Source organism: Ambystoma mexicanum, chromosome 1q (genome assembly GCF_040938575.1).
Source record: "Ambystoma mexicanum isolate Mex_15411 chromosome 1q, UKY_AmexF1_1, whole genome shotgun sequence".
In the NCBI taxonomy this organism is placed as follows: Eukaryota; Metazoa; Chordata; class Amphibia; order Caudata; family Ambystomatidae; genus Ambystoma; species Ambystoma mexicanum.
In genome coordinates, this window is record NC_090922.1 from 815,093,787 (window position 1) to 815,165,875 (window position 72,089).

Here is a 72,089-nt window from a genome sequence, read left to right on the forward strand (position 1 = left end):
ATACTCTCTCTCAGAGCCATTTGGCTTTCTTTCTATACTGAAGGCACAGGGCTCTTTCTCATAATTAGTGGTTTGCTTATTCTGCTGTACTGAAACAACGGCAGCTCTTTTGATTCATTCCCTGAACTGACCTGTGGAGAAAGGGAATTTTTGGGACATTGATTTTTGCTCTCTTTCTTTGCATTGGAATTGCTCTCATCTAGCATTAGGGAATGTACTTGATTCAAGCCGCCACACGGCGAAGGCCAAAGGAAAAGTCCCATCACCCGGTCTGCAGCTCCGCTGCGAGAGGGAAAGTCTCCGGCACCCAGGATGCATGTGTGCCCCCCACCAGACCATCACAGGCCGCCATTGCAGGCCACGCAGCCTCTGACGAACTCAACACGCTGAAGGAGCCGTGCCAGGGCTCCATGGAAATCTGCTCTGTATCACCAGCTGATTCGCTCAACGCAGCCCGCAGCCCCTCCTCTCCCGCTTTAAAGGGAGAGGAGGACAGCCGCCAGGCGAAGCCGCCACACGGCGAAGGCCAGAGGAAAAGGCCCATCACCCTCTCTGCAGCTCTGCTGCGAGAGGGAAAGTCTCCGGCATCCAGGATGCATGTGTGCCCCCCCACCAGACCATCACAGGCCACCATTGCAGGCCACACGGCCTCCGACGAAATCAACACGCTGAAGGAGCCGTGCCTGGGCTCCATGGAAACCTGCTCTGTATCACCAGCTGATTCGCTCGACACAGCCCGCAGCCCCTCCTCTCCCGCTTTAAAGGGAGAGGACGACAGCCGCCAGGCGAAGCCGCCACACGGTGAAGGACAGAGGAAAAGGCCCATCACCCTCTCTGCAGCTCTCCGCTGCTCGACGGCACAGATGGCGTCCCAAAGTCCTGCCGTGCTCGCACAAGGTAAGGCCCGCAGCCTCACTACCTGCCTGCCTCACCCCCCTCATCAGCTAACCCATTTCAGGCCCCTCCGCGCCTTGCAAGTACCGTAATCGCGCACCCACCCCCTTCTCCTCAATACCTACACACCCGGTCTGGGTCATCGTAACGGGAGGATAGGCTTGAGATGCCAGCCTCTCCTCTACTCGCGCACCGCCACCAAGGCTAACTTGAACAACAGGGCTACCAACTACACTGCAGCCATGCCACGTCAGTCTCGTCATGTGTACAACCCTGACACCAATTCCAGGGTCACCACGAACATCATGCCCAACCACAGCATCTATCTGGCACCACCCAGCCCTAACCCTTGTGCCAGCACCTTGCTCCCCACTCACACTGTTGCCCTACCCACAACTGTTGACACTCCCAAGCCTATTGCTAAGCACAATGCCGCTCCCTTGTCCATTGCTCATAATGCTGTGCCTAAAGTTGGTTGCCCCCTTGCCTACTGCACATGTGGCTGCTCCCGTGCCTACTGTTGTCAATGCTATGCACTATGATGTTCCTATGCCTACCGCACATGTGGCTGCTCCTGCGCCTACTGTTGTCAATGCTATGCATTATGATGTTCCTATGCCTACCGCACATGTGGCTGCTCCCGCGCCTACTGTTGTCAATGCTATGCACTATGATGTTCCTATGCCTATCGCATATGTGGCTGCTCCCTTGTTTACTGCTGATAAAGATCTGTCTATTGGTGGTAATGACTTGCCCAATGTTGTTACCATGCTCAATGCCCATGCCCCCTTGATCATCTCAGCTGAGGCCCCGTCCACGTCCACCAGCCCACTTCCTCCTAAGCACCCTACTCCCTACACACTCAGCTGAGCCATGCTTAATGCACGTTCAGTGCCTGCCCACGCCCTTGACATTAATGACCTGCTCACCAAGGACAACCTTGAGCTCCTCATCCTCACTGAAACATGGCTCAACGAGAGCTCAGGCCCGCACTTTCGCTGGCTATTCCATCTGGATACTCCATCCTTAGGAAAGACCGCACCTCCCACAGAGGTGGAGGCGATGCCCTCATTGCTAGGGAATCTCTTGCCATCAGAGTAATCGATGGACTACTTGACAACAACAGTGATTACCTCTCACTAAAAATCAACGTCTACCCTAACTGCACCATAACTATGCACATCGTGTATAGACCCCCAGGCCCAAGCCTTGACTTCCACGACACCCTCATCCCTGCTCTCTCCAACAACATCAAAAAGACATCACAGGTTATACTTCTAGGAGATCTCAACCTAGGACTCAATGACCCTAAGGACTCCCATGCCAAATCCCTCAAGAAGGCACTATCCAACCTCGGCTTCACGCAATCTATATCTAACCCCACACACATCAAAGGTCGAACCCTTGACTGGATCAGCCACCACAACTGCTCCCTTCTCATCACCGCAAACACTCCCATCCCCTGGTCCGACCACCACTACATCCAATTCAAACTTGGAACCAAAAAAGTTGCCCACTCACCCCCCCACCGTGCCCGGCCACCTACACAAGGAGCTCACTTCTACTCACAGCAGAAAATCTAGCACCCTACCTTCTTCACTCTGCCCTACAGGCCCAATCCTCCAACAACCCCGAAACATTAGCCAACACTTTCAGGGAAGTCATCACGTCAGGTCAGCCGTGGACGCCATCGTCCCACTGCCCTCAAAAAAGCCAAAAAGGCCAAACATACCAATGCTTGGTTCACTAAAGAACTCCTTGACCAACGTGCCCTAAAGAGGACTGCCCTCTCCGCATGGAAAGCCAACCCCTCTGAAGCCACCAAACAAAAGATCAAAGTCATCTCCAAATCCTATAAAACAAACATTACCGTAGCCAAAGCTGCCTCCTTTAATGCCAGGATCACCAATGCCAAGTCGGGATCCAAGGAACTATTCACCATCTTTAGGGAATTGGAAAAACCACCTGCTCCCCCCTCCTCAGTCCTCAAGGACGCCAATTGGTGTAATAGTATCCAATCTGCCATGTTAGAGAAGCTCAACACTCTCCAAACCAAAATTCATGGACACCAAAAAGCCCTCTCCAACCTAATAGCCAATCTGCTCGCCAAACCACCCAACATGACCACCCCCTCCTGACTATTTGACTTCAAAGATGTCTCAGAGGTAGAGGTCATTGCCCTGCTCAACTCCATTAAACCTTCCAATTGTAAGTGCGATGCCTGCCCAGCTACTCTCATCAAGGACTCGGCACGCATCCTGGCCCCATTCCTTACTGCCTTTATCAACTCCTCCTTCCAGTCAGGCCAAGTCCCGTATGGACTTAAGGAAGCTTGGGTACCCCTACTCCTTAAAAAACCCTTGCTCGACCCAACGGTCCCTGGGAACTACAGACCCATCACTACTGTTCCGGTCCTGCTCAAAATACTGGACAAAGCAGCCTACCTGCAAGTCCAAAAATTCCTGGAAGACAACCGTCTCCTCGGCCTGCGGCAATCCGGGTTCCGCCCACGACACGGTAACCAAGACGGCCCTCCTTGATCTAAAGAACCAAATGGATGATCTCAGAGACAAAGTCAAACTGCCCTCCTATTGCTCCTGGATCTTTCCGCCGCCTTTGATTTGGTGGATCACAACACCCTGTGCCATCATCTAGCCACCCAACCCAATTTCTACACCAAAGCAGGTCAATGGATCACCTCCTTTCTCCAAGAAAGAGCCTAGCTGACACCAAAACCCTCACCTCCATCTACTCCACCATCCAATCCTGGATATTCATGGGAATTAATAAATGTAGATATCATCTTTCCACAAGCACCAGTGTGATTGTCAACAATGTCACGTTCACCTTTAAGAAGGGATTCACCTTTAAGAAGGGATTCAACCTGAGTGATTAAACTGCATATAAGGGAACTTACTTCATTTGTGGTGTCAATGCTTAGTCTTGGCTGCACATGGATTGGAGTGGGAGTTGCTACATGGGGTACACCCTGCCTGCTATACATCGTTCTTCACAGTTTTCCTCAGCCCCCGGACGTTAGAGAAATTCTGTGGGAGGAGGGAACTTCATTGACGGCATGGGATGTATAATACCTGGATTGGGTGTGAAGCTGACCAAAGATATGCTTTCGAAATTGTCTCAGTTGCTGGAGAAGATAGTGAATGATACCACTACATCTTTTTCTCTGATCACTCATGCATATGTATCCATTTGCACTATGATATTGCAAAATCGAATGGCATTGGAGACTACTTTGGCATCCAAAGGAGGCGTTTGTGTGCTTGTGGGATCAGAATGTTGTACTTTCATACATAGCTATGACAGTAACATCACTGAAGGTAGGTTTTGCTCAATATCTTTGTAGTACTTTCTCTACCTGCAATCCAGGGAACCTCCACTGTGGATCCTGGCTAGGGATGGACTGAGAACCAAAAGTGGTCCTGGACAAGTTTTTCGAAGAGGCTACATGTCTAAACCATGTGATGTAGCAAGGAAGTGGAACCCTTCTAAAATAGGGTTTGTAAGGGAAGGGGTTCCCCCACCCAAGAACATTTGGAAAAAAGGGTCCAAATAGTGCATTTTTAAGTACATTTGTCCCTTTATAAGAATTAGTATAAGAAAGTAGTTAAACATAAGAACAGACTGACCTAAAAAGAATTTAAGAGTGAGGGTGATGATACTAGAAGCTTTATGACCATTTATTTTCTAAAGGGATGTAGGTGATGGGGAAAGTTGGAAGGAAGCATTTGGGGGGTTAAAGGAGCAGAAAGCCCGGGTACCCACACTATAGAGGCACATGGTGTAGAGACCCACTGGGAAATCAACAAAGTTCTCTGCAGGCCAATGCATCACTGATCCTGGCTGATCCACAGATGGCGAATGGGCTGTTTTTTTTCTGTTTTTAAAACTGCAGCCGTTGTCACAAGTCTGATTGTAATGTTATTTATCTTTTGGCTTATTCGTATCGAATGGGGTCTCTGCAATATTTGTGCATATGCACTTTTCTACACCTGCGCTGTTAAATTGGTAAGCGTGGGATGGTGCTGAAGCTGATTTTTGCACACAGTAATGGTAATAACCACATGAAGAAATGATTAACACAATACCGCAAAACACATAATAAGAGCCACTGTGCGGTTTAACTTACATCTTGTAAACATTAAAACACAATGCATAGCACCGTGGACTACAAAATCCAAGTTAATTGCCAATAGCGAAGCGCCACTGACAAAACTTGATATTTAAGTATGGAAGCCCAGCCCTACTGAAGGATTTACAGTAGGTGCATTTCTGTAGCATTAGCGAAAGGTCTCACAAAACAACTGATAAACTGGGCAAGTTTGCAACTAGCAATTCCAGGCATTATAAAGGACATATTCATGGATTTTCCATCTCAGAGGTATGTTATTTTCCGTAGGGAAATTAATCAGATTATAAACAAGTGTATAGGTTCAAAAAAGAATCACAGAACTAATAGGACTAAGTGAAACCTCTTCCTTCAGCTTGGTGGTTGTGTAATTCCAAATGATCCCCATTACAGGCGCTCGTCTCTTGCAAGCTGTCTCTAGACCAGACCTACTTTTAATAATAAACACGGGGTAAACAACTATACAAAGCAGTTGTGTATAAATGCAATGATTGCAAAATATTTAAAAGATTAGGTAACCCATACTCAGAGACGTGTTCTTCCCTAGATAAGTGACTGTACACTTTTCAGCATACATCCCTTTCACAAGACGCCATCTTAGATGCGCCTTTTGGGACATGTTTTACATACTCAATACGTATGTTAGTACTTAGGTTATTGGAGAGTGAGCTGACAGCAAACCACTATACCCACTTTTCATGTCTGCAATGAAACAGGAAAGCTACATCCAAGTTATTTTATAGAAACTTTGTATAGATTCTGTAACTATTTACCTGTGCGCTGCACGTAGTTTTCGCTTAGCCAACTGAGTGCTGCTGGTTTCAGCTAAAAGTTCCTGGCTGCCGGGTTCACTTCCACAGCTGGGCAGGAACAGAAAGGGACAGAGAAAGGAAGGCATCACAAAAAAGCACACTCACAGATCACACTTCAGTAAAGATGCTAAAGTTTGCAAGGAAATATAGTGCACTTGAGTGTGACATATCGATATTTTACATATCACTCTTTTTTTCCTCACTTGAGCGGCTTCCTCTCGGCGAGCGATTCCATTGATAAAAAAAAAACCCAATTAAAATGCTGATCATCATTATTGTACTGTATGCAAGTATTCAGGGAGCCTGTTTAAGATGAGAGTTGTCCAAATGCTGAACAGGAAGCAATCAGAAAACATCCATTGCTAAGTCACATTCCGCCATTAGTGTGCTCATTCCCTAAAGTAAAGCAACATTTTGTGAATGCATGCAGAGTGCAGAGCCACAATAAAAGAAATGTTACAAATGCACACAAGGAATTATCAAGGGCTATAGCAAATACTTTGGCACATTGTATATACAAAACAATGGATGGAATCGTCATTCTAAGCTGATCGTCATTGTTCCACGTGTTTTTGTTCCTTCTGTTTTTGGCCGAGCAGCATGGGAGACTACAAACAAAGTCTATCTGTAGCTGGATATATGCAGCCAATCATATCACAGCAAAGGGCATGTTGTGTGGCAACCAAGATTACAAATGTCAGCGATAAGTCCTGCGAAAGCAATCTGGTGGTTAAGGCTATTACTGGTGTGGCTACTGGTCATGAAAGACTCTGCCTCAGACCATGTGTTAACGTTTCAACTGCTTAATTATAAGATTGTAACATGTGTTAGTGTTGGATAAACAGCTATTGGAACGAAGTCTAAAACTGAAAAGGGACTTCTGTATAGAACTGTGTCAGGATTGGCTGGCGGAATAAGTGCTTCTGAGGTTCTGAGTCTTGCAATAGCTCAACTCAAAGTAATGCCTTATGTTGATAAGTATTGTTCTTCCCGCTCTTCAGTCTTCCGGATTCTTGAGGGTTGCATTTGGAACAAACAAATACCCTGTGAAGGGAGGGAGATACCCCATAAGCCAAGAAGTGCAGAGTGGAACATATTGGGAAGGAAATCCTATGAGTGTGACGTAAAGACCAGCAGGGTCTAAGAAAGAAACGCTCTGTAAGCTATCTCAGAAGAGAGACAACAGTAAATGCCAAGAACCTCTGTCCCAACTAAGAAAGTATATATCAAAAGAATCAAAAGGGCATAGTCGCCTTGGTGAAAGGATAGGACAAAGTACAAGAGGAGACCCATTGAACACTGACCAGGAAAGAAATAGTAAACCCAAAAAATCAACTGAAGGAGCTGCAAGGTCTAATGCAGAAAGTGAGGAGAGACTATTTACAGTTGCAATAGTAAAAGACTTTAGATTGAAGAAGGAACTCATTAAGAAGAGACAGTCAAGAGAAGGGGTTATGTCTACTGACTTCATTTGTTTTGGTTAGAATAGTGATAGGGTCAGGTAAAATCAATTTTTGGACAGCAGAATATTTTTATTTGGAGACTTGTTGATGACTGACGAGCACCTAATTGTTTATATACTCAGGGAAAACCCTGACCGCAAAGGGAAAGCTAAGCATAATTCTTATCATTTAATAAATAATCTGAAAAATGTCCAAACCGTGTCCGCATCCATCTTCTGACCCGCCACAGTCCTTTGAAGGGGCAGCTATTCTCTTTCCCTCCTGCCACAGGCCTCAGTTACCCAACTATGAATCATTGGTGGAAGATCGTTGCCTCTGACTTTCAAATTCCCCCAAGGACTTGTGAGAGGCTGTTGTGCTGTTCATGTTAACTCTTCTCAATGGCTTCCAGGTCTTTAACAGCTCTTCACCTCTAACCCTCCAGCTTCTCCAAGCTTGCTCTACCTTCTTTTAGGCAGCAGTCTTTCTACTAATCCTCTCTTCAGCAGTCCCCTCTTGTATCAAGGGAGCACGCACAAGTACATCAGCTTCCTCTGCATCCAAGACAGACCTTGGGAGGTCCTGCAGTCTTGTTATGGATGGGCAGATGCTAGTTGTTAGCCAATTGGAGAAAGGATTATATAAAGTTAACTAGTTTGCTGTGCTGACCAGTTATGTAATCAGCAACCAAGTGGTGCACTTTTTAAACTTCTGTTGTCCTCTTTATTAAAAATATTTATACAGAACATACACTACAATTTCCTAAACAGCCAGTAACATGACAATAAAGTTATGCAATTTGTAAATGTTAACAAAGGTTTTATTCTCCTTTAACAGCTAACAGGTGTTTCGACCTGTGGTCCTTCTAAAGGCTGATAAACAAGCTGTTATCCTTATACAATATTGAATATCTAGTTTGATTTCAACTTCAAAAACAATATTTTTTGACAAAGCAAAAGAGAATACAAAGAAAGGACAGGATTGGGATACATAGGGAACACAAAAAGAAAAAACGAAAATTAAAGAAAGGAATTATTATTGAATCCATGATTATAAATCAATCCATAACGTCAATTGTGCAATACCACAATCCATAACATCTGACAGTATTACATGTAATTGTCACCTCATTATCTCCTTATAGTGTAGACTCAGTGAAGCAACCAAAATCCACAAATCACAACCCCAGACAATCTTCTGGATCAGTCCAATCCAAATCTGTTTTATCTCACCCGTGCAGTGTCAATATCAAACCTTTCTACTGATGTTATTGGTTAGAAAATGCACACTAATCTATGCCTATCTAACTAGTGTGTATCAAAGTGCATAGTTATAATGCATTTTCCCAAGTGGTTACCCATATTGTGCGAATCAGTGAGGTTTTAGAACAGGATCCACTCACCACCCTGTTCTAGTCAGTTTAGTTCAATCGATAAAACCCAATACTTTGCATTAGGCCAAATTGTTTATTGTGCTTCTGAAGATACAAATCTGTGCCATTAATCCTATTGTCAAAATAAGCTCTGGCCTCCTTTATGCGTTGTATTAGTGGGTTACAAGTTTTACACTAACCCCATATGCACATACAAGTCATTCAATGTCACTGGATTTTCTCTATCGTTCTAGTGCCCTTTGTGTCATCATTAAGAGCTTCAATGGCATAATCAAACATAATAATGACCATAATGTCTTTTAAAAAATAGGCCTGACACCCAGTACTAGTATGTTACGTCCATTGACTTACCCCTATGCGGTAAATGTTCTTTTGTTGCAAGTTTGCTAATGACTCGCATCATCTCATTAATTTAAAGCTACAAAAAGGTGTATGCATTTATTGTGTTGGTCTAGAATACCAATGGCAACACAACTACCAATAATTGGTTAGCATGCTTATTACACTAAAACAACCCACTTTATAATCCCTACTGTATTCTCAATATTTTCTCATTACAAAGTAGTCTGACTAATATTTAATGTAAACAAAGGTAGCAGGCGCCCCTCTCTCGAACCCAGACATGAACTCCCTGCTCACTGTGCTCAACGAGGCACAGCTCCACCTCACTAATGAGGCCCAACAAGACAAACACGTGTATGTGGTTGCTGTTGGCACTCTTGTTCAGAAGGGAATTGCCATAGCATTTTGGTGCTGGACTGCCCATGTGGGCGGAACAAAGACTGATATGCAAATGGATATTTTCCATTTGTGAAAGTTACAGTGAGCAAAAAGCGATGGCTGCAAACTCTCAAAGTGGGAAAAAACCACAGAACAGGTTATCATGCCATGTTCTTTCTGGAGATGGGTGCCTGCCACCTTTTTTGCAAAATGACTAATATTTAAAATTAGGGACAATCTCTACATAGTAGCGTCTATTCTTATACTCCTTTGCCATGTTTACATAAAATGCCTCTAATATGCTTGCATTTCCAAATAAGCTTGCCTTCCTAATGAGTAAATGTTATGTGAGAATCATATTCTTGTGATAGCAACTGTACTTCTATCCAGTTTTTGCTGCAACAGCATATGATTAAATTATTATGCACCTGAATTTGCCCCGCATATTAACGTCTACTTACCATGTTATTGCTAAGGATTTCCTGTGAGGTTTCATCCCATTGTTGGCATCCAGCATGTTTTACTCGCACAGGCGCCATTTTAGTTTTCTGTATCTCTATACGGAAAACACGTGATGTCACACGCACATAGCGTTCGAAATCACGCCCAATAACGGGGAACAACAAAACAGACGTTGCAGCAAGCGCTTGTGAATAAATGCGCTCATTGTGTATCATGGGGAAATCATGTACAGTCCTTGTGATAATCTATAAAAGTCATTGTTGGGCCATAAATTGTCTCCATATCAACCCTAATTCCTACATGGGAATGGCTACACTATTAGTGTTCAGTTATCTCTGATTGAATACATATCCTCTAAGTCTGCGCCCCAGATTAATGATCGAGTGTTAACATTTTTACACAAACACATGTCAAATTGGTAACAGCTTGTTGTGCTTCATGAATTCAAGCTGTTCACTATCCTTCATTCGTGTGGTGTGGCATTAAGGATGCTTCATCTGCCTACAATATTATTCTGATGTTTCATGATTTACACACAAAAGAAATATGTATACACATGATGGTTATCAAAGATTGCCCTAATTATTGATTAACTGTACAAAGTGCACATCAAAGTCAGTACAGAAACACCATGTCCTCTTGATTGACAAAGCTAAGACATGTCTCAAGATCACGCCTTAAAGTTTATGATGGCTAATAAACATATTCAAAACATTGTCACTTAGAAACTATTCGAAATGGGAGAAAGGAACTGACCTGTATCCTGATAGGTTACTTGTACAGGCAGGGAGGAAAGTGGAACGTTTCAAAAGATGGGCCAGCTATCTTGTTTCCCAGCCAGTGTTTGGTATGGATATTTTCAGACAGGTTATTTTTATCCCCCACCTCCACGTTCTTGGAGCTTTTCTGGTGAGCCAAATGATTTCAAGGATGCTTGTAGGGGTTTGTTGAGGTTTGTGGCCTGCCTCTTTAAACATTTCAACCTCTAGAAGTCAGAACATCTCTCTACCTCCTGAAAACCTTTGTTTAATGTTTGTTGGTGTACATAATATATTTTTTTAATGTGGACGGGTAGTAGGGTGTTGCACTTAGATTTTTTTGCTTAAGTCCCCAGGAGGAATTAGTTTGTAAAGGTTCTTATGACTTGCCAATAGTCCTCGTAATTTTTCGCTGTTCTGCTCCTTTTTTCCAATACCCATTCTGGAGATCCAATTTGGGGTTTGTTATTGGTAAAAAGGTGTATTTTGGGACTGATACTGACAAAGGTCTTGGTAGTGAGGGGGATTAGGATGTACATCTGGGATTTTGAAAAAACCTATAACCTATGGGATTCCTGGTAAAGATTTTGGAATAGTGAGAATGTGGCATTTGGAAAGCTATAGTGTAATGTGGCCTCGTTTTTTAGACTCCAAGGATTCTAAGTGGTGAAAGGTTGTTCTTCTGGCCTCTATCAAATCCTGACAAGTCAAAGGCGTGTACTGACTGTCAGCATAGATATTGACATTTAAGTTTTCAGAAATTTCACATGCCCTTGTTAGCGCTATTATCTCTGTGGCTTGTACGGAGTTGCAGGGGATTCTTTTACTCTCTACAATGCTTTTTTGTGTCGTGATAGCATAAGCAGCAGTTGATGTGCCATCAGGTAGTTTGAAACAAGAGCCATCACAATACAATTCTCCATCTGGCTCTTTCTGTGGGGTGTCTGTTAAATCAACTCTTCCTTTTGTTTCCTCTTCAGTAACCATTAAACAATCATGGGGAGGTGATTCATTCTCTCCTATTTCTCCCCTGGTAGTGGCATTAATTCTGCAGGATTCAAAGCGCTACACCTCAAAATTTGGATGTTTGGTGCAAATAAGATAATTTCATATCTAGTCAATCTAGCGGACGTGAGGTGTTGCGTCTGCGTTCTATTCAATAGAACGTCAATGGCATGTGGCACCATCAAAATTAAGGTGTGCCCAACACCATTCCTTCAGTTTGTTTCACTGACGCAGCAGCCGCTGCAACAGCTCGCAAACACTGCGGTAAAGCACATGCTACAGGGTCCAGCGCGGAAGAAAAGTAACTGCATGGTCTATTTCTTCCATCTTGTTCCTGCGTTAAAACAGCCAACGCGCAACCTTCATTCTCATGCACAAATAATCTAAAAACTTTTTCATAATTTGGTGTGCCCAGAACTGGAGCTCAGCATAACACAGTTCTAAGCAGATAAAATGCATTCTGACATTCTTCACTCCATTGCAAAGGCAAAACAACATCCTTCTTTGTCAACGCCACCAATGGCTTCACGATCATTTCAAGTACAAGTTTGCTAACCACTGCCGGCAATAGGAAGCCAACCCTATTATGGCTCTGACTCCTTTCTGCGTTTTTGGAATAGGAATATCAGAGATACTTTCTATTCTTTCAGGTGTCAGTCTTCTCCCCTCTTTCGAAAGTAGGTAACCCAAATAAACCACCTCCTTTTGACAATACTGGAATGTTTTCAAACTCGCTTTATGGCTATGCTCTTGCAAATGTGTCAACAACAAGACTGTACTCTTTTTACAAATCTCCTCTGTATCAGCAGCAATTAAAAGATCAGCAATGTATTGCAATAATACTCAACCTGCTGGTAACTCTAGCATATCTAACTGTTCTTTTAATGCTCTGCTATAAATACTTGGGCTCTGAGTGTATTCTTGTGGGATTCGTGTGAATGTAAGTGACCATTCCCCTAATGTGAACGCAAATAAGTTTCTGCTATCTTTCTGTACTGGAATGCTAAAGAATGCATTTTTAAGATCAATCACGCTGAAATATTCAGCTGAAGCAGGTATCATTGTTAAAATTGTAGTGACATCTGGGACTAATGGGAACTGTGGATCAACCACTTTGTTCAATGTGCGCAAATCAATTATGAAACAAAATGGTATTTCATTACCTCCATTCTTATACACTGGGAGAATGGGGCTGTTACAGGTGCTACCTGTAATCTCTTCAATTACATTCCTTTTTACCAAATCTGATACAATGCTTTTCAATGCTCTCTCACCTTCCACCAAAATCTTATACTGCGGAATACGCAGCAATGTTACTCCTTCTTTCAAAACAATTTCTACTGGCTCTATCTTCAAACATCCCACATCATTATCATTCATTGCCCATATACAAGTTGGTACTTCACTCAACTCACCTGGCAGAGGTTTGGTCAGGAACTCGGATACTGGTATATTCTGTGGTGATATTGTCAAACACACTCCATCAGGAGTACAATGGATAATTGCATTCAGTTTCTTCAATAATTATAATCCTAATAGATTTTCTCCACAATTCTGTCAACAAAAGTGGACAATATTTGGTAAATGGCCCTAATGTAACTGGTACTAATTGGGACACGGGATTAATTACTGGGGTGCGTGCAAACCCTACTGAAACATTCTTTTGCCCTGACAAAGGTATTTCTGGAACCTAGTGGTGGTCTATTAAGCACTTCTGCGCACCTGTGTCTACGAGAAAATGGTACTCTCTATTCCCGACCTTCATTTCTACATAGGGTCCTCTTTGATTGACAGGAATAGCCACTGGTTCCGACCCCTGTCTTGGGCTGTCCTATCGGGAAATAATACGTCATCTGATGTGTATTCATTAGAATAGTATGTATTTGGTTGTGTATCAAAAATATTTCCGCTTGGTTTTCCATTATGCTGATTCTGATTTTGATAGTAAGGAGTCTGACTCTGGTCTTGGTTCTGATTGCTATTCCCTTGATTATTCTGATTTGGTTGCATGCTATTATTCCTATCCTATCCATGTGCCCCCGGGCGACCTCTATTCTGCCTTCTGTGTCCATACCCATTTCTATTTTGCAAATGTGGACATTGTGCTTTGTCAATGACCCTCCTCTCTGCAATATGCACACTGATTTAATCCCAGAGGCCCTCCATGCATGTTGGAATTACTTCCTCTCCCTTGTGCATTTCCTCTCCCTCTGTTGTGACCCGCTACCTGCTGGAGTAGCACCCTCGTTTTTAGATTCACTCTTTCTTTTACTTCTTTCTCTTTCTCGGTATTCACTCTATTCTCATAATACTGGGCCATGTGCAATACCTCACTCAATGATTTAGCTTGCCATGCACTTTCAGATGTCATTATCAAATTTTGAATTGGAAGTATTAATCCCCTCACATATTTATCAACAAATAGTCTTTTTCCCGCCTCAGTACTTACATCTTGCCCAGTAAAATCTGTAAACACTTCCTCAAATTTATTGAAGTAATCTGTGGCCAACTCATCTTTGCCCTGTACACATGCAGCCAGTTTGTCCCACACAATTGTTTGTTCCTGGAACTATTTTCTTCAATTTCTGTATTATTTGCTCTGGTAATGCTGTCAAATTTGATGATGGTTTCTCGCCTGCTTTCCTGTCAGCATCCTCTTTGATTAGATTGGCCCATGTGTCACCAAAACTATCCTGATCTACTTTTCTTATCTGTTTCCATATATCCGCTGGTAAAATTACTGGGAATATTAGGTCAATATCGTTCATTGTAAAAATGGACGATTTCAAATAGGACTCTATCTCTTTATAGAATCCCGTCTGTTTTTTTCTCAAATCAGGGATCGTCTGTTTTATATTATTCACCTCTTGTCTGGAGAAAGGAACATGTACGTATTGTGCTGTATTATGTGCTTCTGTTACCTGTGCTGGTTGATTACCCACTGCAGGAATTTCTACTTTCGGCACAAAAGTAGGTGGAACTTCCCTCATAGGAAATATCGCACTTACTTTTCCTCCTCCCTCCCTCATATGCAACACTATTGCTAAATCAAGGGATAAGGCTGTCTCTCCTGTCTCGTGTTCATTGCTCTCTTATATACTGCCATTAATTCGGGGGGCTAAGTTGCTTATTTTCTATATCTCTATCCTGCAAAAATTCAACAATCACCTGCAGTGCTTTTCTCTTCATTGGTAATGTATATTGATCAAATATTTCGTGCACTTGCATCGTGGGAATACTAGCGTCTGTAATCCATTTTAGCGCCTCTCGTATACATAGTTTCATTTTCTCACTAGCCAGTCTTGATGGCGGAAGAAATCGTTGCTGCACATATGGTACCGCCTCCTGCCTTTCCCTTCTTATGTCTTTGTTCCTATACCCTGGCATAGAAAAAATTTCCACATATGCTTCATCAAGTTAATTTTTAAATTCAAAAAGCCTGTCCACATGTTGCTTTATTTCTACATCTCTTTCTCTTAATGGTGCAAAAGCATTCAAATCCCGCAACTTCTGCGGCGGTACCATTCCAATTGACTGCTTCCATCTCTCCATTAAATATTCTCCCATGCACTCCAACAATGCCTGCTTTTCACCAATCTTCCTGAAATCACACATCAAATCCAGCGTCGATGTCTCATCGTTTCCATCTATATACATTTCTGTCTGTTCCTTCAACTCCTTCTTTCTCTCTTTGCTGACCGCACTATGCGTTATCCTAGTACTCTCGCTTTGTGCCGTCCCCTCTCTTCCCATTCCGTCTTCTCTTAGGTGAAATCAAGTTCGATAGGTGGAGGGGGAAGGGGAATGTTTTGGAGAGGAGGCGCAGGTGCAGATGGAACAACTAGAACGAGGGGTGGTTGCTGCAGCTGTAATGGTGGCTGGGCAACAGGGATGGGTTGGACAATGGGCGCTGATGCAGTTCTATCAGGCTTACTTTTTGGGCGTTCTTGTCTCTTCTCGTTCAATATCTTATTGATCAATTCATCTGATGAATGCAATTCTTGTTGAGGATATATTTTATCTACTCCGATCTTGATACATCTATCTGTGTTTCTTATTTGCTCACCCCATTCTTTTTCATCCTGTTCTTTCGCTCTATCTTCTCTTGATTTGTGCCTGTGCGCATTTTTCTCTCTACTTTTCAGGCAAAGCATAGGTTCCTTCCTTCAATCTCTAATGACATCTAGTGTCGCATGGCACGCCTTCTTCCACAACAATACTGATTCCAAATAATCTATATGCGCCATCTCATAATTCCCATTTTTCAGCCATTGTAAATCTTCTTCGTGTCTGGTTTGCCTATGCCAAATCTCACAAAACATTGTGTGAGTGTCCGGTGTGGCTGCAGATGCTGTACTTTTCTCTGAGCACTTTTGGATTTTGCCATATCGGATTACAGGAAGCAGTAGCAGCATTGAAGTAGCATTGAGGAATCTTTCTTCCTGATCCTCGAACGGAATCTTTCTTCCTGATCCCCGGAACTGAGTCTTTCTTCTGTGACACTGCTGGCAACTCCTGGCAACCAAACACTCCACCTCCCTAACGTCTGCTGACATACAAAAACCGTATTCCAAGCGGAGCATAGCGGAGTGTGTCTGAGTATCCGGTGTAGCCGGGGACGCTGTACTTTTCTCGGAGCACTTTTGGATTTTGCCGTATCGGATTACAGGAAGCAGTAGCAGCATTGAAGTAGCATTGAGGAATCTTTCTTCCTGATCCTTGGAACTGAATCTTTTTCCTGATCCTCAGAACAGAGTCTTTCTTCCGTGACACTGCTGGCAACTCCTGGCAACCAAACACTCCACCTCCCTACGTCCACTGACATACAAAAACCGGAAGTCAAGCGGAGCGTAGCGGAGTGTATCTGAGTGTCCGGTGTGGCCGCAGAGGCTGTACATTTCTCGGAGCACTTTTGGATTTTGCCGTATTGGATTACAGGAAGCAGTAGCAGCATTGAAATAGCATTGAGGAATCTTTCTTCCTGATCCTCGGAACGGAATCTTTCTTCCTCATCCTCGTAACTGAGTCTTTCTTCCGTGACACTGCTGGCAACCCCTGCCAACCAAACGCTCCACCTCCCTACATCCGCTGACATACAAAAACCAGAAGTCAAGTGGAGCGTAGCGGAGTGTGTCTGAGTGTCCGGTGTCAGGTGGCAGTGACAGTAAGCAGTGAGCCTAAGGATCAAACAAGTAAGAACATAAGGTAAGATGACACGTGAAACACATTGTTCATCAGAGGATATGCCAACACGGACGATACTGCCACAGTGTGACGAGGTATACCTTGGTCGAGTCACCTTCTATAGCTAGTATGGTGAAATTGACTAAAGACCCGGTCCAAAACTGTGGGATGGAGGGGGGCCAAGAACCTACCTGTTCGACACCATTATGGGCGGCGGAGGCAGAAACAGCGGAGGTTATTCGAGATATCTCCAAACCCCCAAGTAGCTGCCCCTTTAACATCCAAGTTACTATTGGTGCAAGTACGGCCCGATACATTGATAACCTGCCCACAGAACAGAACACAGAGGTGGTAACGGCATCTAGGGAGCCTCTGGAGTGTGACACAGGGGCAGAAGTAGAGACTATTCCGTGGCCACAACAACCGGAGGGTTGCCTAGAACAGGTTTTAGCCCCATTGATAAAAGAATCGGGGCAGACAGAGACTGTAGCGAATCCTGAGGAATCAATAAGATTGGTAACATATCCGCAGAAACGGCAGGAAAAAACTGCAGAAAGACAGATCGAAGCAATTAAGGACAATCACGTAAAGGTCCTAGAATATGGACGAAAAATAAATCTCCTACAGGAGGATGATTTATCAAAGCCTTTCCTGAAAAGGAAAAACTCACGGGACGTTGAACATGATGAGTTACTACCAACAATCTCATCTAGGGTGCAATATAAAAAACTGGCAAGCCCCCCTTTAAGATACACAGTAAAAAGGTCTAAACATTCGGCACGAAGAGAAGGCCCGGACGTCGATATCAACACATGGAGACCCTATAAAACGGGGCTGACAACGAATTACGCTGGACATCCGAGTACAGCAAATACCAAAACAGTTCGTTTCTGGAAACCCGTAATACCAATTAATGAGCTATTGGTAACCAGATTCCCTTATGGTAAACAGCAGGAACAGGGAAGGCTGGTGCCATCCCCGCATACAAGAGCGGGAGGTAATTTTGAAGAAATATCAGACAAAATTCTACTGGAGACCTCATTAAACATGGTGAAATCAGCCATAGAAGATAATCCTTTGGGGAAGAATATAACACAGGCCACTCAGACAATGGAGTTAAGGAGGGGCGACCAGGACTGCACGGAGAATCAAAAGGCTGCGAGATTGAGGACATTCAAAAAGAAACCGGTACGTGAGCAGGCAGGTCAGAGGAAGAAAACTTTCTGCTTGTGGCAACAATTACATCAATTCTGGCCCCCTTCATGAAATTCTACGAGGAGATTGCAGAAACACTGAAAGACCAATCAACCCTGATTGCTATGGCCCATTCCAAAACGATATTCATGGAAGGGTTTATAACAGCAATTCAAAGTTATTTGGACAATAGCACTGCAAACGTCTCGCAGCTCCTGCATGATATAATTGAACCGATATTAAAAGAGAAGGAAGCCAGAAGAAAAAGTGGCCTAGGAAAAGAGGTAATGAGTGGAGAAAACTCATTGATGAGTGAACCCCCATTTGAGATCCAGAGAACAGAGCGGGAGGGCTCCAAAGCAATTAGACCAGAAAGTAACAAGGAGGTGGGGTTGAAAACTCAAGAGTCAATTCAAGAAATCACCCCCAGACCCAGATGGGTCCACGTGAGAGTAAATTCTGCTAACATGGAGAATCCCTGCATGGCAAAGGAGGGGGGGAAAAACAGAGAAACCAAGAGGTCAGGACTGTCCGGGGACATCCAGTAGACGAGTCACAGGATCAAATTCATGTAATCGAACAGGAAACCCTCGGAGTCGAAACAGACGAAGCCCGCTCACAAAACATAACTGTCTGTACCTGTCAATACAGTTTAACCCAAAAGGTAGTTAACAAAGACAAGGAGCAGATTACTAATATACCAGAAGATGCGGTAAAAATAATAACCCTAAATGACAACACCATCAATGGGAAAGCAAACCTCAATAGAGATGTAAGTGAGTTCTTTAAGAAAAGAACTCCAAATGCCGGAAATAAAAAACAAGTAGGTTTCACAATACAGAAGGAAGCAGGCGGGACAGAGAGTAAAAAAGCTGACGAGAGGAACATTCCTGTCCCAGAGAAAAAACAGAAAAAACAAACTTTATCAAAAAAAGCAAACGCCAACAAAAGCCAGGCATTTATTAAAAACCTGACGTTACCCAAAGATCAGCCGACCATAACAAAGAAAAAGGTCAGGCTAGAACAAAACATTAAGCAAAGGGCAACACCAGAGTTTGGTGACGATGAGTGTTCAGAGCCAGATCTAATGGACCTCTCGACGTATTCAATATCCGAAGATGAGGACAGGCTTTGGGTGAAAGAGCCTAAGGACAAGTATACAACCAATGAAGAGTGCGTTATGGAGGAGAGCTCAGGGATCACCGAGAGTGAGGGACCCTCCTCGGGTGAAGAAACAACTAACCGTACTCAAGAAAGGAGAAAGTGTAGAAGAGCTGACACCGATTCACAATTTATGGAATGGATGGTTTGCATAGGTACCCAAATAAAAACAGGGGAGCCCTCAATAAAGACCTACTCTGGGAAAGAGACCCAGGGCTGGGAGCTGGACAACTTGCCCCCGAGGGACAAGACATCTAGAATGTGTTCGGAGCCCGGACCACAGGTATCGGGTAATAAACCAGTGATAAAAGAAAAGGGGAATGCACTGGATGCAAATCATGCGGAAACCTTAAACCAACACTAGAAATGCACAAGTTCTGATAACAACCGGACCGCGAGACAACCCGGTCTTACCTTGGAGCGCATATTACATTTTGATGATGGGTTGATACTAAACAGGGCGAACGTAATCCGCCTATTACATTATGTTCCGGCCCTAAGGTTAATAACAACTAATGACCTAGCCATTGTGGAATTTGTTAACGAAGCATGTACTGACAAAGTGATTTTACATACATTATCGAACCTGGTCAGACAACTGCTTTTGGTGGAAGTTCACCAGTGAAGACCTATGGGATTTGATCTTCAAGAAAGTGCTGAGACACTGATAGAGCAAAAAAAACACTCGCCCAGGCTAATCAACAAGCAAGAACCCAAATACCGGAAAAACCAGAGGACATCACCGAGAGCAAGTCACAATAATGATATTCGGAGTCAAACACTGGGAAAATCAAGAGCCAGCGACGAAAACGAAGCAGCAAGATGGAAATGGTTAAAGAATTTACCATGGACAAAATGGATATCAAATAACATACAGAGATTGAAAGTGATGGCTATTGGTCCCTGGAAAGCTGGAATACAAGAGGCTTTAGCCATCTCTTCACCACAGGAGAACTACAAAAAGAGAAACTGAAACTCTTATGCTTACAAGAAACTTGGTTGCAACAACCACCAATGCTCAAAGGATACTTAGTGATACTCAATCCAGCGACAAAAGGAATAAGAGGTCGCCCGATGTCAGGCCTCTTAGTCGCAATAAAAAACAACTTAAATTGGAGGGTGGTGGAGATCAGGCACCCATCCCTTTTCGTTCAGATGGTGGTTATACTTCTGGACAAGATAAAAGCGGCCAAACCAAGAGTTTTGATCCTGCTAAACCTGTATTGGAATCCTACAAGCCAACTCAACGAAAATTTCCCAAAACAAATAGCAGGCCTATTGGATGAACAGCGAGAAAAGTGGATGGATCCACTTTGCATATTGGTGGGAGATCTAAATTGTACATGTATGGACAAAGGTAATTTGCCATACTACACGATTTGGCATTACTAACAGCAAAAGAAAAAAGAGGAGTAAGATGGAGAGAAATGATACAATCAAGGGACTGCATGATACTAAAAGGAATGGTCCAAGCAGATGTCCCGGCTCAAGCGACATGGAAGGGGGCCCAAACAAATGAAATATTGGATTACATCTGTACATCGAGCAATTTTACGACGGAAATTACAAAGCTGGAGGTGATTACAACCACTGCCAGTGACCACAACCTTATGAAACTAACTTGCAGAAACATCAGCAATAATAAGATCGTCACCTATAAGCATGACATACTGACATCAGGAAGAGGAATAAAATTCAACATAAGACCGGAGAATATCAAAGGGCTAAACCACAAATTAAAATATTTAATCGCGGATCTAGAATCGACCCGAAAAAAGCAAAGGATTGATTATATCCCGCTCTTTAAAGGTTACAGAGTGGAAGGTAAAAATGGCAAAAACCAACTGAGTAAGATCCACTCCCATCGCTATGACAGAATGGTATGGAAAAAGAAAAAAATCTTGAAGAAAAACATTACCCGCCTAGATAAGGTCTGGTCTGCGGATAACAGTAAAGAGATTCAAAAACTGAAACAAAGATACCATAACTGGTTATATTTACACAAAAAAACAATGCTTAATCAAGATGCAGAGAGAATGTTGAACAGAATAACATCAGAAAACATGGCAGACATAGGAAGAGACGTGTCTCCTTTGAACCCGATAAGTGCAACCATCTGGTGTGAGTTTTACAGGCAACAGAAAGAGGAAAGCCTGATTCCATCACAACGCAGACCCTTGGAAAATACAAAGATAGAGATATAAGATATCAGAACAGAGGCAATCGAAAGCATATTGAAGAACCTAAAAAATCCAAGAGCCCCAGGACCCGATGGGTTGACAAATGCCATACTAAAAAGTAACACAACAGAATGGGCATGGTTGCTGCACCAACTCTTTAAATATGTGCTCCAAACGGAAAAAATCCCAGAGTCTTGGAAAGCAGCGGTGGTCGTCCCCATTTTTAAAAAAGGGCTGAGAACATCACCCGACAACTACAGACCAATTGCCCTCCTGGACGCCGCAGGGAAGGTATTTGTGTGAGTATTGCTGAAGGCTTGAACAGAATGGAGTACTCAGAATGGAAGGAGAGACCCCTGGCAGTCTGGGTTCGTTAAAGGAAGAGGAACCACCCTAAATAGTTTTTTTATTAATCTGTTGAAAGAAAGAGCGGCCAGAAATAAAAATCAGAAACTTTATATCGCCTTTGTTGACCTGTCTAAGGCCTTTGATACGATAAAAAGAGAGAAACTGTGGGACAAACTCGAGAGGTGGGAGTGCCTGCAGGTCTTGGTGGAGAACATCAAAGATCTTTATCTGGAAAGAGGCTGTACAAAACAGGGACATTAACAGATCAAATCTCTATCAACATGGGGTTGAAACAAGGTTGTCCCCTGGCACCAGAACTTTACAACCTATTCACATCAGACATTGGAGCTGCTTTCGTCCTTACATGCAGATTTCTGCCTAAAGTAGCAGGGTCACAAATAGAGAGACTGCTATACGCAGATGATATTGTTCTGATAGATCACACTTCAATAGGACTGCAACGACAACTAACAACATTGCAGTCCTATGTGGATGACAACGATCTGATAATTAACCCAGAAAAATTGGGGATAATGAGGTTCCCCCAAGGAAGGAAGAACAGTAAAAACAAAAAGGCAGAATGGACCTTAAAAGGAAAGAAAATCCTTGAAGTAAACTTGTTTATATATCTGGGAGTCTGCATCAATAACTCCAAAAGCGAAGCCCCAAGAATTGATGGTTTAAGACGGAAAGCAATCAACTTAGCGGTACAGGTGAAAATCTTACTTAAAAGATACTCCAGGTTCACCGTAATTCCTTTGGTAAAATTTTACAGGATGAAGGCCATAACAATACTAGCCTATGGAGCAGAAACGTCAACTTCTTTCCCGGTACAAACATGGTCGACCCTGGAGGGTCTGTTCTGGCGGAAATTACTCCAACTCCCCAAATCAGCTAATACGGAGAGAGATGGCATTAACATCGCTGAAGGCCATAGCCGACTGGAAGAAAATGTTGTTCTACCGTAAATGTTTGGAGGAGAATGTATCCGGAGGATTTAGCATTTTGAAAAAGGCTTTGAATGAACAAACAAATACTGTCTTAGTGGAATGGCAAGAAAGCTGTCAAGTAATGTTACAAAACCTGAATGAAACAGAGGAAGACTTACTAAAAAATCTGGATAAAACAATAATAAAAGTTGTACATAAGGGACTGGATAGAAACTCAAGAGCACAACAGGAAATACAAGAACTATGACGAATTCTGGGCTCAGCCGCGGAAGTTGAACCAGCTACCAGGATACCTGACACTGTTCCCAAACTGGTACTTTAGGTCAGTCCTGATGAGATACATACTTAATGTTCTCCCGACCGGAGAAATACTCCAAAGAAGAAACATCATACCCAGAGGAATAGGGTGCAGATTGTGTAAACTCCCGGGTGAAATGGAGTCTTTGAAACATCTAACCCTAAGTTGTCGGGTTCTAAGTAATGAACGTGAGCAATGCTTAGGAGACATTCTTAGAAGCTATCCAACCAGAAATCTGAACGATTGGTGGAAAATTTTGATTGAAGGAGGGAAAACCAAAATCAACATAGCCCTGGTAAAGTTGGTAATCATAATTTTTAAGAAACTGGAGGCATTGGATTTAGAAGGAATGTAATAGAGGAGCAAGGACTTGGACAATAAGCCTCAAAAAAAGACTGAAATTGGTTACCGACGAGGGTTGATCTTGAAGAGATTACTTCTAAATGGTGGGAATGGGTTAAAGGTTTTCGATTTGTAAACCAAATGACCGGTTGAATAAAAAAAAAAAACATTATTGCCCCTATTCCATACTTTATATACGTTTATATGTTTCTCATACGCTGGCGACCCCATAGGTGGTGCAGCCTGACCAGTTTCCAAAGATTGTCTACCGCAGTGGAAAAACCCCACTAAACAGGAAGACAATTTCCCAGGCATGTTTTAACCTTACCCTGGGTGTTTGATCTTGCAAGAGCAACACTCAACCAATATCAGGGTTAATTTAAGAATCAGGGCACGACTCACCTGATCAACCAAGTTGTCTTTCAAGATGCAATTCGTCCGTATACAGACGCAACCAAGAATCCTCGTGTCTGCGTATATGGGTCACTCTGCCTCCTTTTGGGACCCTCGCCTCTTTGCTCTCTGGCCGGGCGTGTCGATCAGGGACCGGTTGTGTACAGATCTGCAAAGGAGTCTCTCATCACTTTCACAGGGGCGCCCCCAACACCTCTCAATCCCGGCTCGACAGCCTCGTCCTCGATTCGTTTTTCCGCCTTCTTCAATTAACAACATACACGATGGAGCGAATGGGGGAGGGTCCCTATTCGGGTGCCATCTTGATGGGGCCCCTTGCATATGGAAACAAGGCACAATCACCACAAACAAACTAATACGCCAGACACGAGGTTCAATTCCCAAAATCTAGGGTTTATTGCAAAGCAAATAGTCTCAGTTGGCCGACTGGGTCTCACGTACCGCAACGTGTGTCATCCAGACCTCGTGAGATGCAAGAGAGCGAACATTTTACAACACTTACATATATACAAAATGACCATCATATAATCAGTAATGACACATCCAACATGATGATTGACAAATGTGACGAATATGACGAGTTTGACATTCATTTTAGCAACAACTGCAATCTGAAAAGGTGCAGACATTATTCTTTGTTACAGAGAACATTTTGCTCTTGTCCACGAGCAAGCTGCGTTCGTAGGAGAGACACATTCCAGGCACATTCCAGGCACTGCTATCTCCTAGTTTCTATTTCTGAGCAAGGGATCAGCATGATCTGCAGTCGCCCATGAAAGGGGGGCCGTAAGGAAAGTATAATTCAAACCATTTAACTGTCTAATTCTACAGTTTCCGAGACTAGCTGGCACCTGCGTAGTGATTGAATGCCTTGTTGCTTACTTCCAAGGACTTGCGAGGGAGGGAACCGGGGCATTGCTGTCTGGGCTACATTTTTAACATGTACTTGTGGCCTTGCTCTGTGCTTGAGCAAAAGGAAATAAAATATGCTTATAGCAAAGCATTTTGAACAGAATAGCAAGAGAAGCGGAAATAATTAAAATGGCGAATTCTATTCCTACAAAATGGACGCTCTATGGTTTATACTGATGATCCTATACTGACGATGCTGGGCCCATGATGCGGTTGGTTTTCGGCCAACATAATATACCATCTACGCTTTGGGAGAGTATTATTTATTTTTTAGCCTAACAGCACAACCCGTCAATAAGACTGTAACTTTTATGGAAACTGATATAGATAAAACTAATATGCAAGCAGTCTAAGCAAAGCATTGAAGAAAAATGATTAAATTGGAGCAATGTTTCTGCACAGAAAGAGATACGTTTCAAAGCGGGTGTGTGGCTTATGCCTCAAAAATGAAGATCAAAGTTCTATTCAAGTTTTCAAATTTGATATCCAGTGTATAAACATAATGCAAGGTTCCTCATAGACAGTGAAATACTACTCTCCCTTCGGGTTGCTGTTAAGTATATAGACATAAATCATAAATCAAAATTCCTTATAGGTACTGTAATGTTTGTCCGCCTCTACACATGTTTCACCACATCTACAACATAAAGAAAAAACAAACAAAATGTAAGGTCTACTATTTGTAATCATTCATGGTGAACTATATACTCCAACTCAAGTTATATACATCTGGTTCCAACTCAACCTAAATGTCCCTGTATTCTCATATGCTTTAATGGGATATTCTTCTTATTTGGTTTTTCAACCCTGTATAGATAAATCCTATGTATTATCTGAGTCAGGGATGCAGAACATACATGTTAAAGTGTTTACCTGCGGAGCAATGACGACACTACGTTCCTTTTGATTCTACTGAATTATGGACACTTTACTATGTGTGATTAGTTTTTCTTCCCTGTAGCACAAAATGCCAAATTGCTGAATCATGTGTAGCACCATCTCTTCCTCTTTAATAAGTATAACACTGTATGATCACCATCTGTAAAAGGATACTACAGTTCGAATGAGCAAATGTTAGAAATAAGTATGCTGTGTCAATATCGCCAACTTTTGTTAGACGCTCCTCTGCACATCAGAACACTGCTAGTACCCCCACAACACCTTCCCCGGTTTCCCACACTACTCCCCCCAGGTTTCGAGACTCACGTGATTTGGTTGCCCTACAGGACCGAAATCTCTGTACCAGGTACAATGTACCTGCCCGGTTGCAGCCCTTCCTGCATTGGCAGTTGCCATGGAGAGCACACAGCAGAAGGGGCGGCAGAACGCTTCCGCATCGAACAGTCGTCCGCTCACGTGACTCAGAGTGGCGTTTCCCACATGACTATGGAGGGCATCACGTGACTCGGAAGCGCACAGTACATAACGCTTGATGCACGGTGCACTCACCGCTTCTCAGCTGTCTTTCGACTCTGTTTGGTGCTACGTCTTGACTTTTGCTCTTCTGGTTTACCTTGACTTTGGATCTCTCACTTGGACTCCCTCAGATTATCCTTTGTACCTTTGCTTGGAACTGTTGACTCATCGCTGAACCTCGGCCCGTCCCTCACTTGCCTTCGGATCATCCCTATGAACTTTGTTTGTCTGCACTACGCCATTGCCCTTTGAGGGCTCATGCTACGTCTCCAATCCCTTGGTTAAGGTGGGCTGTCCTGTACCCACATGCGACTCCGGTCCCCGCTGTTCTAGGGACTACCTCTCATCTGAGTCTCAAACCTCCTTCACTAGGTCTCCTGGGTTCTCCAAACACCAGATAGGTAATATCATTCAGACTCTGTGATTCTTGTATTCTATTTGCCTGGTACTAAACCCTGTTCTTTCTGCAGCAGCATCAGTGTTCCTGAGATTCCGTGGATCCGGGAAGCAACATCTCCCACCTGTGGCTCCAAAGGTCGCACAGCGGGGTACTTTTAGGTTCCCCTGTGCGTCACTTGGGGATGGAGGTATCAGCGGACTACACAACACTCAAGTCAGAACAACTTTTTCATAACTGTTTCTCAATGAGAGTAACATATATCCAGCAATGATAACTAAAATGGCCGCTGCACGCACTTGCACAGTGATGTCATCATGCCGGAACGTACACGCGATGATGTCACATGCATCAATAAATACTGTCAATTATCTCAGAATGCTGAATCCATACAGACCACCGTTCTAGGGTCATGCTGAGGCTGAACTATTATATTCAGTCCGAGAAACTGCAGGTAAACACTTTAACATTTATGTTCTGAACCCCTGACTCATTCTGCAATTATGCAACTCTTTGACAAGCACAACATGTGATTTAATCCATAGCATTTATATAAACAGATAAGAAGAATATCCCATTAAAGCATGAAAGAACACAGGGACCTTTAGGGTGAGTAGGCACCAGATGTATATAACTTGGGTTGGAGTACTAAGGAAGGCATGGTATCAAACAGTGAAGACAGACACAAGTGATCACAGTTCAAGGGTATTTATTGAACTTTAAATTGGTTGGTTGAATGCCCATCTAACCCTAGAGCTAAAGATGGGAGCAGCTACAACTATCGAATAATAATACTGCAGTCCTAGTGGAGTTTCTGTCCAAATAAAAGGGCATATACTAATAAACGTATTGCCAATCCTTACTTCTAAATACAAATGGTGTCGGAAACAATGTTATGCAAAAAGAAAAGTGTTCAAGAATTGATATGTCAGGATAGTTGAGGCGCTGGCTTCCCTTCCCCACACTTTCAGCACGGGACAAGGCAGCATACTTGAGCTTCGCACGCAATCTGGCTTCTCGTCCACGAGGATGCAGTTCAAAAGAAAAGTATCAGGGCCTTCTGTGCCGAAGTCTCTTTACCATTCAAAGTCTCTTATTACAGAGGGCCTGATGCAACAAACACACATCAGAGTTCCTTTCTTCTTGGGATTCTCACATTCATAAGTTCTCGGGTAATACACTGTTCATCACGGGTCCCCCTGAATCAGGCTCAGACCCTCTTGAATTGCAAAGTTGTTCACAATTATACACACAGCTTTTCTCTTTCTCTCAGATATTGAAGACTTTCGATTGTGCAATGGATTTGAATTAAACTGTTGCAGGACCACTTCAATTCACAGTTCCTTTCTCATTCTCTTCTTTATCATTCAGTTCTGCCACTTCTTGGCTGGATACCTTAAATAGACCTTTGATTGAGCACACTCGTGGTGCTGGACCCCTCTGTCAACGGTATCGTATCTTTCCTTCTCAAACTCAAAGTTCAAGCATTCATCAGCAATTTAGCTTTACTCGTCTTTCATCACACGCATTTGCCAATGTTCGTTCCTGTGCACGTTATACAATGTTGCCGCTTGCAACCTTGACTTCAACACAGATCAGTCTCCCTAACTCACCGGCTGTGTTGATCTCTCTGGCACTACTTTGTTCTTGGAGCCAAGGACGGTATCACGGTAGCTGCTGCTCCTCCCGGACTTGGTCAGCTACGTGGGAGGGCCTCTGTTATCTCTGGTACACAATATAAGATTCTTCAGTCTGGTTTCCTGGCTTTATGCTTTCTAATCTGCAGGGTTTTTTAAAGTAACGGTTTCTTGCCAGAAAGGTCAAACGTATTTTCCTCCCTGCAAACCCTTCTTGGTTTGCCCTCTTTCTCCTCTTGTTCAGCTGTTGTTTTGAAACTGCTGTTCCTTCGTGTGCTTTGCCTCGCTCAGAGTGGGGAAGTTTAATGGAAGTCAGGTGACAGTGATTACCAGTAATTACCAGTAATTGCCTGATCTTGCCTTATAGTTGACATGTAAGGTACACTGCACAGGTGTGAGTCTGTTTTCTCCCAGAGCGGGTTGTCTGTGTGAAAGTGTTCATGCAGCGAAAGGGGGTAAGGTGGTAAAGTTCCCACATATCCTAGCTGGTAGGATGGGGTAAAGGTGTTACAGGGGGAGGGATACCGCTTCTCGCCATCCAGTGTCCCACTCCCCGAAGAGCACTCACCCAGTTAATCCTCCCGCACTGGTCCACCCCTAGGGTCTGGATCCAAAGGCGATGCCCATGACCTGGCCACCTGAGAGAGAGATCAGTGAGGTCTAGCGGGTGAGACACCTTCTGGTTTCTCACAGAGTATATCTTCAACATGAATAATTACAAATAGTAGACCTCAAATTTGTCTTGTTATTTTTTCTTTATGTTGTAGATGGAACACTAATTGTCAATGGCTCAATCCACTGAGGGGTTTCATATGCAACGAAGATATTAGACTATTTTCTCCTCCTGATGAGCCACACAAATAATGTGGTGAAACACGTGTAGAGGCAGACAAACATTACAGTACATACAAGAATTTTTTATATTTATGTCTACACAATTAACAGCAACTTGGGGGGCGAACAGTATTTCACTGCCTATGCATTATGTTACTACATTAAATAGCAAATTTGAAAATGCTTGAATAGAACTTTGACATTTATTTTTAGGAATAAGCCACATACCCGCTTTGAAACGTATCTTTTGCTGCGCGCAGAAGCATTGCTCCAATTTAATCATTTTTCTTCATATTTTGATATTGGGCATACACAATATCTGGGGATGCATCACAATGACGACACCTCCAAATCTAGGAAGATTTCTTCGCCGTATGGTTTGATATAGGCCTACAAATTCTATTAAGTAAAACATTGAACGCCTTTCCTGTCCTACTGAAATATATACGAAAGTAATGTTCCTGTTCAGTCAACAATGCAATCGTTTGAAAACAGGTATTCAAAGCATATGAATCCATAGAATATTGAGGTATATACATTATCATTACACAACAGAAAAAATCATAAAAACATGTAAATCATTCCTCTAATTCATTCAGACAAATGATTCACCAAAAGGTGACTGGAACACAGAAGTGCAGACTGGTATTGGTAGGATTACATGGGTGTTATACATCACCTGTTCATACTACCAAAATTGAGGCCTCAATGCAAAGAATCGAAGTAACAGAACCCAAATGCTGACAGACCCAATGAATATGAAAGTAGAGGACTTGTCAGGGACTTTTTAATGTTGGTTGAGACACATGATACCTGTTTGCCATAGTTTGATATCCTGCTTCTTGGTGAGTCAACACCCACACATTCATTTTTCCCCATGGTTGATACGCCTAAAAGAAACAAACTGCTTCCGTTCTGTTTACAGTGTGGACAAGACCCCCACACATTGCTTTTCATGCATAAGGTTTAGTCATGCCCAACATGTTGCATTATATATTGTCCTGAAATATAGGCAATGAATGCCATCCCACACACAAGCTGATGTTCAATGCAGTGTTTAGGCTACATATGACTGCACGTGTTTCAAAACCCAAGCACTGTTAGTGAAGAGGACCGGACACTCAAACAGGAAATATCTTTATGAGCTGGGTTCAAACCTCTCTGCCATTGTTCAAACTTTTCTAAATTTTAAATGTATGTTTTTCATAAGGCTGAGCAGCCTACTGTTTCATAAATCATATATTGATCCAGAGGTCTGATAATTGAGTTTAACACTTTCTGTGATATTATTAAAAGGCTCCATTGCCATATTTTTAAAGGGACCCATGTCATTTACTATTTACTATGTGTTACCATTTGGTTACACATATGTATACCACAATGTGGTTTCATGGCACTGTGCACAGAGAGAAACACTACTAGCAAAAAGCTTGAGTGAAGAGCCAGGTTTTAAGCTTGCAGTGGAAAGTGGAGAAAGAGGAGCACAGGAAGAGGAAGAGAATTCCATAGACAGGGGGTCAGGAATGTAGAAAAGTGGCATCTTATAAGAGAAAAACGAAATCTAGGAACTGTGTTAGGGAGGATTCTCTATTAAGGCTAATTTCCCAAACCTAGTGAGTCCCCCAGCAGCTTTGCTGGATTTTTGGGGTTTATTTTTTTTCTCCTGCTAAGAGTGAGACTCTTTTTCTCCCACTCTTAGACATGATTTGAGATATCCTTTGACTTTGTAATGTGTTTTATGGGCTATGGGGTCTTTTACTCCATAGGGCTTCATGTGTTTTTGGTATGTGTGTTACACAGCACCCTCTGTGCCATAACACAGGGGTATCATAGTGACCCCCAAGCATAGACTCCGTACCCTGGGACTGACTACTGTCTCCCAGGGCATGTAAAGTCGCCATTAGGAACCAGTACAAACCATCATATTGTGGGCGTCCTGGTCGGGGCAATTTGATTGCCCCTGGGTCTGTTGTTCGAGGGGGCACTGTCCAGTCCCCCCTGAGCGAGTTTTGGCTGGTGGCAGTGGATACTACTTTTTATATTCGACCGCGAATATATTCCTATGGGATTTTCCCATTGTTCGAGGCTAATACTTTTTAACATAGCTTCAAACATACCGCCGGTTTATTTATTTAATATTAATTCACCAGTTGGTATTTTTTGCCAAACCTCGGTTCCAAAATGGCATTTGTGTTCGCTTCTGTGACTCCAACCCGAAGTTGAGCCCTTTGTTCCACTTATGGCGGGCTTCTGCACAGAAGCCCTCCAAAGTGGTGCCACTCTGTCTGGGTACCACAGGGGCGTGGGAGGGGGTTTAGGCACCCTGGACTGAGTTGCCTCGGCAACTCAAGTCGCACTCTTATGTGATTGGCCCAGTGGTGAGCCGCCCGGCTCACCACTTTGTTTGAGTGACAGCTAGGACTGATGAATGGGAGTTTTCTGCATAAAAGCAGGGCTTTGGGGACTGGGACTTCAGACGTCGCCACAGGACCAAAGAATCTGAAGAGGGAGAAGCTGCGCCAACCTGCAACGACGACACCACTGGTGGAGCCCTGCTGAACCGACTCACCACTTCTTCTAACGACAGAGGATATCTTCATCCTGAAGAGTCTTCTTCCTTTGACTGGTGGGGATAACCAGTTTGCCCGCCTTTTCACCTTCCCGGATCATCTCGTGGCTGCCTTGCCCGTGCCAAGCACCCCGGCAACCGGGATACCACGTTTTACCACTACCGCGAATAAAAGGGTAGTACCTTTTAACCGGAGAACTCGGCGGCTGGTTTCTTCCCTGGCAGTGCAACAACCTTCAGCTTTCCTCTACGTCGAGATCTTCTCTTCCTCTGGACGATGCCGCGACTTGCCCCCACTGCCAGGAACAACTGCCCCCGCTGGAGGATCCTCTCCACTTTGAAGGTACTGTGTCCGCCTGGCCTCCCTCGCAACAGTCTGTGTGGGGTGTCTCGTAAATCCTCATCTTACCACTTGGGTTGGCCCTAGGCTGGCTAACTGAACTTTTCTGAGCTGAACTGATTCCTTTTTAAACTCTCTGCAAGACTTTCCAAGTCTTTTAAACTGTGTGATCTTGGGCGCATTGGTGTTCTACTCTCTCCAAGAGGGAGCCTGGCCTCTGAACTTTTTGCTCACAAGTAGACTTTGATTGAGTGCTTCTAAAGTATTGTGTTGTGTGCTGTTCCTATTTTCTGCCTTTTCCCTCCCTTTTTCTTAACTTATTGGAGTGCCATCTTTAGTTAAGCGCTCACCTCTGTCTGGAAATAAGTGATGTTAACTAAGACTTGTCTAATAAGGAATAAGGGATGTATATATATTAATAGTGACTGTGTTTTTGAACTTGCTTACAATAATAGTGCTAGAGTGTCGCTAAGTGTGTCTTTAAATAAATAATTATATACTTGATACCAAAGCTCTGGTCAGTGTTTGCTTGTGCTACTGTATTTTGGTATCTATCTTGTATACTCTATATACTGTCTAACTCTTCTTGAGAGAAGTCTGGCTGCTCAGCCACAGCTACCAGGTAAATCTGGGTGGTACAGACTGCTACCAATTGGGTTTACTGCCAACACCTGTAGTCTTAAGCCTTTTGCAGTGGTCCCTAAGGGAACTGCACAGGTTTCTGCCTAACAAGCTGCTGGGTGCTTGAGATTAGACATGCCTCGGTTTCTAGCAGGCAAGAAAGGGATGATTCTCTTTGACAGAGAGAGGGGCGATGCCCGGCAAGCAGCCAAAAACAGTGCACAAGATTATATAGTGCTCTTGTTGGTTGATTGTTGGACAATGGATTTTTAATGAGAAAGCAAGAAAGTTAAGAAGAGCATCAGAGGCCGAAGACAAGGAAAACTGCAGAAATGTGCAGAATTGATAGTAATTGCAACTGTTAGGAAGGCTGAGGTAAAGAGAGTTCGATAAACCAAGATGGAATTAGATGAGTGCAGAAGAGGCTGAAACATGAGCGAAATGAAAGACAAAAAGGAAAAATAAGAGAAAGATGATGTATAGAATACTAACGGGAGAATAATAACAGGAGGTATAGACATGTCGAAGCTGAGGAAGGAAAGCAATTGATTAATCTAATTTGAATCCTAGTTTGTGTTCTTTACTACAGAAAAAGAAGGCCAGAATTGAGTACACCAGAGATTACAAGGGCAACCAAAAATCATAACCTCCATTTGATCAGATTTGGATCTGAGGGAATTATGGCTTATTATGGCTCAGCAACTGTCAATAGCTAATATACAAGATTCAAATTGGGAAGAGGTGGTCCCTAGATCCCTGTCAAAATGGATGAAGAGGGAGGTGTTGGCTACATTAAGTGTAAAAAGCAAATCAGAAAGATTAGATAAACTAAACGAGTGGTTGCACATAAGGATTAAATAAGGGAGGCAAAAGAGAGGAACCTGGCGGTAAACTACAAGTCGGAGGATGAAAGGAAAATTAGAAAATGGAGAGAGAAAATGATTGGGAGAGATAATTCATGGGTGATACGTTGGTGTAATGTGTTGTCTCAGGGATTGGTAGCCTTCCAGTGATGGCTTTCTCACATGCAATTGTATTCCAGACTTGATGTCTCCCCCTAACCCCCCGCCGCACCAATGACAAGTAATCATGTTTAAAACTCCTTCAAAGGACATGTTACTGCATTAAGATTGGCATTATAGAAAATACTTTTACAGTGGGTGCTGTTATGAAAAAAAGGAGGGTATTCAATGATGCACAAACCAGCACCAGGTATCAATGATCAATGCTTTTGCAAGACATCAGTCCCCTTAGTTGACTGTGGGATGAATGAGGACCCCCCCCCCCTAACGGATAAGCCTAACTGCATGGGTCAAAAACGTGTTAACAACAGCATCTAAAAATAAAATATTCGGAGATTATCTAATAGTAGAATAATATATAACAGGACACAAACATTCACAAGATCAGTCAAGATGAGCAAAACGTGACAAATTCCAGGATGTCATCACTGCTTCCGAAGGAGTAGCCCCTTCTTATGAGGCCAGGGTGGTGAGGCCAGGGTGGCGAGGCCCCTATCCGATAGCCCCCCTGGGGTTGGTACTCAGTCGGTGGATCTCATGGGAGGAGAAACCCCCTTTGGGACCAGTGACAACCATATTGGGAGAACGCTGTATCCCTACCAATTACCTGATCCTAGACCCACTCCCTACAAACCCCGACCTCTCCTTCACTTCCTACCTCTCCACCCCTACCCTCCTATGCCATGTATTTTTGTACTACAACAAGGCTAGAGAGTACTGAGACATGAAAGATCTCTAGTGAGTTAAAACATCATAACTCACTCAGTACTGGGATGCAGAGGGGGCACCGAGCAGTACAGAGTACTTACCAAAGCCACTTTGCCCATTCTAGTAGTTCTTGACAGCCGATTGGAAGAAGTCGAGTTAACAGCAAAGAAGGACTTGACAAAGTGTCATGCCCGCCCTGGAGGAACCGTGACACGGAGAAGGCTCAGGAAGAAGAAAGGCAGAACGGGGAGCATAGCAAGGAGGTCATTGTCAAGCTGGCCCCATGTGCAGGAACAGTGTGGTGAGCAGTAGGGAATACGCTTCTGGTGTCCATGAAGGTCGGCAGCTGTGGAGGAACGGTCCTACTTGACAAAGCAGAAGCAGGCACGTCGGAGCCGCCAGTCTCCGGAGACGGAAGAAGGAAGCAGGAGAAGCCTGCTGGCAGGCACATGGAACGTCCCGAGAACATCGCAGACCACAGATTAAGATACGGTGATGAGCAGGGAAGTGCCGTGGGCCGTGGGCCCTATAAAGTGGCAATGACAGTCCAAGGGGGCAAGTAAGCCCATAGAGCCACATGAAAGGGTCTGGGCTCTAGCAAAAGTTAAAAGCTATTCAGAAAACCTAATCAGTTGAAAAATACTTGGCGGAACAGTGAACTAAATTCAGCAGAGTATTGGCAGAAGCCCGCTGTGCAAGTCTGGTACTCGTACCCATATAAAGAGAACAATGAAAGTGATAGACAATAAATGCATTGCTTGGCAAGCGAGCAAACCAAATCTGTGTGTGACTCCACAGCTTGGGAAGTGCATCCAGGCTGATCTTCTTCATCGCAGTGCATGCTGGGAGGAAAGCAGGTCTGCCAAACAGGGTCAGGGACCCACCACAGCTTTGGGAGTGCATACAGGTTGTTCTTCGTCACAGTACCTGGTGGGAGGAAAGAAGATCTGCCATCTAGGGTCAAGAACCCACTCCAGTTTGGAAACACGTCCAAACTCCTTTGTTTTTGAAACTGTGCCTGGTGAGAAAGAACCAAGTCTGCCAATCAGCGTCGGGGAACCAAGGACAGAAAAGACACATGAAAAGGATCAACTGGGGGACAGAGTCTACCCCAATAATTGTTGAACTTTACATGAAGCCTGAACAAGGCCGGGGAAGGGATATATTCCCCAATACTTCAAGGTCTGGGGATTCCGGAACTGTCTTTTGTCCAGGGGAAGGGTGCCAATGCCTTTGGGCTAGAAAGACCCTCTTTTCATTTAGTTTAAACTTAGATTGTAAGGGACAGAGTTAAGATTGTGACATTGGAACTTTTCCTTCAGACATTCTGACACATGTTATCTGCGTTGAGGCAGGGAACCACCTCACAGAGTTAGGGTGAGCTAGGGTTTTCTTTTCCTTTTTATACTTGAATAAACGTTTCTAATAATCACCATGACCCCTCTGTGTCAGAGTCTTACTTCTGCACCCTTACAAAAGCTAAGATGTTACTGTTACAAAAGACAGCACTTACACTGTAGTTCACCTCCCGTGTCCTGCCGGTTGTCCTAGGTATTGCTATCTGTTGGAGTGAAAGGAAGTAAGACTACACTTCCAAGAATGCAATAGATGCAGAAATGAAACCCCAGGACTGGGACATGAGGTTGTGATTATCCAAACCCTCTTTCACAATGTGTGGCTGGGTACATATGAGGAGTGACTGTCAGTGGGCCAAAACTGAGCAGTGGAGGGGTGGTTATGCAAGAAATGGTAGGGGCAGAAGAGAAGCATCTGGTCTCATTTCAGATAGGCTATTATCAGAAGCAGCAATGGGGAAGAGGGATTGCCAATGCCACAGCAACTGTACCATGTCAACATGATCCCGTATGATGTGTTTTCATGACAGGCTGTGCCCACGTTTGCCTTATAAAAGTGGTGTTTTTGCCACTGGTGCTTTTGCTTTAGCTGATTTAAAAGATATATATATATATATTTGTTGTGTGTTTAGGTTAGGAGGTTCGGGAATGATGGGTGGCAGGGTGAGGTGGTGGGGTTGACTAGATAGGGGTGGGGAGCATTTAGAAAACATGTTTAAAAGGAAAACATGGAATCAGCCAGCGGTGAAAACACGTGGAACCCATTATCTGAAAGACAATTAGATTTACGCTCCTTTTAATAACCAAGAAGTGCTTGATGCATTAACAGCCCATAAGCTAAACAGAATCTCAGGCCAGGATGTCTTCTTTAAAGTGCTGACACCATTTCCGGCATGGAAAATGGCTGTGTTGCTCAACTCATTATGTGGAGGCATTATGTGGAGGCACAAAACTGGCAGAGTCAATGCTCGAAACATAGATTGCAGTTGTCCCCAAGTCAGACAAGCACCTAGATACAAAACCCCGCCAAGGCCAATATCCCTCAGAAATTTCTATGCCAAGATATTCACTTATATATATTCTGACCAAGAAGCTTAAACAGGTGGTGCATCACTTTATAGACCCAGACCGGCTGGGTTTCATTAAGCATTGGAATGCCTTGGACAACATCAGGGTAATATTACATGTGCTGGAAACGGGCAAAAGGGCAGGCGGGCCCTCAATCCAGCTTTGCTCCTACCACTAGGTGTAGAGACAATGTTTCACGTGGTGGATTGGGGGTGCCTGGTGGTGTCACTGAGGACATTTACAATGGGCCCATTGGTGAAGAATATGGCTAGGTCCTACTATAGTCTCCCACCACACCCAAGAGAGGGATTAATGGAATACTGAGTGGGTGTTTTTCCCAGGGCTGTCAAAGGTGGGGTGGAATGACAGTTCCTGACTGCAAATATTCACAGAGCATAACGTATCACTTGCAGGGCTATTTAATTGCTTTTTTGGCAGTTTGTCTCAGACATAGAATGACTCCTTAAATGGAGCCACCACTACCGAGAGAGGTATAGACCTGCAAGGAGATCCCCCATTGTAATTCTACCCACATCATCATTCAAGCACCAGCAGAAGGAGGAAAGGCTATGGCACACATGCTTGAAATGCAGTTGGCAGTATAGCAGCCATGTTCAACTTTTCAGAGGTACAGACCTGCCATTAATTCAACACATCCTAATTTATAAATTGCTATTTGTTTTACTAACCCCAAAAGGATGAACGGCAGATGGTGGCATGCCTGACCTATCATTGACATGTTACTGACTCCTTCTCAATTTCGGTCCCGCTCTCCTGTCCCTCCAATGTTCCACATGGTCTTGTAGGTGCTCAACAGCATCAGCCTCATCAAAGCATCCCAGAAATCCTCACAACACATCAGAAGCTCGTGTACAGCAGCCCCACTGTAGTGATGAGATCCCAAACACTCCACCAAGCAACTCCAACTTCTGTTCATGGCTGTTCAAAATACTCCTTGTGCTTTCTTCTCAGACAGCTTTCCAATCAGAACGTGGATTAAACTCAAAATGTATCCTGTCCCATGCTAGGATTTTACAAGGTCAGCAAAGCAATGCCCAGTATTACTCACAATCAAGGGACTTCAATCAGTTAAAATACTATCTCCACCAAATGGCTTCCCAGATCTTCAGCTCTAGAGGAAAGCTTGTGTGTTATTGGCTGAAAATAGAGCTGTGTGCCATCAACCACTCAGACCTGCTCTCTCTGCACCTTCCAAAGAAAAGGAATCCTCATTGTCTTATGTGAGAAACCAGAGGGGTGTCTCACCCACTAGTCCCCGGGGATATCTCTCTCAGGTGGCCAGGGCACGGCCATCGCCTTTGGATCCAGACCCTGGGGGTGGACCAGTGCGGGAGGATCACCTGGGTGAGGGGTCTTCAGGGAGTGGGGTGAAGCAGCCGATGGTGAGATGCGGTATTCCCCCCTTTTTGTTCATCTACCCCATCCTATTTTGAAGGATTCTACGAGGTCCCAACTCCCCCCACCTTTTTACACAAATGGCAGAGGAAGAGGGTGACTAAGAGAAACAAGACTAACTCTCATACATCGTATTGGACATGTCCCGTTAATCGGGTCAGGCGAAGTCAGGCACTTGACTTCAAGTGCATACACCTGATACCAATTAGCTCTCCTTACACGGATAAAAGGCAACACCTAAAGACACACTCTGAGCAAGGCGGAAGAGGAGTATGAGCCGGACTACTGGGGCAAAGCCAAACCTTCTGGAGCAGAGCGTCTCACCAAGGGATGAGAGCAGCGGATCAAAAACCCCAAGGTTTCCCTACTGGAGGCGTTGCCTCTGGCAGGCCGCGAAAGACACGTGGAGAAGGCCAAATCCTAATAGTGAAGACTGCATTTGTATTTGTATTTATTTATTTATATTGCGCACCTAACACCTAGAGGGGTAGCAAGGCGCAGAGGCAACAAGAGGATTGCAAAGCTTGGTTACATACAAAGAATGAAGTCCAGCCGTGGTTACAGTGCTGGACGCGTAAAAAGAAACAATGCATGCCGATGAGGCATCGGTTACAGAAATATACAATATAAGTAATACTATATACAATAAATCGGTTGTCTCATGAAAAGGTATCTACACTGAGCAGTTGACAACCTAAATTTACATATTTACAATCATATTGGTGGAGCATTAGGGTAGCAAGAAAGCAAGAGGTCGTTATGTGTCGTGAGTCTTGATCCAATGGATGGTCTTAGTTCTGAATAGGGGTAGGGGAGGTCCTCCCTGCAAGGTGGTGGAAGGGAGCTCCAGTATTGTGCTGCTTTAACAGGAAAGCTGTTCCCACCCGACATAGAACGTTTAAACCTGGGCACCAGGAGGAGATTGGAGTTGGCCATTCTAGAGGGGCGAGAGGAGGTAGGTCTGGTGAATCTAGTGATAAGGTATTGAGGGGCTGCTTGGTGGAGGCATTTGTGGGTCAGGGAAACCGATTTGAGGAATATTTTGTCTTTGGTAGAAAGCCAGTTGACAGACCTTCTAGAATCAGAGATGTGGACTTTCTTTGGGATTCTGAGGGCCGCTCTTAGGGCGTTATTTTGGAGGATCTGAATATTGTTCGTAATATATTTGTTGCATCCTACATAAAGCGCATTGCAATAGTCCAGCTTGGACAGGATCAGAGCCCTGGCTAGGGTGATACAGTTAGACGGGAAGAGAAAAGGTTTGGCTGCTCTGATGAGTTTGCATGTATAAGATGTGGCGGATGCCATAGCATTAACTTGTTTTTTAAAGGTGAGAGTGGAGTCTAGGTAGAGGCCAAGGGTTTTGACCTCCTTGGCTACCGTGATCTTATTGTTGTCAATTACGAAGGAGGGGTAGTTTTGGTCTAGTTTGTTAAGGTTATGTGAGGAACCTAGAATGAGGAGTTCTGTTTTGTTGTCATTCAGGTATAGACCGTGTGAGGCCATCCATGCCTGGATGATGAGGTATACTTTTTTGACGAAGGCCAAATCCTTGTCATAGTCCCCCGTCAACGGGATGAGGATCTGGGTATCATCGGCATAATTAGTGTAGGTGATACCCATCTAGATCATCAAAGAGGGGCTTTGTGAAGATGTTGTACAGGGTCGGGGAGACGTGAGCTCCCTGAGGCACGCCACAGGTGATGGGTGTTGGGTCGGCTGCTGTTAGTAGGGAAAAGACTCTCATTGTGCGGTTATTTAGAAAGGATTGGATCCAGTCAGTTGCCTCTTGAGAAAAGTGGGTGGCTTTTTGAAGGTGGTCGCATAGGATCTCGTGGTCGACCAGGTCGAAGGCAGCCGAAAGATCAAGAAGTAGCAGTAGTGCCACCTTACCCTGATCTCTCAGCTCATCTATCTGTGCCTTAAGATCTATGAGTGCGGTTTCGGTGCCATGTTGAGGCCTGAAACCCGATTGTCTGACTCCTAAGAGATGGAAGTGCACAAGGTAATGGTGGATTTGTTGATATGCTATTTCGTCGAGGATTTTAAGAAGAGATGGTACTGTAGTGATGGGGCGCTAATTAGTGGGAGTAGAGGGGTCTAAATTCGGTTTTTTGAGCAGGGGGAGGACCCGTGATTGTTTTCAGATTGTTAGGTACGCTGCCTGATGTTAATGACGCGTTTATTAGTTTGGTAATAAATGGTGCGAGATCACGAGCTGCATCCTTTATCATTTGTGCGGGCATAGGTCCCCATGGCAGTTCGAAGGTTTGAGGGTGAGAATGACCTTTTCTACCTCTTTGGTGGATACTCTGTGGAAGTTAAAATGGGGAATGTGCACAGGGGGTGTGTCTGAGTTGGGTCTATCTTTTTAGGGGTGGGGATGCTGGGTTTAGCGGAAGAGAGAAGGGAGTCATTTTTAATGTTTATCTTTGTCTTGAGAGAGGAGATTTTGTTAGCTAGGGCATTTTGTATACCCGTGCACCAGTTTTTATCCTTGAGGCATGAATCAGGAGCTTGAATGGGAGATTCAACCTCTTTTAGTATTGTAAAGAGCTCTCTGGTGTCGGATTTCTTGTTTTTTTCCGAGGGAAGTGATCTCCAAATTTTTTTCACAGTGTCGCTTTTCCTGTCTGAGGGCTTTAAGATGAGGAGAAAACCGTTGATGTGCTTTCTTGGTTTGCTCTTTTTTAACTTCAGTGGGGCTATGGCATCAAGAGATGTTAGCATGACTCTATTATATATGTCTACCATCATTAAGGGATCTGAGTGGTCCGGAATGGCATTCAAGGTCGGTGCGATTAATGGGATCAAATTTTCAGGGGTGATGTTCTTTTTATTTCTGGTCTGAACAGCTGGAGCTATTCTGTCAATTTGCGCTGGTGTCGGCTCTAGGGTAAACAAGATCAGGTGATGGTCTGTCCAGGGCTGTGGAAGTATAGAAGAGATCAGGACTGGGCAATTGTGCACAGCTAGCCAGTCTAGGGCTCTACCTTTGATATGAGTGGGCTCTGTGATCCTCTGGGTAAAGCCCAGTTCCTCCAAGGTATTATTAATTATTGTGGCGTTAGCATCTGCGGGGTCGCTAAAACCAAGGTTGAAGTCTCCTAATACGATACTTTGTGAGGAGTTCTTGAGTTTATTTGATAGGATATTTGTGAGGTCTTCTTCAAATGACCCTAAGGGGCCAGGTGGTCGGTAAATAAGGTGAATGGAGATGGATTGTGTATTAGATAAGGGTAACTTTGCAGTTAAGGATTCACAAGATCCTATGTTGGCTGGTGACTCAATGGTCAGAGGGAGTTTAGTTTTAGCTATAATGGCAAGACCTCCGCCTCGAGAGGCGGTACGATCGAGTCTTAGTAGAGTATAGTCATCTGGGATGGCTCACATAATTGCGGGGCCTGCTGTTGGATGTAGCCAGGATTCGGTAATGGCTAAGAAGTCCAAGTCTTCATTGTAGAGTAGGTCGGCAATGTCTGTAGCGTGGGCTACCATGGAGCGGGCGTTTATCAGTGCTCCCTTGGTCTCAGGTTGTACTGGTTTTAAAAGTGATAATGAGGATGTATGCGTGTCTTTCTGGGCGTGGATAGGTTCACGATAGAGTCTACTGTTTAGTTGAAGAGGGTGCTGGGAGGTGATGTGGGGGCTAGTAATAGCCTTGCTGTGGGCTGATTTGCTTAAGGGGTCATAAAGCCTTGGGAGCCTTGCACGTTCCTCTTTGAGTTTGAGGTTCCTCTGGAGGACAGTGCAGGGTGCAGAGATCATATCAGTTGGTTTGTGAAAATTCGGTGGGGACTTGTGTGTAGGTGAGTTTGGTATCATGGTCGGGTAATGGATATTCATAGCATAAAGAAGTGATCTAAGTAGCACAGTATAGAGTGTATGGAGATACATTGTGTACGTGGATAGGATAGGTGCAGGGTGGTTGTTGGCAGTTAGCATACAGTCGTGAAGCACCTGGGTATGAAAAAGCAGCAGTATGAATGCAGGGGCAGTAGCACACCACAGAAGGGCTAACTGCAATTCAGGACGCAGGGCACCTCTAGGCTAGTTGATGCAATCACAGATAGGCTAAATGCAATTCTGGGTGCAGGGCACCTCTAGGCTAGTCAATGCAATTACAAATGGGCTAAATGCAAATCAGGGCGCAGGGCACCTCTAGGCTAGTTGATGCAATTACAAATGGGCTAAATGCAATTCTGGGTGCAGGGCACCTCTAGGCTAGTCAATGCAATTACAAATGGGCTAAATGCAATTCAGGGCACAGGGCACCTCTAGGCTAGTCAATGCAATTACAAATGAGCTAATGCAATTCTGGGCGCAGGGCACCTCTAGGCTAGTTGATGCAATTACAGATAGGCTAAATGCAATTCTAGGCACAGGGCACCTCTAGGCTAGTCAATGCAATTACAAATGGGCTAAATGCAATTCTGGGTGCAGGGCACCTCTAGTCTAGTTGATGCAATAACAGATAGGCTAAATGCAATTCTGGGCGCAGGGCACCTCTAGGCTAGTTGATGCAATCACAGATAGGCTAAATGCAATTCTGGGTGCAGAGCACCTCTAGGCTAGTCAATGCAATTACAAATGGGCTAAATGCAATTCTGGGCGCAGGGCACCTCTAGGCTAGTTGATGCTAAATATAGATACATTTGGCTGCGATGCAGCAATTGAGTGTCGTAGTACACCTTAGATAAAGTACATAGTATAATAGTGCATTGTGTTTCAAGGATGCCAGCAACACTCTCGGGTGAACAGCAGAGTTGGGGAGGCGAGGCCAAGCCTGTGGTACTAACCTTGACTCGAATTAGAATTCGTAAAACCAAGAAAGAAGTGCACACAGCCGGTGAGTTGGCAAGCGACCTGAGAGACCGATGTGTGTTAACAAAAGTTTGAAGTGGCAACATTATATTGCAATTGAAGGCTGCACTCGTGTGGACGAGATGTGAAGAAAGGCAGACCTGTGAATGAACTTTGAAGTAAAAAGACAGCTGCGAAATCAGTGATAACCGAGTAACAGAGTGGTCCGGCGAAAGGAAGTAGCCCACTCGAAAGTCTCAGTGAAAGGTGCATTGTTTGTAAAGGTAAAGCGAATGAAGTGCAAAATCAAAGTAAGCCAAATTACCTCCTAGAGAAGGGGAGAGTGGAAGTTGAATTTTGAACTATGAGTCAAAGTGGTCCTGCTGAGGTCTGTAAAGAAAGTCATGCCCATTCGAAAGTCTTCGTCAGACTCCACGGGACTGGGGACTAACATTCTATGGCGCCTGACTTCCCAATTAGCCGGGACTCGTAATGTCCAGATGGCACAGGGAAGTCAGGTGCTGGAAACAGTGTTACGAGGTTGCCACCAACCTCGTAATGAGGCCCATAGTCTTGGAGGCCATACAGAAAACATCTTTAGTTGATAGGGAGACTCTTCTTCAAACATCTAAGAAAGGTCAGGATGTACCGCTACTTCAATCTCGAAATACTCAAGACAGAGTGCCCATGTCTCTCATATTATTAAAAGGAATTGGACAATTTTACACCATGATCCCCAAATGTTGAAGCTATTCCACTGATGATGGCATATAAGAGAGGGGCCGATTTGAGATACAGGCTTGTACGAGCAGAAAGACTTATCCCGGAAACAAAGACACAGAAATTCTGACCTCATAAAAAGGGTACATTTCCATGTCTTTCATGTAGTAATTGACAGAGAGCCCAAATCACCATGAAGGTAACTTTTCATTTCTCTTTCGTCCTGGCTCTCCCTCCTTCCCAAATGGTTGGGACCAGACTAAAAAAGCCTTAAAATGAGTAAGGGTGGAGGAGACAGAATATACGCAATTCAAGCAAACAAGTTGCAGAGCACCTTTTGGCCAAATCTACTGTCATTCCTGGAGGATGTATCCATAGTGTAGTGCTTGCAAAAAGCAAGAGCAGTAGCCCAAGTAGCAGCTGTACAAATATCTGCAATGGGGACATGCCTCATAAGGGATACTGTTGCTGCCTTGGCTCTTGTGAATTAGCCTGAAGTCACTGCAGACCTGCAAACTCTTTCTTGTCGTAAGCCTTTGTGATACAAGAAACAACTCACCTGGCAATGGAAGCTTTAGCCACCCTATTGCCAGGAGAAGGACCATCATAAGTAACGAAGAGTTGGTCTGATTTCCTAAACGGTTTGGTCCCCTCTAAATAAAATCAGAGAGTTCTTGCAACATCAAGGTTATGCAATGTCTCTTCAGCCGTAGAAGCATGCAGTCTAGGATGAAAAACAGGAAGAAAGATTTTCTGATTTAAATGAAAATCGAAAACCACTTTTGGTTAAAAAAGAAAAAGGGACCGTACGAAGTACAACCTTATTTTCATGAACAATTAAATAAGGTTCTTTTGAAGAAAGAGCTTGGAGCTCTGAAATCCGTTTAGCCAATGTAATAGCTATTAAAAAGACTGTTTTCCAAGTCAAAAGCTCTAATTCACAGGATGCCATATGCTTGAAGGATTTGTTCATTAGAGCTGAAAGGACTCTGTTCAGAACCCCTGAAGTGGACGTTCGCGGACAGGAGGATGCAAAAGAAGAAGGCCTTCAAAGTGTCTACAAATAGCTTAATTTGAGAGACAGAAGTATTTTAGTTCTCTATTCAAATAGGATGTAATAGCATACAAGTAATGTTTACAAGTGTCGACCTTTACACCTGTAGAAACTAGATAAGACATAAAGGACACAACGTCATTAATGGAAGCTTTAAGATGATTAAGGCTGCAGTTTATAGCCCAATGGTAGAACTACAGCCATTTGTTACAATATTGCTTTCTTGTAGAAGCTTTTCTGGAAGCTGACATAACTTTAAGGTTTTGTTCTGACAAATGTAGATGAGAGAAGGTCAGTTTTTCAGGAACCAAGCCTTCAAGTTCAGCAATTTAGGGGAGGGGTGAAGTACCGGCCCCTTCTGTTGATTCAATAGATCGTTCGATAATGGACAATCTAATTTGCAAGTCCCCGCTAGCTCCAGGAGGTCCAGAAACCAGATCTAGTGAGTCCAGAACGGGGCTACAAGAATCATTGTCAGATTCCGGGACATTTTGAATTTGAATAATGTCCCTTGTATCAAAGGGAGTGGGGGAAAGACGTAAAGTACTTTGTTTGACCAGTCCAGCTGTAGTATATCTCCCAGGGAGTGAAGACCCTGACCCCGCCTTGAAGCAAATTGAGGACAAAGAGTGTTGTACTGGGTGGCAAAGAGGTCTACTGCTGGATGGCCCCACTTCTGAAATAGCGTCTTTAATACCGACAGCTGCAGCTCCCATTTGTGCAGAGCAGACTCTAGCTTGCTGAGCTTGTCTGCTAAGACGTTCTTCTTTCCCTCCAGATAGGACGCCAACAGGAAAATGTGGTTTTGCATGGCCCAATACCAAACTTTCTCTGAGAGGAGATACAGGGGAAGGGAACGAGTTCCCCCCTGGTTATTGACATAAAACATTGCAGTGGCATTGTCTGTAAGAATTTTGACCACCTTTCCTTGAAGGGAGGGAAGAAATGATTGTAGAGCATAAAAAAATGGCTCTTAGTTCTAAGACATTTATGTAATCTCCTTTTTCCCAGGTGGACCAAAGGCCATGGGGGGTCTGACTCTGATAGTGGGCTCCCCACCAGTACTCCTGTGCAGTAGCATCTGTAGCATTCCAAATGCCGAATGGGATTACCACAATTAAATGATATCAGGCCCAAATAACCGGACAGACTCAAAGAATATGGCAAAATACTGCTTTATTATCAGTTCAATATTAAACATATCTTCATCGTTAATCTCAATTTTCTGAGAGCACAAGTGACAAGGTAGCATGACCATATAGTGGCCTAGCCACATTTGTAATACCTGCCTTCTGGACCCAGAAAAAGAAACATTGTGATTGGAATTATGTTGTAGCCTAAATGGTCACACCCCAAGAAAGACATCAATGCATTGTACTGTGGGTGCCAGGTGAACTCTGCTAAAGTTGTACAAGGAAATGTGATACAAAGTTTGATCTACAATCATGGTTGGGGTTGGTGGCTCTAAAGCATTTTGTTTAAGAATGTGACACTGTATTGTATGCTGCCAACAAAACAGTAAAAAACAGACATTAAACAACTACCCGTCATGGTACATACCAAATCTCATTAAGGGACCTCATGACCGCTTCCTGAGCAGCTATTAGGTCTTGGAGGCTAACAGTGCTCATCTTTGGGATTTCCCTGATGATGCTGGCAACAGTGTGCAGCAGGACCTCTGTAAGAAGAAAAGGAAGAGGTGAGGGAGGTGTGGGTTGACAGAGGGCAAGAAAATAAACGTAATAATTCATGAGGCATAGAGTGTACAACAAATCAGGGGCGTTGCTAGGGGGGGGCTAAGGGGGCTATAGCCCCTGATCTTTTGGTTGTAGCCCCGGATAGAATCTCAGGAGCTGCAGCCAAAAGACTAGCTAGCCCCCAGTCCCAACAGTTCCGACATCAGCTTAGCCCCGGGTCTTTTCCAGACCTAGCAACTCCCCTGCAACAAATCCAGATGAATAGATGGGGAAAGGCAAAGACCACAACATGGAGAGAATGGAATCTAGAGGATGCTAAAATGAGAGAATGACAAAGGGATGACAGAGAAGAGACAGTGGGAGAGAGAAAGTGTTTCCACAGCTAGGGTAATGATACGTCAGCCAGGGTCATGGTCTTACTCTTAGGGTGTAGCCCGTCTGATTAAACCCCATGATTCCTTAACCCACTATGCATATGTAAGAGTGGCAGTATTGTCCTGTGGGAGTGGACCCATGTTGCCACTGTTGCTGTATTGAGGATGGAATGTCAGGAAGTGGGAGGACTGCTGTGGAGTTTCAGATAAGTATGTGCAATGTATCCAATTCTACAAAACTATAAGCTAGGATTTTCCAATGCGTATTTTTATTCAGCAGGGCTTTGTATGTACTGAGAACCAGACATTTTCCCAGGATTTTAAACAGCCCAAACGAACTGTCAATTTTTCTCATGTCTACTACATTTTTGGTTGGCTGGTTTTGGTGGTTGTCCAAGTTTTAAGTACTAAGCTTCAAGATAGTGCAGTGTTGTCCGACATATCCGTACATCCGTACACCGAGAGCTACTGTAACAGTAAATCCCCTATATACTGTAGCTCTCTGTTGAGGGCAGCATCGACAATGATCTAGCTTGCTCTGGCTTGACATGGTTGAGGACGGCAGTAGCCATGTTAGCAGTGCTCAGTGTAAGTCGAAGCAAAACCATACTGGACAAACATCCCGATAGGAAGCACTGGGTTAGGGGCCTTTTCTTATCTTACTAGAGTTTGACCTTGAACATTTTGCTGAGCCATTAAGAATGGGAGTTACATGGGAATGCCTTGGGGGGCCCTGCAGGAAGCATAATGTCTGAGTGTCTTAGTGCTGCTGGTATGGCAGTTTGTTGTTGGTTCCAATACCCAGGAACCTCACCGGCCATTGACTGCTCCTGATTTCTGACCCTTATTTGCAGATTGTTTGCTCTGGACTTGATGAGGAGGGCCGGGAAGAAAGACTTAAGAAAGACCTCCTAGGCTATTCTGGTGTTCTGCTCCTGTTATGAATTTGATTCAGTGGAGCCTGAGGACTTGTTCACCAGGAGGAGGAGGAGACTGACTTGAGAAAGCCTCCTAAAACACTCACTGTGTCCTCTATGGTGTTTATTGGTTATCTATTTTTTAATTTATTATTTATTTATTTGCATATTTATGTTTGAGTAAAACATTTTAGCAAACAGAATGCTTTCCCATTCTCTCATGGTTAAGTTGTGAAGGCTGGCACCTTATCATGCACGTGTCCCAAGAGACAGAATAATGGACACATCCCACTAGGGAATGAAACGAGGAGAGTAACTGCAAAGGAACCAAAATGTATATAAGTAAAATAATGCAAGCAAAGAACTCTGCTGCCCGAGAGGGCTCTGCCGAAAGATACACGGACAGCACATTTTCATGAGAAAATACGTCACTCGTGACAATGGGCTATAGGTACACAAATCAGGATAATAATTCGAGGTACAAAATGACACAGTCGATTCCATACAGGATGGCCACATTGGATTGGCTGCTTCTCTGGTGTTGCTCCCGTAGTACGTGGGTTGACTGGGCTCATCTCTGCGGTGAAGGTCAGGGCATAACATGACACACATCTATCTAACTAAACTAAACTACAGGAACTGACAATATGAGAATCATGGTGCACATAAACCCTGATAAGAATAAGGGTTGCTTAGATCACTTCAGCTAAATTATTGGCATTCCAACCCTTACACTCCACAATGCTTTTGATGACTCCATGCCCCACACTCAGGTACCCATCCAGCAGTTTGATTTGCCGTCTGTCTTTCTGGCAGCAGGGGATATGTGTTAGTTCAGGAAAATATATTGCCACACAGGATTAGGGTTCTGGTATGGTCAGGGTGGGGCCAGGTCAGATGGGTATCATATGAAAGAAGTCAAGGGGTCCGAGTCAGGGGGCTGTGGTCCGACTGGGTGGGGGTTGTGGGACACAGGCAGTGTAGTGACAATGGATGGGTTCAGGCACAGAGGCCTGCTGTGATCTCGAGCTCAAGGGTGTTTGTGTTACCAGAATATATGACCACTCTGGATTAAGTATATGGCGGGTGAACTTAAGGTGGTCCTGGGGTAGAGACTGGTGACCAGATGCGTTCAAAGGCAATAGGGGGCATGGGTCCAATGAACCGTGGCTTGGCAAGGAGGGGGTGGAGAGGGCATGAGTCGGCCAACAGAGACGGATGGGCAACTGAGGCTGGAGCAGGCCTTGGACTCACGTTCGATAATGAGTGCATCTTGTCAGTACTCGATACTTGCTAGTGGCAACAAATTAATGGTTTTATTTCCGTAAGAACAGGAGACGCGCTGAGCTGACAGAGGGTGGGGGTTGTGGGGGCTAGCCGTATGCGACGATTGGAGAGGGAGAGTGGACATTTCAGCAGAGGGGCAAAGGCCCTGGAAAGAAGATGGTGTTGGGAACGACACAAAATAGAGTGCAATATACAGGCCTTAACATGGCCTTTATGGACCGCTTGAAAATGGGAGATGCAAATAAGTACAGGAGAGGTGGAGATATAGCCCCCCTTAGCTCGTACAAAATGTACCTGTTGCGGGAATGGTGCAGCGGGGCGGGATGTGCCGCCTCTCCCCCAACAGTTGCAAAGCATTTTCCTTTTTATTCCATATTCTAGTCCTTAAATGAGACTTCAACAGCTTTTACAACACTGGTTCTAGAACGTTCCAATAAAAATTAACCAGCGCAATTAGCATTGACATTTGCCTTCCAATCTTCTGGTGCCTCCAGACGGTGCCACCAATCTTCTGCCGACAAAGTGCTAAACCTCTCCCCGAAACGGCCAAAATATTATGTATGCTTTGAGGTAAAAGCCGAGCAGGTAGTGAAAAGATGACAGAGAGTTTCTTTAAGTTTGTCAGGTCCCTGGGGAAGTAACCAGTTTAACTTCTTAGAGGATTAACATTAATTATTATTTTTTACAGGATCAGTATAGTTTAGTTTCTTGGTGTTTGGGCCTTAACTTTAGTTTCCAGAAGGCTGGTGGGAGCCCAAGCCAAGATGGAGGAAGGAATCAAGAGTCCTGATTGATGGATGGGTAAACAAAGGACTGAAGTTATGATTCTAAACTGCCTTCCATTTGAGAATCCATGTATGTTGGTCTGTTTTTTTGTTGCTCCCAAGTTTAGGCCTGAAAGCTCTCAAGAAGAAAATCCTTTGACTTGAAAAAACAAGAATTTGTTTCCGCTTTGTTCTGGGAAGGAAGATTCCCTTTGGAGGAAGAAAGATCTACACGTTTCCTGAGAGAAAGCTTTTCTAAAGCTAAGTACCTGTTCGTGAAAGTGGCAACAAGCTCAGCCAAATAACTGTTCTTGTGAAGGTAACAGCTTAGCAACTGAGGTGGTATCCTGAAGCCTAAATAGGTTAATTCCTGACTAACCTGGGCATGTTGTCTAAATGAGTTTTGTCATTTAGAAACTCTTTGACATAGTTTCTGTTTACCTTGCTAGACGCCCCCTGGTGGCCACTGCAGCTGTGAGGAAGTCAGCAACTGCGTCGCAAATCGTTTTTTCATCTGACAGGAGGTTTCAGGCCGTGAGTTTTTCTTCCGTAACTACATGCAATCAGAGGAGAGAAAAGAGCTCGGGGCTGCTTCCTTTCTCCAGCAAGGTAAGCGTTTTTCCCATTTTCTTACGCAGCGCTGGTATTTTATTGTTTTTATGCTGTTCCGGGTAGCGCAGCGACAGTCAAGAAACTGAAACTGACATAATGCATTCCAAAATAAACTTTTTGAATTAAGCGGGGAGCGCGGCGACTTTAGGGAGCAGAAGTTAAGGGCTGTGGCAGGCCGGTGCAGACTAGATCTCATCGTATGTAGTAAGACAAGAAGCCCAGTGTTGGGGGTCTGTCCTTTGCCCCCCAGGCGTGCCCGTGAGCCCCCAACCCAACAGAGCTCACACTCACACGTCCGTCAGGTTTGGGATCCCCGGTCCCTCTCCCGCTTCCGGGAACGCCCCGTTTATTTAAGCCGCACGCGGCGACGTGCAACGTCACGCCGCCGCATGCGCAGCTCTTACGGGGCAACGCCACACTCCTCCTTTTTCAGGAGGACACACAATTACGTTATTAGTTAAACACAACATATCACACAACAAACAACTTGCCCATCCTGGACCCAGGCCCCTTTAATGTCAGCCACCCTCACCCCGGACGACTCTCCAACTGTCCCAACACATACTCACTGAGGTAAGCGGGTTTCCCTCGCCCAGTCCTCTGAGGGTACCTCCCGCTCACCTCCGGCACCGGCAGTCCATCAACAGTAGCCTCCCGACACGGAGAGGCCGGGACACCGAGAGGAGGCCCATCTTCCTCAGGGATCTCGGTGACACCAGGGTCCAGAGGTGGTTCTGTTCTCGAGTCCCCCAGCTTCTTGAAGAAGCTGACGTTACGGGTGACAGCCGTTCGCCCATCGGAGGCTGTCACCATTGACCCCTTCACGGCGACCACATCCAGGGGCGCTGGTTCATAAGGTAGGGACAACTTCCCGTGAGGATGGCGGTTCCGGATGAGCACCTCATCCCCGGGTTCCAGCCGCTGGGGCCGCAGGCCCCGGCGCACGTTCTCTTGGCTGATCCTGGCCAGTCGGTCGGCCTCAACCTGCTGGTCATTGATAATCCCAGGTTCTCTCTCCTGTACCTCCGGCAGTAGACCCCGGGGGCATCGCCGGAACAGCACTTCCGCCGGGGCGACACCAGTGGAGGCATGTGGGGTGTTGCGATACACTCTCAGGAATTGATACAATGCCCGTTGGAGGGGCTGGCCTTGTCCTTGCGCAATCCGAAGTGTCTTGTTTAGTGTTCGCATCAGTCTTTCTGCATCGCCGTTGGCCCGAGGCCACAGCGGGGATATCTTTCGATGTTGAACTCCACAGCTGGCCAGGAACTCTGAGAAGCGTTCGCTTTGAAATGGCGACCCATTGTCCGAGCACAGCGTCAGGGGAAATCGGTGGGTTGCAAAGATCTTTTCCACGCCGACTACCACATGCTCGTATGCCACCGATTCCACAAACTCCACTTCGGGGTACCGGGAGTACTCATCGACTATGGCCAGAAAATGGGTGCCCACGGACGTGGACCCAAAGTCCGCATGCACGACCTCCCAGGGCCTGGTCCCTCGAGGCATTGCTTTGATAGCCGGTTCCCTCTGCACCGGGTAGGCTGCCTGGCACCATACACAGGCTGCCACAAAGTCATCAACCCTTTTCTCCATTTCCGGGAACCAGACCTTCATCCGCAGCCTCGCCTTCGTCTTGGCAGCACCCTGATGTCCCTGATGGGCCAAAGCGATCACCTCACCCACTTTGGAGTGGGGGACCACTATGCGATCCCCCCGGAGCAGGAGCCCCGACTCCGAGAAAGACAGCTCATCTTTCACCTTCCACAGCTGTTCAAGGGCGGTCTTCGCCTCATGGGTCCGCCCTGCGAGAGCTTCCAAGACGAGCTTCCAGGAACCGCTCTGCATTGACTGCTTCAGTATCTGGAAGCACCCATCCTCGGCCGCCGCAGCCTCCTGCTCCGACAGGGGCAGTGCATTTGGTGTTGCTCCCTCCACCACCATCCGGACATGGTCGTCCGCTTCTTCTGCGCAGGTGTCTCCCGCCACTCCCCCACGCACTCCGGGATGACGGGAAAGGAAGTCCGCTGCATTGTTGGCACCTGGCCGGTATACCAGCGTGACCCCGTACTCAAGCAATACGAGCATCCATCTCTCAATTCTGGCCGGGGGCTTTGATGACGAGCCCGCCAGAATCGGGAGCAGGGGTTTATGATCAGTCACCACAGTCACGGGGCGCCCCAGCACATAGAGGCGAAAATGTCGGCATCCCCACAAGACCGCCAGGGCCTCCCTCTCGATCTGGGAGTACCGCTGCTCCGTTTCCGAGAGCGCCTTGCTGGCGTATGCTACGGGCCGGAGGTTTCCATCCCAGTCCACCTGGGTCAGGACCGCCCCCAGGCCAAACGGACTGGCGTCGACCACGATCTCCGAGGGTAGCGCCGGGTCGAAGAACGCCAAGGTGTCTTCCGTTGTTAGGGCGCTCTTGATGTCCTCGAACGCTGACTGTTCCAGTGGACCCCAGTGCCAGGCAGTCTCTTTCTTGGTAAGAGCTCTGAGCGGCTCAGACCTCGAGGCCAGGTTTTGGATGAACCGACCACAGTAGGTCACCATGCCCAGAAAACTTCTCACTTCTGACACGGATTCCGGGGGCTGTGCACTCTTTATGTCCTGAACCTTCCGCGGGTCGGGTGACACCCCTCCCTCCTTGAACACGAACCCAAAGAATTCTATTGATGGGCGCAGGAATTCGCACTTGTCCCTATGGAGGGTGAGGCCCAATGACTGTAGTCTCTCGAAGGTTTTGGCCAGGCGCTTCAGGTGGATCATCTCCGTGTTGGCAAACACCAAAATGTCATCACTGATGTTGAGTACCCCTTCAAGATCAGCAATGGCACCCCGGATAATGTTCTGAAACACTTCGGCAGCCGACGATACCCCAAAGCTCAACCTCTTGTACCTGTAGAGTCCCCGGTGGGTGGTGAATGTAGTAATGTACCGGGACTCCGGATGGAGGACAACTTGATGGTACCCTGCTCTGAGGTCGAGTTTGGAGAAGAATCTGGCCCCCTGTACCTCAGCAATTACGTCATCGATGGTCGGGGTCAGGTGTCGCTCCCTTTTTATGGCCTTGTTGGGTAGCCTCATATCCACACAGATGCGAACGGAGTCTGGCTGCTTTGGTTTCCTGGCCACGACAATGGGGGACACCCATGGTGTTGGGCCTTCCACTTTCTCGATGATGTCCAAGGCCACCAGGTTGTCCAGTTCTTTGTCGACTTGCTCCCTCAGATGAAAAGGAACTCTCCGGTGTTTCAGGGCAATTGGTTGTACTGAGTCGTCAATGTGTAGCCGGACTGGATCACTGGTCATTCTCCCAATGCCGTTGAACAGGGCTGCGTACTTGTCCAGTAGATCGTTGATATCTTCCAGGTATACTGAGTACGCAAAACTCACTATCCCGAGTGCCTCCGCAGCCGCACAGCTCAGCAGGGTGTTGTTGCTTATGGGGGTCACATAGAACCGGGCTCTGATCTTCGAGCCTTCATGCTCCACCTTCGCCACGAACGCTCCGTCCAGCGGTATGGGCTCGAGTCCACCGAAGGCGAAGATGCAAGCTCTTGGCACAGCCAGGTTCGGTAATGGGTCAAGAGCGTCATAATGTCCCCTCGCCATAACATTGACCGATGCCCCTGTGTCCACCAGCACGGGAACAGGCGAGCGGTTCACCTCCACCACGCACCTTGGCTGTCTCCTGCTTTTGCCTTTCAGGACCCCCATGCTTGAGACGAAGAAGATGTTTTCCTCCTCCTCTACTTCAGCCTCCTCTGCCTGAGCCTCCTCTTCCGCTTGATCCACCTGGGCCACGTTGGATGGCCGGGTTTGGCGCGGAGTCCAGATTCGGGCAGGACCTCTGGGTACCATGACAGGTAGAGCCGACTTACACACTCTCGAGAAGTGATCCGGCAGTCCACATCGGCCACATGTTCTTCCTCTCTCTGTGGGGTGGGGGAGGTCATAGCCACATTTCTGACATGACTCCCCCGATCTTCCTGCCCTGTCTCGGGGGGCTCCACCAGGCCTTCTTGTTCCTCTGCCGCCCCACCACACAGCGCACACCTCTTCGGCCTTGATCGAGCGTGAACCCGCTTCCATCTTGTTTGCCCGTGCCTCAGCCACTTCGTGACATCGACCCAGTTCTAGTATACGGGGCAGAGTGATTCCCGGCTCTCTGAGGACCTGTCTCCTCCGTTTGCCGGAGGAGCATGCTTGGATCAGCATTGTCCGTATCATGTCCTCCGCGTCCCCCCACGCGCACTCTTGGGAAAGGCGGCGTGGGCGGCCGTAAAACGTGTCCAGGGTCTCATCATACTTCTGCTTGGCCGACAGCATCACGAATCTCTCAAAGTCCACGTTGGCAAGTGGAAGGAAGTGTGCGAGGAGAGCCGCTTTCGCCTCACCATAGGTCTGGTCCACCGGAGTCAGCGACTCGAAGATCTCCTGAACCGTGGCTCCTGCCGAGTACAGCATGGTGGCTACCATCCACTCGAGCAGCCCTGAAGTACATGTCCAGACGGGCCACCCACCTCTTCCATCGGGGTCCCAGACTGGACGGGGGGCCCGTAGGATCGAATTCTGGTATCAGTTGCAGGGCCGCCTGGGCTCTAGCTTGAGCCATAATGGGGGGCCCTTGTGGAGCGACAGGCTGTGCCCCTAGTGGTGCCTGTGGTGCAGGCCCCTGATTCCCCGGTGGCAGCGGTTGCAGAGCTGCAGGCTGGGCCGCCTGACCTTCGTCCTGAGATTCTTCCCCAGGATCCGCGGTGTCACCGTCCTGGTCGCTGTCGGACATGGGACAGAGCGCACAGGCACCCCACTACCAGACCTGGGGCCGCAACTCAGATTCCCACCATCACCATGCGGAAGGATGCACCCCCTTGCCACACACAGCCTGGTGCAAACACACGAAGAACTTCCAAAACGGCCACCACCTCGTGATGATGAAGAGGATCAAAAAGAGTGTCCTGATGATGAAGGGGGCGAGGAAGTGCCTTGTTGCCACCTTGCAGCAAAGCACTGCCGTATAGAAGTCCCAAAAATTGAGCCACGTGGATGGACTGGACTAAGTAGGCCCTACCATATTAGTCCTTATCCTGGCTACACTCGACGCAACAGTCCCAAAATCTGATGAAAACACACAAATTGGGTATGGGCGTGCAGGTCATGCACTCAGCAACCACAAAATCCAAAAATTAGACCCGGATCACCTTCTCGGTCCGAACCGGAGCTCCGAGAAGTTCCACGGCCTCGTATGCAAAATGGCCGCCAGCCGCGTGTGCGGTCCGCAGCCACGGCATGAAACGAAACGTCCGTGAACGTTCCGATCGTTTGAAAAAATTCCGGACGCCTTTCACCGCCAGGCCCGGCCATCCGACATCACTCGTCGCCACTGTTGGGGGTCTGTCCTTTGCCCCCCAGGTGTGCCCGTGAGCCCCCAACCCAACAGAGCTCACACGTCCGTCAGGTTCGGGCTCCCCGGTCGCTCTCCCGCTTCCGGGAACGCCCCGTTTATTTAAGCCGCACGCGGCGACGTGCAACGTCACGCCGCCGCGTGCGCAGCCCTTACGGGGCAACGCCACACCCAGTACAGCAAGAACAGTGAACGTGTGATTTGGCACTGAACTATCTGGCGCAGTGTCTACTTTTATGAATGAACTTGTTTCCTGGAACTAAAGCAAGGAAGAAAGTCACGGAGCATAAAAAACGTGCGCAACCCCATTTTAAAACTGTGCCATATTCTATGAATTTGAATATTCCTGCCTCTACTACTTGGAACATAGATTCAAGCGCCAGTAGAGTGCATAAGTTACGTTGGAAAGCTTCATAACTCTTCGTGGCAGAAGCATTATTTGTGATTCTAAATATTCCTGCCACAACTACTTGGAACACTGAATTAAGTGCCAGTCTAATGCATATGTGACTTACTTGGAAGCATTTCAATTCATTGTGGCAGAAGTGTTTTCAATGAATTGCTTACCCTCAATGAACACCATGTCCTAATGTACTCCAGATAGGAGTTTGCTCTGAGAGCAATTCCAACTTTTAATCGAAAACTACAAACCATAACTAGTACTTTGTTCTCTGATTAGACTTTTCAGCAGGGAAAAAACTAGGTTGTCTTGAGTGAGTCTAAGTAATTCAGGAATACTAAACTCTAGGCAGTAGCAGAGGAGTTTTCAGGTAAAGTTTCTAGAATAATTATGTATGATATTCTTGTGAAAGTTAACTAAGAAATTAAGGGAAGATTAACCTTGAATTAATCTCTCATCAATGCAGGCATCGGAAGAAGGTCAAGGATCCGGTGTCTGAGTTTGTTATTTTCTCCACTTCCCCTTCCCCCCCGGGGTGTCACAGGCTTAACCGGATTTGGGTTAGTTGAGTGCGCTACGCCTAGGAGGGGTGTGGTGCTCAGCAGCTCCTGAGTTGTCAAGAGGATTTGGTCATGACAGAATGAACGGCCTAAGTAGATAACTTCGCCTGAGTTGCTGAGACCCTCACCCTATGGCCAAAATGTAAGCTTTGGGGGATATGATTAAAGAGCTGAGGGAGGAGTTGAGAGCGGCTCTCAATGAGAACATTCTTTTAAATAAGAAGGTTGAAGAGATGAGTATAAGGGTCACTCACATTCAGGAGATTAAAGAGGGAAGATGTTCAGAGACAGGTGTGAACCTAAATCAGGAACCCCCAGTTTTGGAGAGAGAAGGATCTGAGGAGAGAAAAGAGGCTGTACAGGGGGTAGTAGGTGGGTTGAGATTTTTATTTATGCCCGTGCCTGTAGACCCTCCAGAACGTTTTGCAGGGGAGCCAAGAAGATTCCAAATATATTTTTCACTCAGTGTGAATTACATTTTTTAAGCAGGCCAGAGATGTTTCCTCTGATACATCTAAGATAACTTTTATGTTGTCTTATCTTTCTGGGGAGCCTGCAAGCTGGGCTGGGTTGTTGGTGAAGCAAAGGGATCCGGCATTGCATGATTTCAGGCTTTTTAAGGAAGAATTTAGCAAATTATTTGATAAGCGACAGGTATCTTTGCAGGTGGATGGTGAGTTGCTGGAGTTAAGACCGGGAGATAGGGATCTTGAGAGCTATATTACAGAGTTTAAGACTTTAGTGGTGGAGAGTCAATGGCCTGAAGAGAAGAGAGCGTCTTTATTTTATCGAGGATTGAGAGAGGAATTAAAGGATGCTTTATCAGTGGTAGTTAATAGACCTACATCCTGTGAGGCGTTAATGGATTTGGTGGTGCAATTGGATTTTCACCAAAATGAAAGAAGATTGGAGCGCAGGAGGGGGTTTGAAGATGGTAAACCTAATCCTAGAATAGATAGACACCGGCTGGTGTTTGTGAACAAGGATTTTAAGTCTAAGGTATCAGAGGGTTCAGGAAGTTCTGGAAGGGTAAGAGGACCTCTCTCAAAGGATGAGAAGGAAAGACGACGTGCCAACAATCTCTGTTTATACTGTGGGAGGAGTGGTCATTTCGTTGGGAATTGTCCCTATACTCCGAAAAGATTTCAACCATCTGAGAATAAGACTCATCAAGTGGCCATCACTCTTCAGGCAGCAGTTCCACATATTACTAAGAATGTATTCTTATTCTTTGAGAAAAGATTGGTGGGAAGTGGCCAAGTGGATATTGATTCTGGGGCATCTGGAAATGTTATGGATTGGGTGGGGGGTGGCGAGGAGTTTAGGCATCCCATTGGTTAAGAAGGTATTGGTCAAGCAGGTTCGTTCTGTGGACGGTTCAGAGTTAACATCCGGGCCTATTACCCATGAGACTTCACCTCTGGTTATGGTTATGGCAGGGGATCATGGGGAGGAGCTGGTTTTTGAAATCATAGATGCACCACAGTTAAAGATCATCCTGGGAATGCCTTGGCTCACCTTTCACAATCCATTGATAGATTGGGGAAGGCGAGTGATTGAGCTAAACTCAGATCTTGTAAGGAACACTGTGCTAGGTCTCAACCTCTGGACTGTTCTCAGTTTCAAGAAGATTCCGTTGTTAAAAGGTTGGGGGAGGTTGGTGCTCTTTTGCAGTCACACAATATTGGGGCGGTAGTGAGGGAGTTGCCTAAGTGCTCAAAGGAATTTAGTGATGATTTTGATGAAGTGGTGGCAGGGAGTCTTCCTCCTCATAGACCTTTTGATTGTAAGATTGAGTTGGAACCTGGTGTCAATTTACCCTGTAGTTGTCATGGGCGCTACTCCCGAGGGGCCAGGACTGGCCCAGCGCCCTCGAAAGCAGACCCGTCTTCCACTACTCCGGACCCAGCAGACCCCTACAGGGGCCCTTTGGACCGTGTCCTGGTGCCTTTGGCGCCAGGCTCATGAAGGGTTTCAGTCCCGGCGCCATAGGCGCCGGGCTCATATTGATAAACAGTGTAATAATGCTTGGGTGGACTTACCTGAGGCAGACCATGCTGCATATTTACCCAGAACAATCCAGTCTGGTTGAAGCCCCCAGCCATCAGGGCTGGGAGGAACTATTCCCTCCATTCAGGAACTCTTTTCTTACCTGGGTGGAACCGGTGGAAGAACACACACTGGAAGCACTTCTCTGCTATTTAAACCACGCCCAATGGAAAACACGTGCTTCGCGTTATTCTGCAGCAGCAGCAGGACGCTCACTGAGTCGGCTCCTGCATTCCAGGCCCAGAGTCATCTTCAGCTTCCGCGCAGCAACCTGTGGATGAAGAAAGACACAGAACAATACTTACCAGATCCCGGAAACCAGTCACCGGCAAAACCTGCAAAGAATAAACATAAGGTTAGAAAAGCAGCCGCGCCCGCTTACCTGATTCATCCGTGATTGCAACGGAGCTAACCGCGGCCTTCTCTTCAGCAGCTTCTCTGCACCTGAAAGGCAAAGGACATAATGAAAAAGGGGTTCGGGTGAAGGCAGTCGCATTCATCTTAACTTACCAGTTTTTGCACGCGCAGAAGCCGCCGCATCAACCGCAGCATCCCGGCACCTGAAAACTAGAAAAAGGACATTATTAGAGGTGCCATTAAAAGCGGCCAACGATCATTATACTTACGTGCATCGGCACGTGCAGTGGCAACGGATATAAAGCCCGCAGCATCCGGCACCTGAAAACTAGAAAAAGGACATTATTAGAGGTGCCATTAAAAGCGGCCAACGAACATTATACTTACGTGCATCGGCACGTGCAGCGGCAACGGAAAACTACACCCACAGCACCCCGAGGCCTGAAACAAAGGAAAAGGGACATTATTGAGGTGCCCATCTTTTAAAGCCTAAAGACTACAGTATACTTACAGGCATCCGCTCGTGCAGTAACGGCGGCATCGCTCTTCGGCATCCCAGCACCAGTGCCACAACTAAGGCCGCAAAAGACTTGAACTCATCCAGTGACGTAACTGGAATCCACGCACCCCTGCACCAGACGCAGCATGGAGAGCTCAGCATTTATACGCCTAAGGTGAGAGCTCGCCGAGACAAGTAGAAAGCTAGGCTGTGGGAGAAACTGGCGATTGGTGGGAGAAGAAATCCCATCAAACGGTGATTAACCCTTTTTCTTCCACCTGCAGAAAACTTACCCTGCAAGTCAGACATTCGATAAGAGGAAGCCCAGTCCTGAGAGTCGTCCGAGCTCTACGCTTCTCAATTGAAGAAACGATAGCAGCCCAGCCGGGATCAGCGCCTCCGTGGGAATCAGGTGAGCGTTACAGAACGCGAAGCCCACCAATAACCTCCTACCCAGGCGCTATGGAAACTTCCGACACAGACCAACTGGCCCAGTTATTAGGGGAATTAAGAGCTGAAGTTCATGCTGCCCGCCAGGAAACAAATGCCCTTAGGAGGGAATTGATAATATCAAAAGAACGAACTGATGATCTCGCCAGACAGTTATTACAGACACAAGCGGGGCAAACCCCGCTACCTAATTCAGGAGGGAGCTATATCCCAGCGTCTACAGCCAATCCTGTTAAAATCAACCTACCCAGAAATGTGCCATTGGCACCGCCTGAACGCTTCTCTGGTGACCCTAAAAGGTTTGCAGTGTTTATAAATCAATGCCAATTGCACTTTCTTTGTAGACCTGCAGCCTTTCCGACTGACCAGACTAAGGTAGCCTTTGTGCTTTCGTATCTTAGCGGCAGTGCCGCTGATTGGTCGATCCCTCTGGTTACACAGGATGACCCGATCCTTCGTGATTTCCCGACCTTCCAGGCAAATATGGAAAGACTTTTTGCAAGGCATTCCCAGGGCAGGCCCTGGACAACGAACTCCTTTCCCTACGACAGGGCAATCAAGATCTTTTGGCCTACATTGCATCATTCAATAGGCTAATCGTGGAAACCAGATGGCCTGAGGACAAAAGAATCACGCTTTTTCACAGGGGTTTGCGTGGCAAACTCAAAGACGTCCTTGCCCAGGTGGTGAATCCTCCTCAGGATCGTTCAGAGTACATTGATTTGGTGGTCCAATTGGATCACAGACTACAAAACAGAAAGGCGGATCGATCCAGGTTTGAAACACGAGTGTTCCCTAAGCCTCAAAGTCACACCAAAGGAGTTGAAGCCATCAAACCTATGCAAATTGGGGTTGTAAAGGGTCCCCTAACCCAGAAAGAACGCGACAGGAGATGACAAATGCAACTATGTCTCTATTGTGGAAATTCAGGACATTTTGTTCGAGATTGCCCGGTGAAACCACCTAAGAAGACAGTGGGAGCTTCTGATAAGAGTTCTGAAAAGCCTGAGCCGGGAAACAACCTCGCCCGACAAGTGTAGAGGTCTGCTTGCCGAGCGTAAAAACCAGTTCTTTGACCTCGCACTTCATAATGCCAATGGTCCTCGTAAACCCAGAGCAACCGGATCGTTTGCATGCAATTAAGGCATACATTGATAGCGGAGCAGTTGGAAATTATGTGGACCGCAAATTGGCTTCCAGGATGAACTTACCTCTTTGTCCAAAGGTGGTTAAAGACGTCATTACCACGGTGGATGGGACGGAAATCGCCTCCGGTCCAGTGACCCATACCACTATTGAAGTGACGATACTAGTCCAAGATGGGCATCAGGAGGTAATTGTGTTCGACGTGATCAAGGCTCCTCAATTCCAAGTAATTCTAGGGATTCCTTGGTTGGAGAAACACAATCCTCAGATTGATTGGTGAGCAAAGACGATAAAGTTCCCAGAGTGCACACCAACTTGTTATCCACGACCCAACATTGGCCTAGCGTCAGTGACGGCTGATGGTCCACAATTACCTCTAGAGTATCAAGAGTTCCAAGATGTTTTTCAAAAGGAACAGGCTAACACCTTGCCACCCCACAGATCATACGATTGTCAGATAGATTTGCTACCCGGTGCAACTCCCCCTTGCAGTAGGATTTACGCCCTTACCGAGCCTGAGAACCTTCATCTGCGACAGTATTTAGACCAGTACCTGGCCAATGGCTTTATCCGTCCGTCGAAGTCCCCTGCATCCTCGGCTCTGTTCTTCGTACCAAAAAAAGAAGGTGACCTCAGAACCTGTATAGATTATCGTTCTCTGAACCAGATAACAGTAAAAAAACGGTACCCCTTACCTCTGATCCCGGAACTCCTTGACCAGGTAAAAAACGCCTGTATTTATCCTAAGCTTGATCTCCGGGGAGCTTATCACTTGGTACGGGTCAAGGAAGGAGATGAATGGAAGACAGCCTTTCGCACTAAGTATGGGCTATTTGCATACCAAGTGATGCCCTTTGGACTATGCAATGCACCGGCCGCCTTCCAATATTTTATGAATGATGTCCTCAGAGAGCTCATTGATGTCTGTGTTGTCGTCTACATAGATGACATTCTTGTGTACTCATCTTCAGAAGCTGACCATCGAAATCATGTTAGGGCGGTCCTTGAAAAACTTCGCCAACATAAACTTTTTGCCAAGCTCGAAAAATGTGTTTTTCATGTCACTGAGGTCGAATTTTTGGGATTTTTTCTGACACCCAAAGGAGTCCACATGGACTCGAGAAAAGTAGACGCTATCCTCAAATGGCCGTCTCCTACTTCCGTGAAAGGCGCTCAAAGCATGCTAGGCTTTGCCAATTTTTACCGTAGATTTATTCCAGAGTTTTCACGAGTGGTACAACCCATCACCGCCCTCTTAAGAAAAAATAAACGCTTTGAATGGTCCGCAGAAGCAGAACAAGCCTTCCAAGAGCTAAAGGCTAAATTCACCTCGACGCCAATACTGAAACACCCACGCCCGGACCTCCCTTACATCGTTGAAACCCACGCCTCCAGCTTAGCAATGGGAGCAGTCCTATCACAAAGAGATCCAGAGACTAACCAACTGCATCCTGTGGCATTCTGGTCTCGGAAGTTCTCGGCGCCTGAGATCAACTACACCATCACAGACAAAGAGCTTCTAGCGATTAAATCAGCCTTTAAGGCATGGTGGCATTATCTCCTCGGGGCCAGACACACCGTCACAGTGATCACTGATCATCGAAATCTGCAGTATCTGAAAACCGCCAAGGCTCAATCCTCCAGACAGCTTCGCTGGGCTCTATTCTTTGCTGAATTTGACTTTGTGATCACTTATCGCCCCGGCAACAAGAACGGCAAAGCGGATGCTCTTTCCCGAATTGGAATGGGAGATAACGTTGCCAATCCAGAACCTGTACCAATAATTCCTGAACAAAGGATCGTGGTTCTGATTTCTTCACAATCCATTGAGGATATTGAAGAAAAAACTAAACAACTTGTAACCTCACCAGACTTACTGAACTGGTTACAAAAAGGAAAAGATTTCACCGTAAGCAATGACTTGCCTTATTTGCAAGGACGATTGTTCCTACCACACGCCGATTTACAAAGACAGGTAATCTCCTGCTATCATGATTCATTAATTGAGGGTCACCCTGGCATTGCCAAAACCACAGAAAAGGTGAAGAGACACTTCTGGTGGCCTTTGTGGAGAAAAGACATAAAGGAATTTGTGATGTCCTGCGGTGTGTGCGCTCAAAACAAGGGTCAGAAGAAGAGGCCGGCTGGTCTTCTGCAACCATTAGACATCCCACCGTGTCCCTGGCATACCCTTTCCATGGACTTCATCACAGACTTACCCTCCTGTTCCGGGTACAACACCATTCTTGTTATTGTGGACTTGTTTTCTAAAATGGCCCACTTCATTCCGCTAAAAGGCTTACCTTCAGCATCAGTCCTAGCCAAAGTATTTCTTGAAAACATCGTCCGGCTACACGGCTTCCCGTCAGTACAAATCTCAGATAGGGGGAGCCAGTTTATTTCCCACTTTTGGCGTAGCTGTTGTCGATTAGCTCAAATCGATGTAAGACTTTCGACCAGCCATCATCCCCAGACCGACGGGCAAACCGAGAGAACAAACCAGACTCTCGAGCAATATTTACGATGCATGCTACAACAGTCGGAGAGTAACTGGAAGGACATCCTTTGGATAGCTGAATATGCTTACAGCAATTCAGTTCATTCGGGTACCGGGAAGAGTCCCTTCTACATCTTGTATGGGATTCATCCTCGAAACTCCAACCTTGATCCACCTCAAGATCTTGGAACACCCGCCGTGGATCAATTGCACACCGTTATTACCCAATCTTTTAAGGAAGCGACTGCACATCTACAACAAGCTAAAGAGAGGTACAAAAAAGGAGCAGATCAACACCGAAGCAATGCCCCTCAATACCAGGTTGGGGATCAAGTCTGGCTGTCCACCAAACATTTATCGCTTAAAGGGCCTCGCACCTTCAACCCCAAATACCTGGGACCATATCCAATTACGGCCATAATTAATCCAGCGGCCGTTAAATTAGGATTGCCAACCCATATGAGAATACATCCTGTATTTCACGTATCTCTTTTGAAACCCATGCAACCTGGAACCAGATTGACGAATCCTCCAGAACCCATTCAAGTGAATGGGGAGCCCGAATTTGAAGTAAAAGACATTTTGGACTCTAAAATCATCAGATCGAAGCTATTCTACCTAATGGACTGGAAAGGCTACGGACCTCAGGAAAGGTCATGGGAACCCTATGACCACGTCCATGCTCCTCGTCTAGTCCAGAAATTTCACCAAACCTTTCCCGATAAACCAAATCCCCCGGGGAGGACAAGTTTGGGAGGGGCCTTGAGGGGGGGTGCTGTCATGGGCGCTACTCCCGAGGGGCCAGGACTGTCCCAGCGCCCTCGGAAGTAGACCCGTCTTCCACTACTCCGGACCCAGCAGACCCCTACAGGGGCTCTTTGGACCGTGTCGTGGCGCCTTTGGCGCCAGGCTCATGAAGGGTTTCGGTCCCGGCGCCATAGGCGCCGGGCTCATATTGATAAACAGTGTAATAATGCTTGGTTGGACTTACCTGAGGCAGACCATGCTGCATATCTACCCAGAACAATTCAGTCTGGTTGAAGTCCCCAGCCATCAGGGCTGGGAGGAACTATTCCCTCCATTCAGGAACTCTTTTCTTACCTGGGTGGAACCGGTGGAAGAACACACACTGGAAGCACTTCTCTGCTATTTAAACCACGCCCGATGGAAACACGTGCTTCGCGTTATTCTGCAGCAGCAGCAGGACGCTCACCGAGTCGGCTCTTGCATTCCAGGTCCAGAGTCATCTTCAGCTTCCGCGCAGCAACCTGTGGATGAAGAAAGACACAGAACAATACTTACCAGATTGTTCACTGGCAAAACCTGCAAAGAATAAACATAAGGTTAGAAAAGTGCAACTCGCTCGCAGCCGCGCCCGCTTACCTGATCCATCCGTGATTGCAACGGAGCTAACCGCGGCCTTCTCTTCGGCAGCTTCTCTGCACCTGAAAGGCAAAGGACATAATGAAAAAGGGGTTCGGGTGAAGGCAGTCACATTCATCTTAACTTACCAGTTTTTGCACGCGCAGAAGCGGCCGCATCAACCGCAGCATCCCGGCACCTGAAAACTAGAAAAAGGACATTATTAGAGGTGCCATTAAAAGCGGCCAACGATCATTATACTTACGTGCATCGGCACGTGCAGTGGCAACGGATATAAAGCCCGCAGCATCCCGGCAACTGAAAACTAGAAAAAGGACATTATTAGAGGTGCCATTAAAAGCGGCCAACGAACTGAAGTGGGAAAAGTGAACAAAAGGCTCCCACCAATCCCCTCTCAACTCTGGCCTAGAGGATCACGGCCCAGACACCCGCCACGAGAGGAGTTCGCCCATCTCCCAGACAACCAAATACCCTGGTACAAGAACATACGGATGTGCCCACCCGCCTGCCCACCAGCCTGCCCTGCACATGCCGACACCTGCGGCATGGATGAACTCGACTAAACCATCCAGCACCAACTCAACACATCGTTAGAGATGCCATGACGACCTAGCCAACGGTCAGCACACCTGTGCAAACATACACACCGGACACTCCCACACCAATCCACACGAAGAACATACTCAGTGCTATGACGTAGGCGACGGACACACCCACGGACGTGCATCTTCATTATTTTCCACATAGGCTTCTCAAAATGCAGAAACGCAGGACGCATAATGAACTCATCTAAAAAGGCTTGCTCACGCTTCTTCTAAACCCTTGTACCATAATGAGAAATATAACGAAGACACGATACTGGGGATAGAGCAATATGATACCATAACCTAAAGCGCTCTGTATCAAACGGTTCCACCTATGCACCAGGCCCAAGTAGGCCGCAAGCAAAAGCTTTCATGAACATTGAATGAGCAAGAGCTCGGTTGCTGACCCTGCAGAATGAGCCCGGCGAAAGCAGACAGTCAAGGGCACAACGTTGCAAACTCTTGAAGCGCAAGCCGACGCCAAGGTCGCACCTGCAAGATAAGCCAGGCACACAGTGAGAAATGCAATATTAATTGTGCAGAATTCTGCCTCAAACACGGACCCACCTCACGTGACCAAGCCAAACCTGACAGGATGCCAAGCCCAGGAGGAAGAAGGCGCCTGGATCCCCCGTCTCAACACACAGGCAGATACAATTAAGCGACTCAATGGACATCTGCGGCGGTGGGAGTAGTCGGCCTTCCTGCTTATGAATAAATCCTCACATTGTCTGCACATACCCATAGTGAAACATTGTTGCAAATGACAGGTGCACCGCAAGCTGGGAACAGCGATGGTCCCAGACTGGGGGGCTCGCGGGAGAACCAATCAGAACATGGGGCCCTTATCACTGACGCCATTAACATTAACCAATCCTCAGGGGTCTTCATGTAACAATTTATATGTATCAAACTGAAGGGACAACCCAAGTATACCACCTGACTGACCCTTAACCAATAACGACGTTCTCTATACGTATGCTATACTAACCCTACCGCTCAGGGAACCAATCCAGAGTGGCGATAGGTTTTTTGCTAACTTTCTCAGGTGACGCAAGTAGCGCGTCATACTAAGGTAAAAAGGGCCTGCGAGCCCCACGATGTTGAGAGAGTGTCAGGACGGACGCGTACGATCCTTGACCCATCCCTGCCATTTTGTTTAATAAACAGCAGAATCACCTTGCTTCTTGCGTGTGTCTCATACTCTATCTCTTTTGGGATATACGGGAGGAGTTGGGGCCTCCCTGCCCGGAGGTCCGCGGACGGCCCAGCCGACCCCGGGAGAATTCCCCCCCGACAAGTTGGAGGCACTGCTGAGATCTGTTCAAGGTTCGCTTTTATTTTTATTTTTCCAAGTACTCCCGTTGCGAGGAGGCCCGGCGGCGCGGCCCCCTCTGCCGCTGCCCCCTTTTGAGGACTACAGGACCGTCGCGGATCTGCGAGAAGACCGGACAGCGCAATCCGGATATTGGCCCTCGGGAGCCGGTTGAGAAGTATCCCGCCCGCGGTTGGCGAGTGTCCAGACGTAGTCCAGACGAGGGGAGGTGGCGAGCCGCTTGGAGGGGTGCACGCAGTCGAGCGACCCCGCATCAAGAGAACTTGGTGAGTATGCCACGCCCAACAAGCAATGTGAAATTGTGAGGGAGGGGGGAGGAATTGAATGCGGGAGGTATTGCACAGGTGCGTGGCGAAGGTTTGATAATTTAGTGTTGGCAATGAAATGAATGGTAGCCGGACGAGTGCGAGAGCAGTCCGCTACGTTACGGGAGAGAAGAGGGCGGAGCACGAAAACATCACATGCGGCCGCTCGTAGACACTGATTGGCCTAGGTCGCGACCATGTGTAGGGGTGTGTGTGTGCGTGGTTTCCTACGATTTGGCATTTATTGATCAATGAGTAGATGAGGATCCCTATTGTTCGAGCAGGAAACTCGATAGATAGATGACGTTTCCCTGTAGGCGGTAGCTAGCTAGTTGCCCAATACGGAAGATAATTGGCTGGTTAAGCCCTCCTGTCGAGGGGCGTATCACACGCGAGGCGACGCAGCGTGCGCAGTCCGATTATATTATTGACTACCTTGTTCCAGGAGTAACAGGAAGACAGCTGTGGGGTTAACGTGGGTAGATTGCAAGTGTATTTTGGACTTAAAGAATATATGAAGAACTTACCAGTAGTTCGAAGAGATCGGTGACGTCACCAGTAGGGCTTTCATAGGACATCTTGAGAACCAGGCATCTTTATTTTTGAGTGGCGGGGAGGAGAGCTGTGTTAAGTGCGTGGAAACGGAGGTACACAGTAATGAGTTGATCGGGGAAGGCGAAAAGGGGAACGTGGCTGCGCACGGAGAACGCCGGCCACGGCAAGTGTAGAAGAGGGAGGAGGGGCAAGTGAAAATAGGACGGCAGTATAAGAAAGTCACAAGGGGCACGCAGCCGCAGGGGGCTACGTGCGCCTCGGCCGCAGGGGGCCGTAAGGGTGTTGTATAAAGGAAGAAACGAAAGAAAAGAATATACAGATGTAAATACTATATTTTACTAATTTTTCCTTAGCAGACTATCGCAGGTCCCCAAACTTACGGGGCCAGGTAAAGATATAAGGCTGTATATTGTAAACTGCTGGTGAGATAACCGCTACCAAATAGGGGAAGGGTAACAAGTGGAGCGCTACTATGTCATACGGGACTGGATCAGGGTGGTGGGGGAACACCCTCACTACCCCGCTGCAACACATATGTAAAACACTATCACCCCATAGGGAGAAATTGATCAAGTACAGCATAGAATGGACACAGGGGACGGACAACAAAATGACGACACCATGGCCGGCTAATGGTAGCTTTGATCCATACACCCAACACTCACTATTAAACCATCTGCATAATACATACAAGGGGAAGAAGTTGGCACACCATGTGGAGGTGTTCCACTTATGGAGGATGTTCCAAGGGTCCCGACCAGGACCAAACGGAATGTTCATTGTAGGAGAAAAAATGGGAGATAAGGAGATTAAGGAGGAGGGAGAGAATGGGGAAAAGGAGAGTGAAGGGACACAGAACACGGGGAAAGGACAAAAGGGAGGAGAAAAGAGTGACAACTCAACCGAAAATGAAATAAAAAAGGAACAGAGCGACGATATACCTCTAGTGAAGGTAGTGAAAACAGAGGGAGGGGGGTTGTATCCTTTAAGAGAACTAGGAGAAATAGCAAGAGAACAATTAAGAGCGGCTGAGGGGTACTCGAACCCGGCATACAGCCCGCCTCCATATACAGCTACAGTTGGCCACACGGGAGGGGAGCGGACTAGTACAATGGGACAAGCTCATAGGAAGATGCTAGCAGAGGCGGGGAGGGCTGAAGAAGAGCAGACTACGGACGTAGGAAATGATGAGTGGGTAGCTGCACAGATACTATTAAAATTACGAGGTTCATTAACAGGAGAAGAGAAGGAGGTAGTAAGGAAAATGGACGAGGATAATACCAGGGGGAGTGAAATAGAGGGGGAAGGAAAAGGGGATGAGCTGTTAAGACAAAAGGAAGAGACTTTGGGGGAATGATTAACAGAATTGAGGGATAAGCAGAATGCACTGATAAAGCAGCTCGAGAAGGGGGAAAGAGAGAGAGCACGGGAAAGGAAAGAAGGTAAGAATGAGTTGGAAAAAATGAGAGAACGAACTGAGGAGCAAAGGAGAGAAGCCGAAAGGTTAAAGGCAGCAGCAGAAAGGGTATCTAGAGCAGCACTGCGCGACAGGGAAAAGGAGGAAGAGGAGAAAGAAAAAGAAATGGCAATATGGAAGAAGAGATTGCTGTCAGAAACGACAAGGAAATACGAAGAAGGGAGGATGATAGAGAGTAAATTAGAAAGGGAGAGGGAGAGATGGGAAAGGAAGAAAGAAGATGAAAAGATATTGGAAAAAATGAGTTGTGAAGTAATGGAAGAATTAAAAAAGAAAAGAGAGGAAATTGGTAGAGAAATAGCGGAGAGAAATGAAGGGGGAAGAGAAGATAGGAGGGGGGAGAGTGAAGTAAGGAGGCATGTATATAGAGATACAGAAGTAGCGACAACATCGGCACAAAGGGGAGCGAGTTGTAAAGAAGAAAAGGGAGGAACAGACCTAATAGACTTAAGAACAGTAACGATTGGGGGGAAAAAGACAGTTTGGGGGTTACCATTTATGAATGACTTTTGTAGTGAGGAAGAAGAAGGAATGGAGAAGGAAGGAAGAAATAGTGAAAGGGAAAGCCTAGATAAACTATACACCACCCGGACAAATAGAGACTCACCATGGATTTGCAGGAGAAAGGAAGAACTGCAGAGAAGTGAGGAGGAGGAGCATGGAATAGCGGAAAGGCAGACACGTGAAGCTACGCCGTCACCGTCCCGCCCTGCATGCTCCACCACCTCACGCTCATTACGTGCAACATGCCCATCTAAACTAGCGCCCTTCACAAGCGAACTGACACCCTATGCAGGAAGGCTTAGAGACCTCCCTGGACGCAGGCAGGGACAACTAATACACACGCCCACCATAAATAAAGGAAACGATGAAAGAAGGGGAAGGGTGAAGAGCAGGAGAAATATGTGGAGGTGAAAGGGTGAAGAGCAGGAGAAATATGGACGAAACTGACGATGTAGAAGAGACGGAAGAAGAGGAGGGGTGTGAGGACTCGATTTTGTGGAACCCAGGGGGTAAAACGGGACACAACTTAATGCCTCTTCTAGAGAGGGGAGGGGTTAGACCATAATACGTGCCTTGGAAGCATATAGACAAGGAAAATATAAAGTGCAGACTCCCATCATTAAGCGGAGGTGCGGGTAAATGGATATATGAAATGGAAAAACACACCGCAGGACAGAAGTTGGCAGTGGGAGATGTAAAGGGCCTTCTAATATCAATATTAGGGGATGCTGGGGATGACATCTGGAAGAGAGCGGGCTTCCCCGGGGACACAATAACAAACACATCGCACGATGGGGCACCATTCGCAAACTGCAGACATGCGTTATGGCAAGCACTGACGGTACAGTATCCAGACACATCAGACATAGGAGCAATTACCTCGCGCAAGATGCGTGAGAACGAAGATCCTGTTGATTATATCCAGGAAATTCAAGAGAAGTGGCGTATGGAAACTAGAGAACAATGGGACAAAACACCAGCAATATTCTATCATATACTAGTACAGGGGCTCCCAGAACCATTCCAGAAACAAATAAAGAAAGTAGTGGGGATGGAAGCAAAAGCATGGCCAGAAATACAACTGACTATAGTACATCATTGCAGGACATGGCAAGAAAAAATGAAAAAAAAGGAAGAGGATAGGAAAACGGAAGAGGCTAAACTAGTACAGAAGAAACTCACTAAATACACGATGGAAGGCGCACTAATAACTACACCTGCCACCATAAATCAAAGCCCCACACAAGTAGTGGCTGCACAAGACCCCTCCCAAATACAATCATCGCAGACTGTAACACAACAGATGCCGCCACTCCAACCATACACGACTAACATGGGAGGAAGATACTCAATGCCAGGAGCTGGGTATTATAATTACAACCGGTGAAGGGGAGGAATAATGAGAGGGAGAGGATACGGATATAACACACAACAACAGGTGGGGGGACTTAGAAATTCCTACCCCACCGGGCACCCAGTATACCAGGACAACACAGGAAGCTTTCCATGGCAGAACAGGAAACAACTGGTGTGTTGGATTTGTGGATTGGTAGGACACATGTCACGTACGTGTAGAGTGAGACCAGACACACCGTTGTGGAGTGAACAGGGACAACAAGAGCTCACACAGGAACAGCAGGGCCTCCAGCAACAGCAGACATTGCAACAGGGAAATGGACAGCAACAAATAGTAACACCACAACAGCCACAGACATATCCACCGCCTCAACAACAGGTAGCGATTACACAACAACCCCAAGCACAGCAAGTACAGCCACTTGCACAAGTCCAAGACCATAACATAACCTCAACCAATACATAACTACAGCAAACACAACTGGGTAGGGTGACAGTGCTGGGACACAACCCTTACACGGGAAGTGGTCAATCATTATACCCCCAATAGGACAGCCCACAGACGACCTTGGTGTGTCCCATCCTGTCGGTAACACCTAATAGTGCGGAGGAACCACGCATAGAGGTAACGATAGGTGACAAAAAATTATCATTCCTTGTTGACACCGGGGCGACCCGGTCTTGCATAAGGGAAGGTAAATTTAAGATGTCAGGTGAAGCCATGAACACCCAAGGATTCTCTGGGGCTAGGGGGTTGGTTCCCTTTACTGATAACATTCCCTTATCAATAGGGGATTATGACATGTCAGTCCCACTTTTTTATTCTAGGGCCTCACCAGTAAATATATAATGGGGAGAGACATAATGAGCAGGTTGAACATGACGATCTCCTTTACGGAGGACGGCATAATTTGCTCCACTCCAGGAATTAACATGCTCACTGCACGACAGATTATGCAGGCATACTGTGGACAGACAGTGATTAGGGCTGAGCCAG